Source organism: Cyclopterus lumpus, chromosome 12, assembly GCF_009769545.1.
Source record: "Cyclopterus lumpus isolate fCycLum1 chromosome 12, fCycLum1.pri, whole genome shotgun sequence".
NCBI lineage: Eukaryota > Metazoa > Chordata > Actinopteri > Perciformes > Cyclopteridae > Cyclopterus > Cyclopterus lumpus.
Genome location: NC_046977.1, coordinates 7,752,662 through 7,809,100, shown reverse-complemented (window position 1 = coordinate 7,809,100; position 56,439 = coordinate 7,752,662). Strand labels below are relative to the sequence as shown.

General features: G+C 41.9%; 2 protein-coding genes across 9 annotated transcripts; both read left to right on the top strand.

The window, feature by feature from the left end:
• Window positions 1-24,049: 24,049 nt before the first annotated feature.
• Window positions 24,050-25,794, top strand: LOC117740460 (transmembrane protein 250). The gene is made up of 2 exons (XM_034546884.1): window positions 24,050-24,232; window positions 24,538-25,794. The coding sequence occupies exon 2, from the start codon at window positions 24,735-24,737 to the stop codon at window positions 25,152-25,154; it is 420 nt and encodes a 139-aa protein (XP_034402775.1). The 5' UTR covers window positions 24,050-24,232; window positions 24,538-24,734; the 3' UTR covers window positions 25,155-25,794.
• A 2,218-nt stretch (window positions 25,795-28,012) lies between these two features.
• LOC117740054 (nucleus accumbens-associated protein 2) lies at window positions 28,013-54,188 on the top strand. Of its 8 annotated transcripts, XM_034546190.1 has the most exons (8): window positions 28,013-28,129; window positions 28,865-28,938; window positions 46,079-46,260; window positions 46,372-47,154; window positions 48,760-48,936; window positions 50,322-50,427; window positions 50,680-50,777; window positions 50,880-52,363. In XM_034546190.1, the coding sequence occupies exons 3-8, from the start codon at window positions 46,149-46,151 to the stop codon at window positions 51,410-51,412; spliced, it is 1,809 nt and encodes a 602-aa protein (XP_034402081.1). In that variant the 5' UTR covers window positions 28,013-28,129; window positions 28,865-28,938; window positions 46,079-46,148; the 3' UTR covers window positions 51,413-52,363. The 8 variants fall into 8 exon arrangements, with proteins under 8 accessions (XP_034402081.1, XP_034402084.1, XP_034402085.1 ...); XM_034546193.1 differs by lacking the exon at window positions 28,865-28,938 and having other exon boundaries at window positions 28,061-28,129; XM_034546194.1 differs by lacking the exon at window positions 28,865-28,938 and having other exon boundaries at window positions 28,063-28,141; window positions 50,880-52,372.
• The last annotated feature ends 2,251 nt before the right edge of the window (window positions 54,189-56,439 follow it).

Here is a 56,439-nt window from a genome sequence, read left to right as displayed (position 1 = left end):
CATAATTCTAACAATAAATCTTTTTTTATTATCTTTATCATCAATTACAGTATGGTGTGGATACAAATACTAATAATAAAAACCTTTTTTTTAATGATGACATGTTTTACTTTCTCTGACAAAACGTAAAAAAACTGCACATTTTTTATTATAGAAAGCAAAGAAAGCAGCTCTTTTGCATTTTGACGCACTTTAGATAAACGACTGAAACAAATGATTATCCCATCTGGATTTAATTAATTTTCCAAGGATCAACTGAATAATTGAGTAATCATTTCAGCATTAATTGTTTTTTTATAGGTGATAAATCTTCCTTCTACAATTCTGTTGATTTATTGCAAACAAATTCGAACAAAACCAAAAGATTTAGCTGCCTGTTGAGGACGAACCAATGTTTTTACAGACATTTTATTTTGAAAGAATTGTAAATACTGATGCTTGAAACATATTTCTACTGGATGTGGCCTTCTTATTACTGGTGTCAGGATTCATAACAGACCTTGTTTATATTTGCCTCACAGTGGGATAATCACCCGTTTTCTCATTAGGAGCCCTGGCTCAGCAAAGGGCCATCTTGGGGCCTTTCGGCATCTATGAGGTGTTAACAGCTCCCCACGGGAGGCTGTCTGGCTCTCACATAACCCTCGACCTCCCCGCCCACGAATGCAACACTCACCAAACCACTCAGACTCACAGATGGCCGCTCCACCAGCAGCCATCGTGCTTTTCAATTATCGCTTCGCCCGGGAAAGGCCATTGCTCAGCTGTCACCCGCACAGAGCCACAGCGGGTCGGGGAGGAGCCAGAGAGACATGGGAGATTGAGAATTCCTGCATCCAAAAGTTGGAAAACCCAAAGAACAGATAAGTAATGTAGGGAACACACAACAGAAATCCAACCAGCTACGCACTGTTTTGACAGCGATCCTCAAAGAGGGCCCTACTGGTACAGAATCTGCTCTGATCTCGGGCTGAAGGAGGTGATAAATCACTTAGTGTAATTGTGGTTTTGAAGCCAGCAGTTGAAGTGGCAAAGGAAGGAGAGGGTAGCCGGAGCACTCGGGGCTCACTTTTGTTGGCTGCGTGAAATGGAGGGAGGGGAGACGAGGAGGGCAAACCCTCCATGCTTGCTAGTTCTCGTTCGAATATCGCTTCATAGTGGTGGAAAGAGGCCCGGATATTAAGGTGTTTGAGTGCTGTCTTCATTTCTATTGGATCTCAATATGTATCACTTCAACATATGTGTTCTTTTTCACACCTGCTATCGAGCGACCTGACATCCGAGAGTTAACTTGACGGGCATAATGTGTGGCAAGAAGCAGGCCCATCCTTTGTGTGCACCACCCATCTACAACAAGGAAACTAGGTTTTCAGAGCCTTTGTCATGGGAGAACAGAGAGCTAATGACTGGAAACGGGTCAGAAATGACTCAAACAGAAAATGAGCCTGACAGCACGTTTAATCCATACAACAAAAACTGTAAATTAAGCTGTGGCTTCATATCTAACGAATAGAAATGAGAGTTGTATCGATCTTCACATCTAACTCCCTGCAAAAAAAAAAAAGCCAATAATTTCCAAAATGTCCTCAAGCCTTAAAGCTTTGTGTATCATTGTCTCAAAAACGACCTAAAAGGGAAATAATGAAGCTTTGTGTTAAATTAGCAATAACGCTCTCCAGCAATACCTTGAGAAATATTGGCGCTCTTCCCATGATGCTCCAGTTCCCATTCAACACTTTATATCACCCCATATTGTGTATCATTTTCTTAATGTTTACACCTGCCGAGTAAACCAAGTGCATGTTTACTGACATTTTCCACATTAAAATGTCAATTTTTTTACATTTTCCAACTGTCTCCACCAATCGGAGCTCACCTTATCCCTCCCCTGCTTACCCCTGTTGGGTGCAGCGTCTGCGGGGGGGGGGGGGGGGGGGGGGGGGGGGGGGGGAATCAATGAGGCCAGAAGCATGTGGCCGGAGTCAGGTCCTGTCTCATTAGGTCTGACACAACCGGAAGACATCTCTCACAATATAAAGCAACTTCAGGACCACAGTTCACCTGCAGTTACACCGATTAGAGCTTATGGATTTATTATGTCTGCTTGTTTTGGTTTCAACAGTTTTTTATGTGGATAGTGAGTTCCTCTTTGAGATCATATACAATTGCAGAATGCTTTCTACTATTAATTATGATATAGAGTTTTGTTTTATTTTGAATATGGTGATGGTAGAATAAGATGTTCTGATGCTGTAAATTAGAGGTTTATATGATTTTTCTACATTTCTGAGTGTAACCGTTGTAACCGTAGTAACCATAGCACGTCTGTAAATTAATTCATTGTACCTATCTGAACATGAGCGCCCAGGTTTCCATTTGACCGTTTCCAGCTCGGGCTATTTGTCTTTTCCAGGGAGAAGTAGTAATTCTGCTTCAGCCGAGCGCCCCCCAAGGTCGCCGCCATCCGTCGCCAACAGTCAATCCAGGTTGGAACATTTGTTCCAGCCCCTCTCTCCCTCAACCCTGTTGTTTTCTTTCCTTTTTTTCTTTTTCATAATTCATGTCAAAGCATCTCTGGAGAGATGAGTGAGGGTGTTGTGTAGGAGGGGTGCGACAGGGTGGAGAGGACAAGGGGGTGGAGAGGGCACACACTTAATCCCTGGGTCAAGATGTATTTATTGAAGATTAATAACGGAGCGGCAATCTCATCATGCTCTCGATGATTTTATAATTTGGTTTCTGGGGGCAGGGGGGGGGGGGTGGGATCAGGGCCAAAAGCAAAGAGGGAGACTATTGTCAACACAGGAGCAGAATTCAATACAGTGCTCGTCATTTAAAGCTTTGATATTGTATCTGAAAAGGTTTATGTACTTTATATTATGGTTGACACACAGAGCAGATCCCTTGCCATCGTAGTATAGTAGTTTTAAAAGACACTGCAGTGTGTTTCAGCAGCACTGAGAGGAATACCGCCCAAAGTCTACTGAAATCAAAGCGACTTCTCATTTAACATGTTGTAACCAAACCTTAAAGGTGTCCGGTGTTTGCAGTGTTACTTCAACCAACTTCACAGATTGTGTATTTAACTGTATTTTCATCCACCCGGCCACCCTGTTGTGTCTTTTTTCAGATAATACATTTAACCAAATTTGACCAAAAATTTAAATGTTAAATGTAGATTATTATTTATCCATTTCAATAATAAAAAATATAACAATTCTACTGCCATATATTAATAAACGTCTACATCCGCCTATGTGAAAGCTGCATCTCTTCATATTGCATATGTAGAGTGGCAGCATCCATCTCATTCAGTTAATGGATTTGTTGCACACTTAGACCACGGGCCACAAGAGAGGGAGCTGTAGAGAGGTTGACCAAGAGACACCTTTTGTCACAGAGCAACAGGGAAAAAATGGTTAAAAGATAAATTTCAACTCGGGGTAAAGGTTCAAGGTTCAAGGTGCAGTCTCCCATCCAAATTTATTTATACCCCTAATAATAATGAGTGGGTTGAATAGATTGTTCGTCCCTGACCTTGGTGATCAGGTAAACCTTATGCCACTATATCAAAGCAGACAGGCAGACACGTCTGCGCAATGTGACGGCTGCCACCGGCGGCCCAGAGATGGAAGGAAGGAAGAAAGGAAGGAAGGAAGGAAGGAAGGAAGGAGAGGTGGAGGGAAGGAGGTATGCAGAGCAGAAGTGATGGGAGGTGAAGGGGCACCGTGTTTGCATTTTGTATGGAATGTCGTTTGTGAAGGACACAAAGGAAGGGCGAATGTGCTGCTTTTGTGTATTTTTGCATGTGCGTGTATTTGAGTGCAAGTGCATTTGGATGTATGCATGTGTCTGTGTGTGTGTGTGTGTGTGTGTGTGTGTGTGTGTGTGTGTGTGTATGCATTTTATGTTTTCAAGATGCAGAAAAAGGATTATGTATTATGTTCATATCCTGTGAACTAATTTCAACATCAAAAGCCTTTTCCAGCTTCCTCCTCCCACAAACTGAGTCAACCGTCCTCGGCTCATCCCTCCTGAGACGAGACCGTCTCTTGAATCTCTGAGCATTAGCCATCAAAGGGCCATCCGCGGCTACATTAAATGTATTTAGATCTTACAAAGTGCTCCCCCTTGAATCCATCACTTCTTTCAATGACTTAAGAAGCAACCCAAAAAAAAAAAGGAGGAGGACTAGGAGTTGGCGAACAGGAGAAAGGGGAGCTCCGGGATTTACGGTGACAAAATGCTGGGGTCAGGCAGGGTGTGTGGCGGAGGTATTGATCAGTGAGCCATGCAGCGCACACGTGGCCCGAACCCTGACCCTTAAATAGGGAATGAATCTCAATCCAATAGACTGAGTGTCTGGTACAGCTTACACACACACATACACACATCCACACACACACACACCCCACACAAATATATTTGTACAAATACACTCTTGGTCTCGCTGTCAACACACCACCCCCAATCAATATCAGCAGCGCATGATTTCCACATTTAAGGACGGACCGTTCCTGAATAAAAGAAAAGGTGTGCACCTGTGCATGTGCATTGGTGTCAGCATGTGTGTGCAATCTATACTTGGTTTTATGTAGAGAGAGAATATAAAAGATACTGAGTGGAAAGAGAGTGACATGACTTTACGAGGAAAATATATATTTTTTTATGCATAAGAAAAAGCCTGAAAGGACAAATGGGCACATCTTTGAGCACAACGAAAGGATAAACAATAGGTTATGGGTTAAAAAACAATGCAGGGAAAGTACTCAGTCCAACTCAACCTCTAATTACACTAATTGAATGCAAACCACACAAGGGCACATGTGAGAATTATGGCATAAGCAGAGCACCATGCAGAGATATTAACCTGTATGCACCCACCCAGACATGCAGAGTGATAACAACACTGAGAGACGCATACACAAATCAATTCTATATAGAAGTAAAATAAAGTAGAAACAGAGAAAGTGATCAAGATACATTATGCATCACAAAACAATATGTATTAATATGTTGTTGTTATTTGTTTTTGAGTTGAATTGAATTGATGGAAATGGGGAATTAACATGATTACATTAATTCAATTATATGATTTAATTTTGTCTGACATAATTATGGTCTAATTAACTTTAAAAAAAATAGCATGCTTTATTTATGTTGCTGTTTTAGTACCATGTAAATATGCAGCCTCTTTCTTTTGTTTACAGTACATGTCATAATAAAACACATAGCACATGGTTTTGAAAAGCATGTTCATAAAACGGTATATTTTACAATACTGTATGGGATTACTGGTATATGTGAGTGCTGTTTTGAAACAACATAGTATACTTAACAAAATAAAGCATATTTCTAATCTTCATTTATATTTCTCCTGAGGTTTATTGAAGTTGAGATCAGCCTCAGTTTTACATTACTTAGAATATTACAAATTATTGGGTTCTGACCTTTTCGATTTAGTCCCATATGTAGATTGCCTACCTACATAAGTGTATAGTCAAATCTCCAAACAAAAACAGTTTGGATTATTCTAATGTCAATGAAAGGCTCTCCTCTTTATTTAATGCCTCAGCCCACTTTGCATTTCTGTGATCTTGATGCTGACACACACTCACCCTCGACCTACACAATACGCACACAGGCATGACACAAATAAGGCTTTACTTATAATCACTTCTTCTATCTTCTTAACCCCCCAACAACAAACAGTACACGTCCCCACGCTCACACACACACACACACACACACACACACACACACGCACACGCACGCACACACACACCTCCCACTCTCCAACAAACACAAAACCCTTTTACGTAATGAAATTACATAGAGTCATATGTTACACCGTCGACTAGAGTTATGGGTGCGTTTTACATAAAATTCACATCGGTGGTATTGTCCAGGATGCATGTGTGCATACGGATTTAGATTTTAGAGCGTATTAAAGAAATGAGTGGGGTGCAGTAAAATAGGAAGGGGAAAAAATGAAAAAGAGGCCCAATTTCCCTTTTCTATCATCTCAAATCCTGGCAGCCATAAATAAAAATGAACACACACACACATGTTCTGTCATGATCACCCTCATATACACACATACACACACACACATGTTCTCTCATGATCAACGTCATATACACACATAAAAAAATATATTAAAAAATCAAAGACACATAGGAAAAAGACAATTGTCAAATTCTTTACATGAAATACAGAATGTATTGTATCTATTTCTGAAGCAAACTGCTTGAACACATTTTATTTTGTTAATTTATGCATTGGCTTTTTTTTGTTGCCAGGATTGTGCTCAGTGCTTAAGATGAAGGCACCTTTTCATTTTGATGCCTCCTTAAAACTCATGCTTTTCACACTTCTCTCCCCATCTCTCCGTCCACCCAGAGCCACGATCACCAGGGGGCTCAGAGACAACGCCTGTGGGTCAGCCTAGGCCATCCTTAATCCAACATGGCTCGTTGGATTCCAACAAGCAAATCTCATATTTCTAAACACTGGATTATGCTTTTCTTTTATTACTGCTGGATCTGGAGGAGAGTTGTGGGGCTAGGGGGTAAGGCCGAACTGATAGGATTACCAGAAAAGCCTGTGGACTTAAATATGAAGGGAAGAATAATAATAAAAATACATGTATGTGTTCATTAAGATGATGACTGGATGAAACATCTGAATAAAAGAATGGCTAAAAATACAGATAAAAGGTAAAAGTGGGTCTGGCAGAATGATAATCCCAAAATAAGCTCAAAAGCAGTTCAACAATGACGCAGAAGATTGTGCTATAACATACTTGGTCACACACAGGGTGAGGAAACTTAGTGCGCACACATCTCGCATATAAGCTCCCCAACAAAGAAATGTACGTAGCAGCTGAACCAAAGAAGAAGAAAACAAAGTATACACAGACAGCACACAAACACAGACACACCGATAAACCATTGCTTGGGAATGTAGGGCAGCGATGCCGCAGATAACCTTGTCACGATGTAGCCCTCTGCTATTCCTGCTTGTGTATATTTTCCCAGTGTTCACGCCTTTATGGGCATAATAATACCATCACGCGCTCGGTGTCACGGCGTGCTAAGAACAGCAACGAGGAGAGGCTGAGGTAGCGGGAGAGGGAGCGAGACGGTGATGCAGACTGTAAGATGCAGGGGAAGGGGGTAAGAATGACCTTGCTGGAAATAACAACAGCAAACCCGTAATGTGTTGCATTACAAGATATGTGATAAAACACTTTTATGGGGAGGGCTGTAAATGCTGCGGTCTCATCCCACACGGTGCCCACTAAACGGCCCATTCTGTATGTGTGTGTGTTGGGGGGGGGGGTCCAGTGTCCAGTTATCCCGGTGGAGGGGGGGGGGGGGGGGGGGGGCAGCATTGACTAATTGTCTTTGTTCTCACCTTGGTCCAGGTTCATTCTGGCTAAATGAATGAGTTGCCTCTCTAATGTTATGCAAACACTTCTTTCTTGTGTGTGCATCATTTCTTTTATGAGAATCCGTTTTCGCTTGAGGAATTTTTTCATATCGAGGGCTTCATTTTTCTGCACAGCGAGATGGAGCATATACTGTTTCTCAAACTGGCTTGAAGAGGTTTTTTTTTTATCATGTTCTTCTTTTCTGCTCTGTGTGAGTGGATTGATGGAGGAGCACAGAGACTCTGGACTCACACTCAGCATTGCCCCCTGATGGATGATCCCTGAATAACAGCACATATATACTGAATAACCGTGTGTGTGTGTGTGTGTGTGTGTGTGTGTGTGTGTGTGTGTGTGTGTTAGATTAAAGATTGATAAAACAGGGAAGCAATAATCAGTATTTTGTATTGTAAATAAATTATATGTCAATTGACTAATCAATTAATGTAAACAGATTAGAAATTATCTGTAAAAATATAGGCATTGTTTTTATCATAGCACGTTGTTTTAAATGCAGATTAAAGATTAAAACTAATCTCACCTCAATCTTTCACTCACTTATTCATGATTTTGTTCGTCCTATAGTTCTCTTAACGTTCTTGAACATCATTCTTCAGTCTCCTACACCGCTTCCATACTTTTCTCCCCTTTATTTTAGCGTCTTGTCATTTTCATTATGTTTTTAGTCACCTTCTGACCCGTTTGTGGACCCTGACACTCCTTCCGGCCCTCAGATCCAGGCAGTGTAGATGTTAGGCCGGGACTTATCGATCAGACTATAAATTACCCATGCATCACCTCTCCTCTCCTCATTGCGTGTCTCACAAGCCGTCTGAGACCTTATAGAGAGAAGAGAGGGGTGGGGATGGGGTGTAGAGCGAGGAGGGAGAGAGAGTCTACAGCAAATTGTTAATTAAATACAAATCAATCCTCTGCCATTTATCAGGCCATGCATCCACCTCACCTTTTAGAGGGGGGTTGAGAACGGTGGGGGAAAGAGGGACGGGGAAAATCAATAAGGCGGACTGAGGGGAGGGATAAGTGTTTAATCCACCAATCAAACTATATCATGGCTATTATAGAGAGACAATTGGACATTAGGGGGTGAACAAGCATCTTGTAGCCTAGTAAGAAGCATTCAGAAAATGTTATCCATGCCCACTGGATTGTGGCCTGTCAAATATAATTATATATTTTAACTTGAGAGCAGTAATCGGACTTTGAAAGAACGCTTGGTACTTTTAGATAAGCTAAAATCCATACGAAGTGAGAGTGCCACACAGTTTAATCAACAAACGTCTGTACTGTGAAATCATGTTGGGATGGAAACATATGACTTAGTAATTCATAATAAGAATAAGAATGATTATTTCTGTCAGTAACAAGTAGTGTAATGGATTACAATTGGAAATGTATTCCTGGCCTTTGTTCTTGTCTCTTCCAACTCCTAAGGGAACTAGTATTTGGTTCTTTCAGCTGATAAAAGCTCCACAATGTTCACCAGCTGCCTGCCTTTTGGTGCTCAGCAGCAAGACAGCAGTGGGACATTTTTCTACATTTTCATTAAAAACAGCTACATGCTGCAGTCGAAAAATGTCGCTATGAGAGCAGTGAGAGTGAGCCAAAACCGTTAAGGTGCAGGCTTTATTCTCACAATAGTACAATTAATTATGTGTGTGTGTGTGTGTGTGTGTGTGTGTGTGTGTGTGTGTGTGTGTGTGTGTGTGTGTGTGTGTGTGTGTGTGTGTGTGTGTGTCTGTGTGTGTGTGTGTGTGTGTGTGTGTGTGTGAGTGTGTGTGTGTGTGTGTGTGTGTATTCTCAGTAATGTGTTAATTATTTCACTACTGGCTGATACTGGAGACTCACCCAAAGTCCATAAATCAGTTTGGACTGAGAATAACAAGTCGTCTGACCCCCCGAACTGTAAATCTGGACAAGAGTGCTAAAGTGAGCATGGGCAGGAAAGCGGCCCTGATAGGAGTTTTAGCACGTCTACATTGACTGAATGTCTAACATAGTAGGTCATTCTGTGGTTAGAAAACAGCTGACTGATCCGAGGAGGCAGCGGAGAAGGTTTTTTTCTTACCTGAACTTCGTTGTGACCTTTGCTTGTTCCAACACAAAAATGCACGATGTGACTTTTGTCCATTGACTTGATTAATCCATAAACAATATGCTAGTATTCTAATGCATGTTAAGCAATAAACAGCTAAATGTATTTATGGTTCGTCATGATGAATCGGTTTAAAAATGGCTTTTAGGATCTTGGCTGCAGAAAACGGCCACGAGTCCAAGCTCTTACTGTCCTTATCCGGCTGTGCCTTTCTAATATTTCTGCAGTTTGCCATTAAAATAAGGCAGAATAAGTCTAAACACTGTAGGCTTGTTGGGTTTAGCTCTTAAAAAAGACTGTACGTGTAACATTGTTGCTGCTCTGTGAGGCTGTAGGCCTCTTAAGCACTTTGAGCTAAAGGCTAACATCATGCTTACCTGCTCAAACGCTAACAACCATGATATTGCTGCAGGTGTAATGTTTACCATGTTCACCAACTCACTTTAATGTGTCAGCAAGCTTACCATCTTGCCAGTTTTGTGGAAATCCATGTTATTAATTAATTAATTCAACCGATAGGTGAACATTGCTATCCCTAGACCCCGCTCAAGTGGCTAAAAATGCACTTAAATTTGCCTTAAATCCCAAATTCCAAGAAATAACGGAGAACATTACCATGGTGCCTTGAAGAGAACTTCAACCCTTATCTAATTGGCATAATGTGAGGGTCATAATATTAAAATATCAATTTCCGACAATCTTTCAATTGACGCCAACACCCACAAAACCTGCATGCTAACATGCCTGATTGACCCAGAGCTGTTTTAGAACGCCGTCAAACCACAGGCAACTCTCACTTCTCCTCCCCTAAGAACCCTGGGAGCTTAACAATCATCCAACATCTGTCTGGAGCCCAGAGAAAGGCAGAGGCCCAGATGTCAGAGAGATTGGTCTTATGGGAGTAGGCTTCTTGGCCCCTTTACTGGGCAGCCCAGTTAGTGAACTAGGATTAGAGTTACGACATATCCTGGAGCCAAACATAGCCCGACTCTATCCTCAGATTTAGAGTTTGTACTGTAAGTGTAAGAAAGACTGCTGTCGGTAAAGTTTTCACTTATAGCATTCATTGCAAAGCATTTGTTCAGCCAAGTTTCCGATAATCTAATCAATGTTGTGTTCAGCGATGGTGTTCAGGGTGATCATTAATAAATCTGATTTATTATGTCGACAAATATTTATCACTTGTCCCCCAAATATTGCTCTTGGCTTCGTTGTTGCCAAATCAAAGAATTCTTAAATCCTCTTTTGATATAAGAATGTTAATGTTATAAGATTTTTTTTGTAGTGTGGAGTTTCTGTCGCTGTGTTTGTATTTCTTTTTCTTTTTTTTCTTCTTCCTGGGTGGGTGGCAGAGCTTGTTCCAGCCAGGCAGCTGGATTGTCCTGTATTAGTGTTGCTTCTGTTTCTCCGGCGTAATCCTCTCCACTGGAGCCTCGCCTCACTCCTAATCTGAGGCAAAATCTCTCCTGCAGATGGTTCTCTCCTTAAGCACCGCAAAAGAAGTGAGCTCATCCCTGCATGTATCTCTCCTGTTATCTCTCAACTCTCTGATCCCTTTCTCCCAACATTACTCTCTCATTTCTCATCCCGAGTACTAGATTTCCCACAGAACCATAAAGCATAGAGCATTTTCAAGTATGCCTTCCAATGGTGTGAACATGTCTTTTAAACCCACACAGACTGCATACACTGTAAGGAATAGCAACCCAAATAAAACCTGAAATAGATAGAAGAAAAATGCCAGTTTATTACAACATTGGTCTTATTTCTTGTAGATTTTTCCAGCATTTCTATCGATTGGGATTGTATTGTGCTCACCAATGTAATCAGTGACTTTTTTGTGCAATATGAAAGTGAATTAGCAGACGCTATAAGTAACAGACTGCTTGAGTTGTGTTACCATGGTGAAAGTTGTGTCACAGTTAAATTATTATGATAAAACATGCAGATTCAATGTTTACTGTATTGGATTACGCAACACAAACAAGCTTAATGAGTCATCTCATTGATTTTCATACTGTTGGACAGTGTCTGCCTAGAAAAGGCATTTTAAAACATACACATAATTAGTTGTTAGAGAGCTCAGCTTGCTGTTATGATCCTTGATTGTTTCTTCTTTTTTTACTCTTTATTATTATCTACTTTGTTTACAAATTTCACAAACCGACAGTATATTTTATAACGGGTACAATAGAAGAATCACAGCCTTTCTAAACTTCATGGCCACCAAACTTTCATATTATCCCACTCAATGAGAGAATCAGCCTCCCTTTACATTTCATTACATTTAGCTGACGCTTCAATCCAAAGCCACTTACAATCATACACCATAGACACAGCTGCTGGGAGCAATTCATGGTTAAGTGTCTTGCTCAAGGACACATCAACTGGGGATAGCAGAGCCGGAGATCGAACCACCGATCTTCTGATTGAAAGACGGACCCACAGTCGCCCTCTCTCAGCCACCTTCTCCCCGAAGGCCTTTTACTTTTTCTTCCAACACTCCCTGAACACCCACACTTATAGTCCACAACTTATAGTCTGCTCTGATAGGCAGTTCTCTAAATGCTGCACCAGGAGGGGCAAGGCAAAGAAGGGAATGAATGCTGAGGGGTGATGAACAATAATCCCAGGCAGGTTTCTATAGCAACAAGGAAATGAGAGCCCGGTATACAATGTGAGGGGAAAGCCATGAGGCTGATGTGGTGATCATCTGCTGTCAGGATCCTGAGGAGCTGGAAGTAAAGCTTTGGCTGCTGGAAATGGATTGCAGGGTGTGATTCACTGCAGAGAGAGAAGAGAGACCAAAGAGGAGGGGAGGAGGGGAGGAGGGGGGAAGTGGAAATGAGGGTTGCAGCACCATTTTTCACAGCAGACAAAAACATTTGCTGGGATATCAATTTGGAGATGCGAAGCAGTCTTCCCCTCCTGCCCCATCATCCATCATCTTTTCGTACTAACCACCACTTGGGCACTCCGCACTCCGCACCCCCACCCCCTCTCTCTCCTCCACCCTGCAACAACCCCACACACAGGCACACTTATACACCTTTACCCTCTGCCTTCTCATGGCTACACATACAGGAACACATGAACACTTTCTGCAGCCTTGTGTAATTAGACAGAACATACATGCATAAACACACACTGGATGCAAAGCAAGGCCTGTCTCAAACAGGACATGAAGGCGGGACCCATAGATGCTGTGTGTGGGAAGAAAATGCAAAGCAGCTGAAACGCAGCACGGAACGTGGTTGGGGTTGAGAAGGCGGGGCTGGGCGCCCGTCTCCCCAAGTCTTCTCCCATTAGCGCCAGTAGGGGAGACCCCACCCTCCGGCTGCCCCCTTATTGGCACCTTTGCCTGCACCCCATCACTCATCTCCCAGCCATCATCCATCACCCATCGCGATCAATAGTAGGCCACGCATTCATCAGCCCCAGGGTGCTGATGGGAAAGAGGAGGGTCAGCGGGGGGGGAGAGATGGAGCGGGGGATCACATGGTACAGAGAGGGAGTAGAAAAAGAGGCGAGCATATTTGAAAGTGGTAAAAAGGAGTAAAAAAGAAGAAATGAAGGAGGAGGAGTCATGTGGGAGAAAATGTGAGAATAACACTGAGGAGCAAGAAGCAGGAGGTCTGATAAAGCAGTAGGATGACAGCAAAATGTTTACTTGTGTATGCCATTTGATGTCATCAAGAGGGAAATTAAGACGATTTTAGGGGTAAGATATGAAAATACATAGAGGTACATTGACATGTAAAAAGAAACAATTATACTAGTCTTAAGAAAAGATGAACGCCATTGCTGCAGCAATGATTAAAGAAGGCATGTCTAATTTGCCACCGTCACATTTCTAGGTGACAGCCTTGAAGCCATCATAATGATAAGTGGTGGCCGTGCACATTGCTTCTCTACCTGACAAATGGGATAGAAAAAAACAGAAAGATCCTTTCGGGCAAAGAGAGAAATGTAACTGAAGGGAGGTTTAATGTGCATGATTATACACACAAGCATACAAACATGCACACATACACATATAGGGAACATAATGGCGCAATGTCCCTGTCAGTCATTCAGTGTTTGTCAGTTTCCGGCAAGGCTCTGCACTTTGTGCTGACAGCCCATAAGTTGTGCCGTCACACACACACACACACACACACACTCGCTCAGGCCTTTCCCTTCTTGACTGAAGGTGGACCGGAATAGATCGCACTTTAAGATGATGGATGCTCCCTCTGCCCAGAAAGGTTAGGGGCGGGGCGATAAGTTACTGAGTCAGGGCGAGTCGTAGAGGTGGCCAACAAATATACCATAATTGTGATTGCTTGACAGCTAAGACATGGACCTCTGTCATAGCTGGAGCACACTATGACGTATTTGTTGGGAAATGTATGAAAAAGGTGCAACATGGCATTTTGGAACTGCTTATTCATTTATCATATATTTTATTTGTTTTAGCTGGCTATTTATTAATGGCATCAGAGTTTATTACATGAGGTCATATCGCGGCAGCCTCTTTCAGCATTTCTTCACCATATTATTTCACCAACAATATTATATACAGATGCACACACACACAGTAGCCAGTCAACGGAAAGACATCAAAACCAGACCGGAGACTATCTGGTGGAAACTAGAACCTTGAAGGCCGGGTGAGAGAGTGTGTTTATCCCAATCACTACCCACTCTCCCCCATTTAGGCATCCACAAGGCAGCAAAGGGAGGCAGAGAGAGCTGTGGGTTAGGTGACATGTCCAGAAGCCACACCAGCACCACCACCACCAGCACCACCACCCACCTGAAGTCATCCAGTCCCCAGGTCCCCTCTGTGTGTCAGATGTCGCTCTCAGGTTTCGAACCCCGGGCCTCCATCTACCGGATGCTCTCATTGGATTATTTAGGAGAGGCTAAACACTCTTTGTAGCGAGCTGACTGGGACAAAACCCCACCTGGGCAGGATAAGCCACCAAAAGCTCTGAAGCAAGTCTCCTCTTGTCGCAAGAAAATGTTGTGACACGTTAGGAATTGTGGAGAGACGTATTAGCCCGGTAGGAACCATCGCTTGGTGTGGAAATGTTGATTTTTAACACACAAAAAAGAAACAACAAATAAATATTGCATGCCTTATTGAGAAGTGTATTACCATATATCAATGTGAGGAAACATAAAAGGGGAAACAATAATTGATATTGAAAAATGTACCTAACCAAGGGGATGTCCACGGGACACAGGAAACAACTGCAGGAAAAGGAAAGCAAGTGAACGTTGCCAGAATTTTAAGCACATAACTCAGAGTTTGATGCTACCTATTTCTTCCTGTTTCCTGTGATGTGACCTCCTACATGAGGCTGTGTGCTGCTCTTTTTTAAATATTTAATTGCGAGCCAAGCCATTGTCCTCATAGTTCACACAAAGGCACACAACACAACCACACAAAATACGCGTGCGTGTGTAAAGGTGCGACCCTTGTGTATGTGCATGCACGTGTGTCTCTGCATGTGTCCCTGTGTAAAGGGAGACCAGTTGCAGATAATAGGCGTTTGTGTTTAATATTGGAGGAGTTTGGAGGTAACCGCAGACCGGGGTCACCGTGTGTGAAGCCGGACACCCGATCTGCAGCACTACTGAACACAGCTATTGTCAAAATGGCAGCCTGGAGGACTGATATCCTAAACCTGATTTTTTTTTTGTTCCATTTGCTTCACTCACCGATACATTTTATGTTGGTTCCGTCTGAAATGTAGGAAGAAAAGGGTGGACAGCAAAGCAGGAAGTAAACTCATCCTGCCAGGGGAAAGGGTTGGGCAAGAAACAGAGGCGGTACAGACGAGTCCCACTAGCTTCTGTAACTCCATGCGATCTCTAATTGAGCGTTCTTTGGGTTTAGGGATCTGAAAGTTAGTATTATTAAAGTTAAATTATCAATATATTTACTGTACAGTTCCTCTCAGCTTTAAAGCATCAGTTTCACCGCTTACTCATCAGCATCTTTTCCAGACTCTTCTTCCATAAGCTGTTCCTGAGGAAAAAGGCTCTAATAACTCTTTGTTACATGAGGGTAACAAAGAGTTACCCTCATGTAACCATCACTCCCTCCACACACACACACACACACACACACACACACACACACACACACACACACACACCTCGTCCTCTCCCAGCCCAGCACCAAACAGCAGGGAGACAAGGTTAGAAACTAGCTAGAGCCGTGAATATTGAACTTGCATTAATCACGTTGACAGAAGCATAACTCCAAATGAATGCAAATTCGGATTTTTATGTGCTGGTTGCATAAATGTGCAACTGTTTGCTGACGTGTGACCATTTTAACTTTATAAGATGATGTTATGTCACCGTATGGCACAGGTCCTGCAGATTTAAGTTGCGCTGTAATCTTTGATGTCTAAAACACCATTCCACTATGTGACTTGTAACAGGCCATGGCCACTCAATCGTCCATGGCCTGATTACTTCTGTCAAGCTAGTGACGTTTAACCCGCTTATGGGAAATATTGTTTTAAAAAAAAGATTAAATAAACAATGATATTGCATAATTTATTTAAAATGCCCATTTCTTACTTAAATGGACTTATTGAGTACGAATATATTCTCGGTCAGGGTTTTTAGTAATATTAGTTAAAACTTAGATTTTAATTTGTCTCTCTCTGCAGTTGGATAAGAAGAAAAGAAGAAAAAAAATTAACAGGTGCTGACTAACAAAAAAAAAGAAGAAATTAGGTTAACAGGTTCCCCCCTTTTAATCCTGTCATTGGTACGTTGGTGGGAGTGACGCAATGAGGTTAGGTCACCAGTTAACTGACCCTTAACCTTTTGACCCCTGACATCATGTTGTTGGGAGCAGCGTGTGGAGGTATTCTGGTGTCTCAGACGGATCTGGATTTGGCTGGTTAAAGGAAGAGTGGTATCCGAGCTGGGGTACTTTTGTACTTGCTGTATCATTAATGGGGCACCGATAAAGATACGCAGATCTTCTGGCATTTTGTTACAGATTGGAAAACCGGCTTTGAAAACTGATGCGCTTTATCTTGCGTTTTCTATCTCGGCCACGTTTTGGTTCACAACACATGTACGTCTGGCTTTTTTTAATTAGTTTTTTTTCAAATTTTGAACTGATGTCCTGAATTGATAATAGAGAAAAGTTAATAGAGAAAAGATGTTGAGTGACAATCCCAGTGTTGTGGAAATTACACATAAAATACCAAATTCTTTACAGAGTATGGGTTTGAAAAAATCCAACACGAACACACTGCTCCGATGTCAGATCTCATGCACTCGTATTTTACTACTGTGAAGTAATTTGCAGCGTAAATCTTCCTGCATTAAAAATGTTCTCTTGAGCTGGTCAAGAGGGTTGATGGGGCAGCGCAGTCCCGGCGTAAATCAGCATAAGTGATCGGATAGATTTTTCTGTGTTAATGTAACGTAGCCCTGGCGTGCACAATAACTCAGACGAAAGGCAGGGAGAGCGAGTGTGTCCAGCGTTCAGCCCGCTATTTGCCAAACCAATGCGGTCGGGTCATCAAATCCACAATGTGATTGACCCATCAATTGACCCCTGCTGACCTCTCAGGCCAATCAGGCTAATGGCGGCTAGTGGTTTGAGCTTTACCGCACTGGTACCCTTTCACTTGCACTGCGTGAACACACACAAAGACACACTGACATCCAGTCCTACCCCACACACTAGGTTTCTAACCCATCTCAGTTTTAACTGCCTGTATTGGCACGCTGAGGTACTCTCGTTATTATTGACCTTTCTCTCTCCGCATGATTGTTAAAATCAACGGACCCTTGATCACTTTATAATGCAATAACATGATAGGACTGCAAGCCTAAGTTTTGGATTCACAAATAACTTTTTGTCACACTTCTCAGTCGTGTTTAAAACGTACAAAATACTCCGTTTGGGACCATATCAATCATTAAAATGCTGAATCACCATATTCCATCAAAACTGCCTCATGTGGATCAATATGTTTCTGCAGGCTCAATCTCCATAAATCAATTATGTACTAAAATGCTGTGTGTGCGTGTGTGTGTGCGTGTGTGTGCGTGTGTGCGTGTGTGTGTGTGTGTGTGCGCATGTGTGCGTGTGTGCAGTTAGATGAGAAGTGGCAGTAGGATGTATTGATCACATTCAGTATGTGTTAACTGTATCATGTGTCCACTTATTTGATGTAATGGTAGTGTATGGATCCTTAATTGACGGGAGGGTTTCATCAGGGGTGTGTTCCAGACACTCTGGGGCGGACAGGTCAAACTCATGTGGGATATGAGGAAGTTCACCAAACCCTCATAGGGCGTCCGTACCAAGGTTTTGTATTTTTGATTTCCTAGATGTGCCCATATTATAGCGTCACATCATTAAATTGAACAGTAGCCGAGGTGTCAAATTCAATGGATGTTACTGTGCTGGGAGCAGCCAAAAAAGGACAAAAGACATGCATTACATCCATAATTTTTCCCATTATATTACATAACATGTATCAACCAAGTCGTTTTCAATATGTAATGAATTAAATATGAAATCCTAATTTAATCAAAGCGTTTATGTTACAGGTTTGATAAAAAACTAAATAAATGTGCGCAAAAACAATTCTTGATTATGGCCATAAGTAGTTCCCCAGTACATTACAAATCATTTCCTCCATGTCCCCTTCCATGCTCTAGACTGTAGTTAAATAGCATTTCAAGAAGCAGCAATGAAAGACACAATTATTTAGTATTTCTTGAGTACTCTTTGGATCTCAATGGTTCCCAACAATATCCTATTTTGTCCAAAAGAAGTCCAAAAAAAGGTCTAAAAACAGTCACATCGGTTGCTAACTGTTTCATGGATGAAGCCCTAACGGACAGCAGCCATTTATTTTACATTAACACAGCTCGTTTGTAGAAATAATTATCATAGGAATAAGAATTACGTAGGCTTCAACCAAGATAAAAGTAATTATGGAGTTGGCTGAAAAATAACTGCAATGTGAAAATGTGCTTGCATTGCACTCGTCATTATGAGTTATGTGATTGTAGAAACCTTGCTCAATACTTCAGAAAAGCTGAATCACCTGTTTTTCACCGTACAATGAAAGATACCAGACAATAATCAGCCCACAAAAAAAAAATATATTTTGAACTTTGCTACGTGAAACAACGTCCCCCAACAGAGAAAGATCAAAAGCAGTGATGATCAACCTCTCTCTCTCTCTCTCTCTCTCTCTCTCTCTCTCTCTCTCGCTACAATATCAACTGAAATAAATTGCACATCTTTTCCAAACAGAGCAATTTCTCCACCATCTGTTCACCAACGTAAATCAGGGCTTGTTGATGTAAACCTCCTCCTTCCTCAAACTCCCCCCAGTGAGGACTGAATCAGGCTTAATCCCCAAGTCTCCCCTGCCCTCTAAATCATCCCGGCATACTAATGGCTCTATGCAGATAGAATGGTTCTATATGCAAAATGAATCAACAAAAAAACATGCATGTCTTGGTCTCACTCTCAGTTTTTTTTTTAAAATCAGTTTAATCAGCTAAGTTAAAAAGTCTTGTATTTCCCCTTGGTTTGACCAAGTTAATAACACAATCCTAAAACAATAGTGGACTTGGGGCTGAGAATAGCCTTCTTATTTGTTCAAAATAACATGTTTTATTTTACTCAAAGTATATTAAACCCTTGATTTTTTTTTTCTCCGATAGTTAACGAATGATAAAATATTCTGTTGTGTGATAAAATGGCAAATTGAGAGTGGATGCGGTGATGATCTTCATGATATCCTATATCTTGGAGATGTAAATGCAGCTTCACCACCATCCTCACGCATGCAGATGTTTCCACAGATAATCGATGATCCAGCCTAACCCCCTTATGCCAAGGATTAACAATAGCCAGGCTCCACAGCCACATGTGGTGGACAAGAAAGAGAGACAATATGAATCAAAAGGGGAAGATCTCCATTAATGTGAATAGTTTTCTGTGTTATTTAATAATTTACTATTTATAGGCAAAACCTGGAGGCAAAATGTTGGATGAAATTCTAATATTTAAAATGTAAGCCTTTTCCCGAGGTGTCCTCAAAGCCCTAAAGAAAACAATTACACGTGTGAACTTATTTTATTTTATTTTTTTTCATCAATTTAACACATTGGACTAATCTGTTCAAAGTTGTTTAGGTTTGTGCAAAACAACCAGCAAAACTTTGAGCTACAATAGTTCAAAGTAACATCTGGCGAGATGAATACTTGGGATCTGCGAAGCAACAGGAGCAGGTTTTAATGAAAACAGATGGCTTGACAGGATTATGAAACACACACACACACACACACACACACACACACACACAGATACATACACTTCACAGACACAAGAGATGATGAAACCACACGAGAAAAAAAAAACACTGCGGAAGATTGAAAGTGTTCGAACAGACTGGAGGCGATTTCCTTAATAATTCAACTTTATATATAGCAAAGAAACTTGGAAGCGACTGTCTGACCCGACTGCCTGCATCATGAACCATTTTAATTAGTTTAATTGGATACTTAATTTGCTCTCATAGGCTTGGCATCGTCTGCACACCTAACTTTCCTGGAAATGGATCCGTGTTAGGCCCTTTTCACATCTTTTACTTTAATTCACTTTACTTAGAAAATTATGTTTTTTATGTATAATTTGATTCCTCTAAAACATGCTCAGACACACAAGTGTTACATCTCTCAGAGGCAAATAAAAGAGTGCAGAAACTCCTATTAATAAAATAGAACGAACAAAGAAGCGTGAATGTTCATGTGGCCAAAGTTTGTTCTGACAGGCCTAATGGCTCTTATAGGAGATCCATTGCTTCATAACAAACATGGCTTTGAAGAAACTTTCACTAATTAAAGTCTCCCTCATCTTATTAGCCAGACTAATTGATTCAATTTGTCTTAGCTCAACTATTGGCTTTGACCTCTACTTAGTTAATGAATTAATTGATTTAGCCCAAGTGTATTTGGAGGAGTCAAAGAGGATTTTGACATGTTGCCCCTTTAATCTTGCTTACTCCAGGCACTCTTTTTTTGGTCATGATGGCAATGTATCGGCAAAGGTTTGGTGGGGGTGGAGGGTGGATAGCTGTGGATCGCATTTGCCACTCCACAAGGCTACCAGTACAGAGTGGATTTGGCCTTCTGCAGTTTGTCAGCGCGTGAAGAAGCAGCCTTGGCAGTGACATTTTAAAAGGTGCCATTCTTCAGCCGCTTTCAGACCTGGAAAGACACTTAAACCTGCACAGAAGCTGCTTTCCCTGACCAACCTCCACCTTCAGGAAGACGAGGCAACACTCCAAAGGTCTTCATGTTTTAGAGGAGAGAAATATGAGTCAATAATATTGCCATAATGTATGATTACAACCCGTATTGCCATAATGTATGATTACAACCCGTATACATCCTTTACAAGGGCACTTGGATGCCTACATTTTTTGCATCCACTTTATTGACATCGTTTTTCTTCATAATGGGGCGAGACAGAGGAGCTTCCTCATCTTGGATGCAGTTATTTGCCAGATGTCGGGAAAAGGCCAAATCTAGACTTGGCACTATTTAGAAGCATTTTCAGCTCTAACAGCACTGCATGTGTCCATTTATCAAAGATGGCAGAGCTGGATTTAGTTTAAAAAACAAAAATATAAGAAGAAAGAGAGATAGCATGGTGATATGCACTTACATGTGCTGCTCCTCATCGAAAGCAGGATTGGAGAGCACGTCACATGCACTGAAACATGAACAAACAGCTCCCTCCAGTGGTGGGAAATCTAAATGTTTTCTCCAGTGTGCTCATCAAGAGTTTCTCGTGAAGAATACAAATGCACTAAAATGTTGAAGACAATACAAACATGTGAAAGAAGGACAACATGACTGCTCTCTGTGAATACTATGTACGGTATGATGGTTATTTATAGAGAAAACATCTCCTATTGTACGCCTGTGTTCCTGTGAACAGATTATGTCAGATCCCCGATTGTGAAACACCAATTTGGAACTTGGCATCGCAACCGAATTCAAACATTGCTTTGTTCTGTTTGATCAGTGAGCCTTGAAAATAGGTCAAGTCATGTGATTTAGACTCATTAAAAAGAAACAGCTGATCTGTGTTGGACCACTGTAGGTTGTGTCTTGTCAGTTCTTCACAACATTTTACAGATATACTTAAATGTGAGTTCTTTAACAATCAAAATGTAACCAAATTAACCTTCTACGTTTCCTCGGAGAGAGAAGTTTCTGTTGATTAAGCTTTTTCCTCAACTTTTGAAATAAATCTGTACTTCTCAGGATTTAATGTCACTTAGCCAACATAAATGTGAACTCGCATGGAGGTCATTCTGATGCCTTGCCCTTTATCAACCAGTGTCCATTATTTATCCTTGAGAAGGGATAGTTCTTCACTGCCCGACAAGCAAGGATAACCCTCAAGGTATTTTCTTTTTCTAAAAGACCACCATTAATCTTCTAACCAGAAAATAGTGCAACCCATTACAAGAACACTTCTCTAGGGAGTTACGGAGGAAGACGGGCAGAGAGGTTTCTTCCTTCAGCTCGGACAAGAACCTGCACTTCTCTCAAAAATCCAATTCAGAGGAAAGATAGTAAACAAATAAAGTTACTGCCAAATGTGATAACTCAGCGGTTTCAGAATCAGAATCAGAAACAGTGTAATAAAGTATTTTGTGAGTTTAAGATTACTAGGATCAACAGTATCTGTATCTGAGATATTGAGTTCTAAAAAAATTAATTCAGTTTTCAATTGAGTGAGTTATGTTTGGTGTTTAAAACTGCAGTCTCTAAATAACTATTTAAAAAGTAAAACTATACTGATGTTTTGCAAGCACTGGCACTGTGGCCATAGGTGGACTATATTGAATAATGATCAAGTGAACTAGTCCATGAATATGGTTTGATGGGATAACACATGATGTATTTTCAGATTGTACCATGAAATAAAAAAGATGCAGATGAGGCCATAATTGATCTTCAAGTACTGTGATGTAATGGCCAATAATAATAAAAATGAAAAGGATTCTCTTTTTTTTCTGAAGCAATTGATTTCAGTGCCTCGGTTTAAGGTTGTTTGTCTCAGCGATGGAATTGATAAGGCAAAAAGTTCATAAGTAGGCTACATGATTACATGAACAAATGAAAGAGAGTACTGTAAGCAGCTCGTCCAATGGATTCAGCATATGGCCCCAAGCTTTCACCACATCTTTATCAGAAAGCCTTCATGGAGAATACTTAGAAAAATTAGCCATTTGCGCAGATGGATCATGCAACACAAACACATCACACAGGCTGGTGTTCGTGGTTTTTTTACACATTTTATCATAGCTTTGATGTTGGTGGCAGCTGACACTTCACACACTTTGATTTTAATGGAATGTATCATTTAAAAATAGATAAGTGATGCACAGAGAGCGCTCTCTTGTGGACAAAATGCCCTCCATTTTATATAAAGACATTTTAATTTGTATGGTCCGAGCTAACTTCCAGGCTGCCACTCAAATTATTATTTGATATATATTATCATAATATGTGAAAGCAAAGTACACAGATTCATATTTTCATCCTCAGTGACAGTTTTATGAGTGTTTGATTAAATATTATAAGGTTTGTTTTTCTTAGTTTCTATAATACAGCTTTAAATTCCCAGCAAAGTGATCCGGCACACTATTAACAACAGCAATAAACTATTTTTTTCACTTTTTAAAAAAAGGCTATCTCATGATTTATCATCACCTGCTGCCATCTGACTTGCTGAGAGATAGCTGGCATGTAATCATTCGGCCAACCTATAAATCTACACAATGAAGGTTACTTGATATACAGAGGGAGAGGCGTCACACATGTGCAACCTTGTGTGAGATTTACAGACAATTCAAATGTCTTTTTTTGGAAATAAAGGGGGGAAATTACCCAGCCCTCTTACATAAATGTTGCCGGTAAATATGAGATGGCCGAAATAATGATTGTCAAAAATACTGTACATTTTTCATCAGAAAAGGTGTGTGTATATATACATATATAGATTTTAATATTTATATATGTTAGTCCTTTAGTCTAGTGTATTGTAGTCACTGTTGTTTATCTCATACTGTAAGTATCATATCCACAAATAGTGTGACATATTGGTAGGACATATACATTAACTGCATATTGTTTTTATGTCATTAATGCTGTGGTAGAAAATAGTTCCATACGCCAAATGGTGGTGAAATGTACCTCTTCCCTTTGTTGCAAAGAAGTAGGAAAAATTACTATTCATACCAATGTAGATTTCAATCCAAAAGCGAACTCAAAACATCTTCCCAACGGCAACATTACACACACAAACAACACAAAATCCCAGATTGATAGCTTGCTGAACAGATGACCGTGTAAACCCCAAATCGAGCGTCCCCTTTATTTTTTCCTTCTAGGAGCACTTCCCCTTTAACTCGGCGGCAGCCGTCGTCACAGCGGGATGACTCGTATATTTTGCGACGCGACGTTCACGCACCGGCTCGCCGTCGCTGCCATAAAACAGTGCATCGTGGAAAAAAGAACGAAAACAAACCCCGTGTGTTCATGTCACAGCCCGCTGTCTATAATGTGAAACCATGCTCCGGTCGTCTGAGACTCAAACACCAGCTTTTTTGGTGAGCAGGAAGTCGTCGTAGTGTTGCCTGTGAGATTGCCATTGGTTCTGCACGGTCACTTATTTCTAGACCAGGATATGAACGTACGGTCCCTTTTGGGGGGGGGGATATACTGTGTGCTAGCTATGTTTGAGCCATTAATACACAATTTATAGGCAAAAGCTTCCACCCATCTGTTAAAAATATATCGACACCTAATTGTCTACAATGTACGGGCCTGCATAGGTGTGCGTGTGTATTTTGGAATTTTTAAATTTTTTTTAAAAAACACATTAACAACTTTTGTTTCTTGTTGCATCCAAAAGGAGAAAACGTTGCGGTTTGGACTTCCCAGCAGTCGGGCACCACCAGCAGCTCCATCTCGTTCCCGGGCTCCTGGAAGGGCCACTCTTTGCTGCCCCAACCAAATGAAGCCAACGTCCTCCCCAGGAGCAGCACTCGCAGAGGACTCCACCTGTCACTGGGACTCCTGTGCACCGTGCTGGGCTCCAGTAGCCCACCCATGCCTGTGATCCCCATCCCACGGCGGGTGCGCAGCTTCCATGGCCCCCACACCACCTGCATGCACTCGGCCTGTGGGTCGACGCATGCCTCCAAGCTAGTGCGCTCCAAGTACAATAACTTTGACCTCTACCTGCGCTCGCGCTGCATGTACAGCTTCCTCCGTTTCCTCCTCTACTTTGGCTGCAGTCTGCTGACCTCCCTGCTCTGGGTGGCGCTCTCTGCTCTCTTCTTCCTGCAGTACATCAGCGTGCGCGTGCTCCTGCGGCTGCAGTACAAGCTGTCTGTCATTCTGCTTTTGTTAGGGCACCGGCGCCTGGACTTTGGGGTACTCAATGACCTGCTCATCTACAGCATGCAGATCACCATGTTTCTGGTGGGGGGCCTTGGCTGGTGCTTAATGGTGTTCGTGGACATGTAGCTCCGACTCTGAACGACGTGGGGGAAACGCCCCGCTGAAACTGAAGCTGCGTTCTGTGGCGGTATGGGACAACATCTACTGCTCGAGTTAAAAAATTTAAAAAAAGACCCCTTTGACGTCAACTTGAGATCTTTATGGTTTAGTTTCAGATATGATAGAGTCCATTAAGAATCTCTGTAACAACCTCCTGTGTGCTGTCCCTCGAAATGGTTGGTCCAATATAGCTCAGAGAGAACCACCTGGGTGCTGAATATCAACACCGATGCTTGAAGTCAGTCTTACCAGAGTCAGACTCTCGAGACGGGGAGGGTCGAAATCAACTGTATTTTCATGCCATTTGTAAACCGTTTTCACAAATTTTGTAATCTTGAATCGAAACTCATTTGTTTACAATAATGAAAAATGTCAATGTTGCATGGCAAAGTGACTGAACATATGAATGATGTGCCTCAGGGCTGTCTAATGAAAGACATGCAATTTTTGTGCCAAAATGAGGCCCCCCCCCTCCATCGGAAAAGTGTACCACGATTCCCAGGTTGAGATAATTCCAGTTATTTAGTATAAACAAACTTGATATCATGTAAACATACATGTACCACAGAGAGTCTGTAACCTATGGTGGATAAAGTTGTCAACAGTGTGTGTAATGTGATTATTATTTTTTTGTGGAAGAAGAATAAGTGGCTACACAACTTCTTTTGTAAAGTTATTAAATGTATTTTCTGTTGATGAACTGTTTGGTGCTTTAAATCGCATGGCCGACTGAATGTGTTTACTGTGTTGGCTAACACCCATGATTGCATGCCTCGAGCTGTGTCACAAGAGTGTGTGACAGTTCAAATTGAATTGAGAACTCGTCTTTGGGTCAAATGTTCACGTTGTTTCAGAGCTGCTCTGACAGACTTCTCTGTTTAGCTTCCTCCAGCATGCGAACGCCGGCCACGACTCTGGGCCCCGCTGTCTCTGCCAAGCATAACAATGGCAATGGCTGTGTCCCAATCACCTTATATAGCCTCATTTTCACATGGCATCGGGTATGCTTACAGGATCTAAGGAGGGCTGAGGCACTCAGAGAAGCCTCTTAAACTTAACCTGGCATTTGTGAGAATAAGTGCACCGTCACGTACGTACAAGCATCAGCTTTGTGTTTCGTCCGTTAGTATGAGAAACCGAGCAAAAAAGGGTGTAATTTGTCTTTATTTATGGGGGATTTCAGCACAGAGACTGGTGGCCTGACTGACATGCTTGAAGCTGGTAAGGTCTCAGGCTGTAATTAGATAATCACTGGGGAAACAATAAGCTTTTGTTTCTGAGGATCAACACATAACATGCCTCATGCACTGAACTGGGCCGATCTGACAGCCCACTTACAACCAAGGAGCACCAGAGAACATGAGTTGTCTTGTGATGTCAACATGGTGCAGAAGTTAGGCTTGGTGATGAAGTCGTGGCAGATTCATTTTCATTTCTTCTTTTCATCTGAAAAGCTTTCATCTGAAAAGCTTCTTCTTTTCATCGGAAAAGCTGGTCGGTTTCATTATTATAATTGTTTATGTCCAGATCATTGATTGACGTTGACACTTGTTCTGTGTTTGTTTATCTCTTGAGGTTCATGAAGTATGTCATAACATGTCAACTTAATTCATCCAAAGTTTGATCAACTGTGTTGCTACTAGACTGCGGTTACCAACGGGAACAAACTAAATCTGTTTTATTAGGCCACAGTTACAGTTTTACAAGTTAAGCTGGATGTCATGACATTATGAAAAATCTTTAATTTCCTTGTAAATATCAATGAAATTGTAGTTATGGCACCAACCTACAATGAGATCATTTTAGGCTCGCTACTCAGTACCACAGACAAATGATGGTCCATGTAGGAATAGTCAGTGCAACCACACACTGTTGAAATACCAAGAGGGACAATAAGTGCACTCTGAATTCTATCAAGTGCCATCAGCACACGGCAAACCCATAGAGGAATATCACAGATAAAATACAATTTGAAATTTCAACAAAACGTTTACTCTGTAAAATGACAGAAGTTACAGATGAGATATAATGTAATATAATATAATAGAGAAAGAAATAAAGATAGTGCCATCATGAATCACAGCAAATTGGGATATGGCCTACATAGATATGTTTACACAGGAATAACCACTTGTGGGAAGTAACAAAATACATTTACTAAATTGGTTAGGCTATATATACCAGGAAGTAAATCCATTTGATCAAAATGTATAATTGTAGTCGATTATATTTTTTACTCAACACTCAATCTGATTACTGTGTTTGAAGGCTTCTTTTCAGAAAAGATGATGAGATAATAAAGTATGATGGATTGCTGTAGTTTAACCTCGATTACTTACAGCAGTAAACGTAAAGAGGTCGTGACCCCTTCAGAGGGTCACATGATGATTAGGATGAGTTAGGATAGTGATGGTTCTTAACTTGCAACTATGGCATGTCTAAATAAGTGTTTTTTTTTCTCCTTTTATTAACCAATTTTCATTCTTAATATGTAATGAAATATGTTCAATAAGTATTTTTAATATACATTATCCACCACTGTGTGCAGGTGTGGCTCTGAGTGTGACGTGTGCAAATGCAATGTGGGTGTTACCCTGCCATGGACATGGAGGAAGGGGGAATCACGAGGTTGAAGTATACAACATGCATACCAAATGCTTATGTTTATGGTCATAAACATTCAAAATATATAACGTTGCATCCTATGCGGAAGCCAGGGTGGTCACAAAGCCGTGACGGGAGAGTATTCGGCCACTCCGACGTACAGCAGACCCCAGAGCAGTGATTTGTTCTCGTGAGCCGGGGCGCTGTGATATCGCATGCCTGCAGTAAAGAAAAGTTGACTTGAGGTCACACCGCCGCCAGTTGGCGCTTACAATTTAGCAGAACGGCACACATGCGCATCGTGCAGCCTGAGCTGTCATCACACCGGGACACGTGAGGTAACCGCACATGTACGTTTTTATCTTTTTAGGAAGCACGACGGAGGCACCCCATTAACTTTGGTCTTTTTCACGACACAACGCACCCAGCGTTCGGTAGGTAGCAGCGGGGGCTAACTCGCCGCTAAGGGGGTTTTGACACAGACGGAAGTCCATCCATCCATCCATTTTCAATACCGCTTATCCTCATTAGGGTCGCGGGGCGCTGGAGCCTATCCCAGCTGACATAGGGCGAAGGCAGGGGACACCCTGGACAGGCCGCCAGTCCATCGAGGGCTTTAAGGTGCAGACGGAAGTCTGCACCTTAAAGCCCGCAGAGTGCACCGGGTTCTCGTGTCCGTAAAGGCGCAACGATATGACCGAGCACTGCTGACAGTCCATTTAGCGAGCGCGCGGACTACAGCGAGGCAGTGTACCTACAGTAGCCCGGCAGGGTCCTCCTAAAAAAAAAAAAAATGTCTGCGTCTTTAAAAATAACTCTTTACCGGGTGGTGCATGATGTCAGGTTGCATGCACTGTTCATGTGAGCGGCGTTCACTTCCTGCAAAGGGATAGGAGCGTAGCGGGCAGAGAGAAAGAGAGAGTGGGATAGAGAGATGGGGGGTGGGGGTGGGGGGCGCTGCGAAGATAGGACTGGAGTGATATAGAGTGAGCCAGCGGACGAGGGGAAACCGGGGCCTGCTGCTGCTGTTGCTGTTGTTTTTATTTTTGACACACACACCGCAAACTTTATAGGTTATCCGAAGAGAAAGCCTGCCACATCTGCGCCAGCTGTCAGCCGCAGTTTATGGAATAGCGACATATCTCGGGTAAATATATCCCCTTCTGTCTTGGCTTGATGTGTACAATGCCTGGTTTGTGTGACGCATAGGTTTTTTTTTTTACCATGCATTATTCCCTCGCTGCTCCTTCTTTATATACAATAGGAAGCTGCACACTCCGACAATCCGCTTGACATAACAGTACGAGAGGTGATTTAGATTCAAACTACCAGCTAAACTAAGCGCGACTCGTAAACTTTCACGAAGTCATATCGCGAAATGTGAAGGTTTTACTCGCAGGGGTAAAAGGTGTACCACGCGCCACTAGAATGATTTAATCCGATTGGAAGGACTATTTTGTGTTGCTCTTTCCCATTCACACATTTATGTCGTCAAAATTCTAATGCTGGGCGGTACTTTTAAACTCTTAACCACAGGAAATAGTGTTGTCATTAGTTGCAACTGTACGAGTAGAAAAAGTGGCACGATATTATCGGTCTTGCGTCATGATGAAGTCAAAACAAAACAAAACAAATATCTCCGCCCATAAGGATCCATTGTGGTGCTATATGTTGCATCATTGCGTCAAGGAATGAGCCTACTTTACAAAAATCAATTGAAGTTGCTGCTGTTGTCCTAAGTCATTATTGCACAAGTGTAGCAATGAGTAGCCCGAAGTATGATTCAATGCAGCTGGCTTCCCAGATTCTCAACGTAAGCATTTCCCACGCATTACATTGTCAGCACTGCTAGTTCAAGGTATTTATTTGAGTACTTTAGTCTAGTACAAGAGACAAAAAAGACACCAAAAAAAACATGATACAAATATATAATGTATCAGAGTGATTGGACTATTAAGATTAGGTTTCATAATTTATAAAAACTGTTCAGTACACTTTACTGTTGCCTGCTGTGGTGTCAGCTGTGGCCCGGTTTACCTCACCTGAACCCCCTTGCACGTGCGTGTGTGTGCGTGCGTGCATGGGTGTGTGTGACTAGCCAGCAAGCATGTAACTTGTGGCAATTTTCTTCATTTCCTGTCCCTTTCCTTCCCTCTCACATACACTCTTTCTTTCTGTCAAGCCGCTCTTATTCTTATTCTCTGGTCCACCGACTATGGAAGAAGAAAAAAAAAATATCCCAACCATTACCAAGTTAGTTTACGGTCTACATCTTAATCTCTGTCGTGTGGTTTCAATTTACAGTATATGTAGCATCCTGGTCCCAGACAGGTGTCACACAGGTTGGACTTTAAAACGACAGCTTGGCTTATGGAGTCATGTGAATCATTTAGGTAGTGTGAAGTGTGTAGCGTTCCTCACCATTTTACAGTTTTGAGCGTTTTAGTGCCCATCTGTTTCTGCTTCTCCCCCATAGAAATATAATGGGGGGGGGTAACAAGATGTATTCTACTTCTCTTTTGAATAACAAACAGTATGAATCCATAGGTGTGCCTGCCAGACCAATAGAAACACAAAGGTAGCTTCTACAAAGCAGTTTATGATCCCCCGCCCCCTCCCCAATACGTGGAAATCAGATTGATGTAAGTTTTTTTTAATCTTCAGTGTACACAACATACATGGAAAATATGGGACTTTTTTTTCTCTTTCCCTTTTAAACGGAGGCCTTCCAACGCCACTCGGCTTTGACTTGGACGTCTGCCAAAGGGTTGTGATGGCTCTCAACAGCTGTATTTGTCTGTGTGTGTGTGTGTGTGTGTGTGTGTGTGTGTGTGTGTGTGTGTGTGTGTGTGTGCGTATTTGCGTGTGTTCTGTGAGTGTGTTAGCGCATGTGTGTGTGTGTGCGCTCTCGCTGTGTCCCGGGATGCCCTTCCTCCATAGGCCTCACGTTATACAGCATTCCACAAGGGGGCCCGGGGCTGTGTGCAAGTGGGGAGTGTCAAGGAGAGAGAACGACAACACCGTTTCAAATATAACTGATGCGGATACGGACAGAGAAGGGGGAGAAAGTACAAAGACCGTGAGGGACTTGCCTCATCTCTTGTTACACCCCTGCATGAACAAGAGTTGAGGTTGCCTCAACACATGAAAAGCATATTCAGGTTATACAAGCTATGGTATTCTTAATTTCTTATTACACAACTGTTTGAGGACAACAATAGCACGCTTAGAACATTCAAAACCTGGAGTTTTTGTTCCCAGTGCTGCTTTATTTGCTCTGTGATTGTGACTGCTAGGTGCACTTTTATTTGCACTCTATATGCGTGTATACTCGTGTGGGGAGGTGTGTTTGATTTTCCTTTCCTGAGACGGTAATGAGTCATTGCTGATGGTATGCGATACAGGCCACCAGTCATACATCATATTCTCATACATTCTTGTATCCACTATGTAGCACATAACTACTGCTGCTGCTGCTGCTGGTGTGTTCAGGCACGTTGGTTCTGTTATTGGAACTGATATTCGAACAGATTAGGTTACCTGTGGTTATTTCTAATGAATTGGATGTCAAAAGAAAAATACAATAGTTTGGTTCTCTTCTTAATGCGATGATGGGGTGTGTCACTATCAGAGTAAAAGCCTGGCAAGTTCATGAATCTGAAATGACTTTAATGTTGGCCATCCAAAAAGGTTTGAAAAATGGAAACGGAAGAAGAGTATCCAACCAATATTGTGCGGGTTTAAAGGTGCAAGATGGGGAGCATTTTGATTGCCTCTCGAAGGCAATGTTGAGAACATGTCGACGGCTCATGTCACGCCTCTAACAGCTCTTAAAGTGCAAACTATGGCAAAAGTGCTGACAGAGCTCACAGTGTTCACCTGAGGTGGGACAGGAGGGTGGGGGCTACGCTTCCATGACAACACCGCCACCGCCGGTCGGGACAGCAGCTTTAACCGCTGCATGTGAGCAGTGCAGAGCAGTGCAGAGCAACGTCCGTGAGCTAACCGGTGGTGCATGCTCGCATGCACGAACATGCAATAGAAGCATGCGCAATAAAACCCTAACCCTATGTAAACAAAGCACAAAAAGAAACTCGGAAACAACACACAGAGGCAAAGGGACTTAATTCTTTATTTAGGGAGACTTTCTTTTTCTTTACATAGAAAATAGTTGTTTTCTACTGTATTAATACTGAATATTAAATACAGTTCTTTTGTTAAAGGGGTATACTTTCTTGATTCTTGTTGTTCTGAGTTTGTATTCATGGTTGAATGCACTTATTGTAAGTCTCTTTGGATAAAAGCACCAGCTAAATGTAATGTAATGATGTAATGTATAAATACTCATCTCCTGAAATGCAGATTTATAGTAAACAAAGTTGGAGTGACCTTACCTTGTCCACGTATTTTCTTATCAAAGCCACAATTAAATTGGGATTCATCAAATCAGATTACTCTATAAGTGAATCTGGCTGCACTGTTGACAAAAATAGATTAACTTAGATGAATGAAATTAAGTCCAAATGACTTGTGTTAGGTCTGTCTTCTCACTGATATAACTACCCATTAGGCAATGTTTCCCACCTTAATCAATAGTGAAAAAGAAAAAAAAGTCTTAATCAATAAAGTTGGCAACAGAAGAATTGCATTTGTCCTGCGTGACACTATTAGCAGCCAAACTACATGTTCATGGTCTAAAAGGTGATCTAAAAGGTGATTACCAAAGAGGGCTGGGCAGTTCCTTAAATGCACTGCTCAAGTAGTGTAGCAGACTCTTGGAATTCACTACTACCCTTTGTCAGTCCCTCTTACTTTCCCAGTATTTCATACAGATGTGAGGCTAAGATGGAACATAAAGCAATATGTTGCTTTTTGTTTATTTATGCACCCTTAAAATTAATTCCCTACCCCCCCCCCTAGTGGTTTATAGTCAACACAGAGATAATAATAATATAGCTATGGATCTGAGTTTCTACTACTTTTTTCCTGTTATTTACTGTGCACAGATATACATGTACAGTCCATTTATGTACATGCTGAAATGCAGAAAAGTGGAAAAAAATAATGAGGGCGCAAATGTGAGAGAGAGGATCAGCAAAAGCCGTTGGAAACCTTAAAACTATAACTCATTTGGGCTACTTTGGCTTGCTACATGCTTTTCAGGAAGCCTTCCAAGAATTTAGACAATGAACAGTAAACATGGCATGTTCCTCAGAACAATTCCACATTAGATCTCAAAGATCACGTGTTTCCTCCCCCCCCACACACACACCACACACACACACACACACACACACACACACACACACACACACACACACACACACACACACACACACACTACATTGCTGATAACTGCAGCAGCTAAATCTCATGTTCCATGTGTATGCACTGTACTTATACTTGGCAACACTTGGCAAGAAGGAGCTCTCAAAAACTGCCAATGTGCAGACTCTCTCACTCTCACTCTCACTCTGTCTCAGAGATTTCTGGTAAGTGACATGTTTGGCCGTTGGCATAATGCCTAGCAAGATCACATGGCATGAATGTCGTGCCTGTGTTCTGTGTGTGTGTGTGCGCGCACATTTGTGCTCAAGTAGAAAAAAAAAAAAGAAAAGAAAGGGAGCATGTGCACATTTGATTGTTCCAAGTATTTTCAGAATGAATAGGAGCACGTAGCCCTAGCGAAGAATTATGTGCTGAGAAGTATGATGAGGACGTGTTTCTGATGGTCATGAGATTTCATTCCCCAATTGGATGGAAAATTGGATTTAATACTTCATAGTCAAAGCTATTTTGCCTCATGTTATGGTATTTGTGGCATCATTACGTAAAAACATCCATGAAGGTTATGTAGCCCTATAGAGAACTTATTTCACTTATTATTACTTATTATCACTTAGTATTTTACTATGCATCAGGGGCGGTTCTGAAAAGCCAGTAATACCCGGCATATGATTTCCAATTCTGGGAACTCTGTTTGAACTCCTTTTGTGTATTTAGTTTACAGCACAGGGTTCACAACCATACGGTCACTTGCACTCACTTAAAAGAAGAATGTGTTGGCTTTTTAACCCCCCCCCCCCATATCTTTGCAAGTCCTTCATTGTAACTGAGGGCTGTAGCCTGAGAGATATTCTCAGATCCTTCGTGTTTTAGCGAGGGGACATTAGACTTACTGTGAAAGTCAAACCTATAATTCAGGAGATGACGCACACAGACATGCACAAACACACAAATTCACAAACGCATGAATAAAACCCACAGAATCATTCAGATATGCACACTTGTGCAGAAGAAGAGAGAGAGGGAGCATTTATCCTTGCAGCCCACCTCAATTTTCCATGCTCTATCGCTGTGTGCTGTACATAATTAAATTGCTGCAAACTTCAAGTCTCTCTAGACTTGTGCCGGTCAACAAAGCTTGCTAATTAGTGCATAAGGTAGGACGCGAGGAAAGCAAATAGGCTGACCCCTTCTCTGGGCCGGTGACCTGTCCTGTATGTGCTCTTCATGTCCTAACCGCCTGGCAGAATGTGGGTAGGAGCCAATGGAAAAAGACAGGAATCTGAGGCGGGTAGTTTTCACTACACATCCTCCCCCCCACCCCATCTACATCTCCCCCAACACCCCACCCCCCTCCCATTTCCACAGCTAACATGCGTTTGCAATTACTGGAGGATCACAGCATTACTTACCTGATGCTTGCAATTGTGTTCCTTGCAGAAGGGAAACGCCACTTTCACTTGAAATTTTTGCCCCATAATGTATTGTTTGGTAATATACGAAAGATGGAAATGTCCCTTCTTTTGTGGTTGTTCTGGAGGTGACAATAAACAGAATCATCCCTTAATGTGCTATGTAGCTACAGCCCGCTGGCGCCTTTAGCAGCAAGACTTGAGAAAGCAGCTAGCCTAGCAAAGATTTAAAAAAAGACAAGACATCTGCCTACCAGCTCCCATAAAGCTCACTATTTAACACGTTATGCCTCGTTTATTTCACTCATACAAAAATAAATTGTCGGATTTCATTGCTCCTCACCAACGAAAGATTGTCCAGCACGTAACCCACCGTAAACATAGAACTTAATGTTTTTGTATTATTATTATTAGTGAGTTGTAGAGGTAGAAAAATAATTATATATATAATTAATTAATTAGCTACATGACAAACAGTGCAGGCCATAATGTCAGTCCATCAGCAAATCAAAGTAACCTGACCTTTTTAAAGTAATGAGAATAACCATCCTGTTTAATGTGTTTGTGATGTTATCCCCCTTTAACGTAGACTATTATAGCTCTGATACTTTTGTACAGGATCACGCAACAGCAAACCCTTCTGTGTGTGTGTGTGTGTGTGTGTGTGTGTGTGTGTGTGTGTGTGTGTGTGTGTGTGTGTGTGTGTGTGTGTGTGTGTGTGTGTGTGTGTGTGTGTGTGTGTGTGTGTGTGTGTGTGTGTGTGTGTGTGTCTTCAGTGGAACTATCGCATGATTTAGCAATAACAATTCACTTATCCTCAATTGACCCTCATCTAGTTGTGTACATATAACTTTAAAAAATGCCCTTTTCATTCTGTCAATGTTTTCTTAATTGTGACTTGAGAAGTTGATAAACAAGCTCTGTTTACATAGGTCAGGTATGGCCCTTTTCAGTGCTGCCCATGAGGTTAACCAAGGTGGCATGTTATTTGATCACATGTATGCTAGCTTAGTCTGGTTCTGACTGGGAGACTCTTAGGTCACAGTAATGGGTGTTTATGTGGAGGGTGGGCATAAGAGGGGCGGGGGGGTGGGGGGTATGCACTCAAAATAAATGTGAATGTATTGCTATGCACTTGAACAAAACAGGCTTTTATATAACACTATAACACTAGACAGCATTATATTTTTTTTATGGGAAATGTCCCATGTCATGAGACATTCTTTTCACCTACCCCTGATGATCATATCAAACAGTGTTTCGTTCCCCCACTGCGCTTTTTTTCTTTTTGCGTGCAAGAGGATGAATTAAAGCATTCTGGCTGCTCTAATTGGAAAAAATGTACATGGCTCAGTCGATGTGGACGCTGCTCTCTCTGTATGTGTCTTTGTGTGGGAGTGTGTTTGTGTATAGTGTGTTTGTGACTGTAGACAGTGGGGCACTGATGCTGAAAGATGTGTCCTCATTTCTGCACTGGGCTCCTCTGGCGATCATGTTGGGCTGCTCTGATGTCACGCATGTGTCACTGCAGAACATTCAGCACAGCGCGGGGTGATCAAAATGGCATGTACATCGTCTCCATATCCCCCCCACCCCTCTCTCTCTCGCTCTCTCTCCCTCTCTCCACTTCTGTGTCACTCTCACTGTCGCTCACTCTTCTTATACTCCCTGTGTATATGAACTTGAAACTGTAACATACGGTTAAAGTCGTTCCCAAAATTAGTTTAGCATGCAGAGGGACGTCTCACGAGGGGGACAAAAAGCAGTGTCTTTGCTGAGGAGGAATTAAACATTGCTTTCACACTTTAAGGTGCCACAATCCTTGTCATCTCACCTGTCCTTGCCCCTGTTTGATTGACACTCTTGCTGCAGCTGCTATCCACCATTTTTTTTTTTAATTCTTGGATGAACATCCACTGGCATAATGTGTCACATTCTTCCAACACGTGAATACCTAAAGACCTTAACGTTGAAGTGACTTTGCAGCTGGTAGAACCTATAGACTAGCAAAGGAGACTTTTTTTCTTCTTTTTTTCTCAGCGTAACTCAGAAAGGGAAGAACTTGCAAAGCTCCTTAGTCTCCTGCACAGAGCTGTGCCTCAGGAACTATAAGATTAAGAATTTGGTACCAGCCCTTCTAAAAATGTTTTCCAATATTTTGCTGGATAGCAAGTTGGTTATTCTTTCCAAGGCACTCTCCCACAATGTACATGTTAGAGTGCAGTCCATTTCACATGACTAGCATGTTGGTAGTTAAGAGGGCTTGGATTGATGAGGCTGTGAAATTGCTAAATAACTATTTTGCTCAGACTTTTAAAATAAATTATAATTTTAGTCTTGACTGTTTGAAACCACATTTCAAACCATTTTTAATTTGTTTCTGTTATCAGCTTGAAACTCCCCCAGCAAAACTTAAGCTCTTTGAGATTCAAACGCCCGGGAACTCCCCACCCGCCAGAACCTTTTGAAGTTCCTTGGATGAGTCTGAAGCCCGCTTTGGCTTCTAGATCGAAATTTGACCTGGATGACTAAGAATCTTTGTAGTCAAGAATCACAATGCTGACATAAAGACAAATATAAATTCCAACCACACTTGGAGACCAAGTGTGAAGTAAAAGGGAGGAGGGGAAAAAGAACGTTACATAGAGAAAAGTTTGTGTACGAGTAGGTTTAGTTTTTAGTTCTTTCACACGCACATGTACGAGCATGAACAGATGCAGGTCGACGGAAACAATTCAAGATTTGGAATATACAAATTGTTGTAAGGAAATGCACTCACTGGGTTTATTAGACCTTAAGGATGCACACAGTGTGATATGGTAAACAAAACTGAACTAAAATATTTAAGTCAAGACAAAATCATCAGTAAACATTTTTGATTATTGTTTGAATTGGTAGTCAATCTATTCAACAGATCTATGTTAAAAGTACAGACAGTTGGTACAATAAAATATGTTCTCACCCATTCTATTCCCTTAGTATCTCTTTCCTGTTTGGTATGTGCATGTGCAGGATCACCACTGATGTGCTTTCATTTGATACTGATTCGCCCTATTTCCCATTTTTCACTGTCTCGTTCACCATGACAATCAAATCATGTTTGGGGGGGGGGGGGGGGATGCATACAGAGTGTCACCATTGATGCACATACACTCACAAACAGGCAGACCTCTTGTGAAATCTAACCTAATTGTAGTCCTTGTGTGACAGTCAGTGACACTCAGCAGGCCACTCCCGGCCCTTGTCCCCAGACGAAGGTCACGTTGAGGAGGACATCAGTGGGGTTTTAGGGCCGTGTTCTTTCGAAACAAAGTGCAAGCAACTGCACAAATCTGCTGTGTTTTAGCATCCTTGGGTATCGGATGTCTTGTGGCCAGGAGCGCTAGCACAGCACTGACACCCCTTCTTTGTAATTGTACTTGCAAGAATAAATTATCAAGGAGCTCTAAAGGCAGGCATCAACTCCAGCCAATCAGCGCCGTCTTACACCTGTCTCCTCCCTGCCATGGCACAATCACAGAAATGAGGGAGCGCATTCGAGCCGCGACAAAAGCTTCTCGGGAGAGTAAACCGATGTCCTTGTCAAAGTGGGAGTGCAACACCCCGACTGTGATGCCATGGGCAAAATGCTGTTATCTGTTCACATACACTTTGTACCGTGAACAAGTTTTACAGTTTTTATATGCATTCACACTGTTCACACCGAACTAGGCTCGCAATAAACCCTACCTTCATGAAGGTAAGATAAGATAAAACTGCACACATCTTCCCTTTTTTTGATGTCTTCATACATTCCACAGCTTTGCAATGAAACTAATTAACATATCACAATTGTGACCAATATCAGTTTATATTTTAAGTAATGTTACCACCACCAAATGGGCAAATCTGCCTGAGCGCATCGAAACTGATACTTTGCTGGCAGAAGATAAGTGCACACTAGCATGAAATTAGCACCCTTGGGCTCATGGAAAAATGTACAGTTGTGTGTTCTGCTTTAGACACCCACACACATGCTAGCTCGGAGCTGATGCCAATGTAAAGGATTTATCCGTATGAAAAAAAAAAAAAAAAATGACATTCCGTTCATGGTGCAGTATACTGTATCATTGTGTGCACGCACAAATGCTGCTGCTTAACGTCCACACATTTGTTCAACTGATGCCTCCCTGAATCACGTCTCGTCTTGGTCTGCTCTCTCTTCCCTCCTTTTTCTGCTTGTGCTGTTTACGAAGCTTCCTTTTTTCTTTTTTTTTCTTTTTTAAAGTCGGGGGAATTTTCAGTCTTGTGTCAGTGTTTGTTCAAAATATCTCAGTCTTGCGTGAGTCCTGAGCCTGAGTTTCCCTGCTGCTCTAATGTCACACTTATGTGTTGCTATAAACTGGAACGACCTGCCGGCCCCTGTGGTTCCGCAATACGAGCATTACTGAAAAAGATCCAGCCGTCTTTGTCCCTTCAGCACTTTCCCTTGTTGTCCTTAGGTTATCCTGCATTATCTTTCTTTTCCCGCTGTCGTATAGCAGGTTTTTGTAGCAAACAGCCATCCTGGAGAGACACTCTGCAACTGACGTCAGTAATGTGGAGGTGGAATGTCTTTTTGATTACAACAAAGTGTCAGTTTGTAGATATCGCTTGCCCTCGTCTGTCACTTGCCCTCCCATTCAACAGTATACAACCACACCATATTCAAATTATTGGATATTCTGATAGATGTTTTTAAATGGGCAAAACAACCCGATTCAGCCAGCCAATCAGGACTATTTAGCTTAATAGTCCTGTCGTATTTATTTTTCTCTTTTTATTTCTCCAGCATTCAGTATTTTCTTTGTGTTCTTTTGTCATCTTTGTTCCCGCAGTTTCATTCCTCATCCAGAACAGTCTTTTTAAGCATTACCTTTCGCTATCACTCTGATTTTCCAATTGCTCTCTAACTCTCTTCTCCCTGTGACTGTGCTTTGTCAACTTCTATCTTGTTCTTTTCTATTTGCATCTTTCACACACACTCCCTCTCTCTGTCCTCACTCCTTTTGTTCGTTTATCTCCTCTATTCCACCACTCCTTTTCGCCTCTCTCAATTTATTCTCCCCTAATGTACCTTTCAAATTTTCTCCCTCCTCTATCTCTATAGCGCTCAACTGTTTGCCCAAAAGCCACCGTGTGTGCGTGTGTGTGTGTGTGTGTGTGTGTGTGTGTGTGAATCCCAATGACCTAGTCGCTGGAGTTTGGTGTGACATAGTAGCCGCTGCGACTGTTTGTTTGTTTACCTCCCACAGCCACTTGGAGTTTATTAACAAAGCCTTTGCCTCAGGAGGATAATCTACACACACACACACACACACTCGCAAATACACAGACACACACACACAGACGTGCTCTTCCGCTGTCTTTCCCACTATCTCTTTTCTTATGCGCATCACCACGACTACAAACTACAGATGGGTAGCCCACCGTTTCAGGAGCTTCTTGTCACAACTTTGTGTTTTGGGGAAGTCTCCAAACACCGACATGTGATATGTCAGAGTTTAAGGTGCAAGAAAAGGTTGTTAATTCGCTGCAATGCCGTCTTCCTCCATAAAGCTGCTGCATTTTTACGTATGTATTGCTGTACGTGCTTTCCCCTTGCCCCTGCACTAGAAAATGGATGGATGGTTATTAGTCATTTTATACAAATGACAAGTGAGCCTTTGACTGATTGATTTTAGGGGAAATAAACAGTGACCACTAATTACGGTAGCAATAATTATTAATACATCTTCAGAATAACTCTAAATTACCTTGTAGAATTGATTTTGTCCGCTGTTGGCAAACAATCTGACATTTTATGTGCTAACTTGTTAGCATGCAGTTGGCTGTTTACACAGCAGATTCAGAACGTTCAATCTCCTTCAGCTCGCTCTTTGGTCTCGAAACGACTCTATTTTGCTGCTAAATGTTCCTCTTGGTTCTCCATCTTAGAACATTTGTCAGTCTTCTTTTCCCTGCTGGGCAGGTAGATTACGTGGGGGGGGGGGGGTTGTTTTGCTATAAAGCTTCTTAAAATTGGGGGCAACTGCACAGTTGTGATCACTTCGAGCGCCCCCTTTCACATAGTCATTTGTTTATTTGTTATTTTGAAAATATTGATTTATTTCTAAGTGAATAGCCAAGAGGATAGCTTCAGATTCATATAACCAGAAATACAAAAAATCAATTGATGTCCAGTCCATAACACTGTATGTGGTCATACAAGAAATCAATTCAAAGGTACTGATGTATTAAATCAAATTGTGACACAATATTATGATGCAGGCTTCCGGTCAAATCATCCCGCCTTAGTATATAATTCTAGTCATAATTTTTATATTGCCACGGACAGCATTGTGACCTTAGTTTTACCTAAAATACAAGTGGAAAGATACCAGACAATATTCAGCCCACAACAAATCATTTCATAGTTGTCTGTTTGTTACATAACTGTATGAATCATAGGGATTTTTTTTCTTTTTTCTTTTTTAAAATTATTTTTTAAAGAAAAGATGATTTTGATCCTGACTGTGCAGACAACGTCACCCAGCAGGGTCTATACACAGAGAATGATGTTGCATTAAAAGCAGTGATGAGCATCCTCTCTCTCTCTCTCTCTCTCCCTTTCTTTCTCTCGCTCTCTCTCTCTCTCTATCTATCTCTCTCTCTCTCTCTCTCTCTCTCTCTCTCTCTCTCTCTCTCTCTCTCTCTCTCTCTCGCTCTCGCTCTCGCTCGACATCCCATAATGATACTCAGACAGACTCAGGCAGACACCCGCCCGGTCACGATTGGTAGAACTGTTGCCAGGGAGCGTTGCCGTCTCAACGTGGATAGAATCTGTTGTCTGGTACACTTTAGACATGAGAACAACTGCAGGATCTGAATATTTATAACGAGGGGACTGTTCATATTGAGATTGTATAGAGGCAACATAAGGAAGAGAGGAAGGCGCTGTATCTATTCAGTTCACTTCAAAAATGTCTTCTAATTTCCTTTTTATTTGTGTATTGCCGTACCGTTATGAAATATTAATTAACGTAATCACTTCTCTCTATTTGTCATCTGAATTTATGTTCAGCTTAATTAGGTTTTTATTATCTGCGTCTTGAATAAAAGTTACTGTGACACCAACTTAACTTCAAGATTTAACTTACTCGAACTGTTCTACAGTAAGTGCTAAATGGCAAATGCATGAATCATAATTGTGTATGACTTTTTTTATAGTGTTATGTTTGAATGTTACCCTTTTGTTATTTGGTGTAGCTACAGTACAACTAGTAATTGAATCTGCGTGCATGTATGTGTGTGTGCCATCTGGCGAATGGTTTCATTTCTTCATATTATTCAAATATGGCTGGACCTGCTGCTACAGTTAATAACACTGTGCGTAGGTATGAATCCTTGATTAAAATGAATGTAACACATTCCAACAAAGGAACGGCAATCACAACAACATTCAGATCTCAAATCACAAACAACGTTGGCGCACACACACACACACACACACACACACACACGCTCGTGCCTGACTGTGTGTCTGCGGTGCCAAAAGTCACAGCCGCATATATAACGTTGATTATGAAGACACGCCCAGGTGCGCGAGAAACTTTGACGTGGAAATGCAAACACAAAAGGAAACGAGGACACAAGCAGCAGAGAGACACAAACACAATCAGTTGAGGGACTTCATGCCTTTTATATTTATTCATCATGGATGTGCAAAGTCTATATTTAATGCAGGTAGAAGGAGGCTGCAATTTCCGTATGCGTGTGGCTGTTCTTATAATGTACATGCATGTGTATGTATGTATGTATGCAGTGTGCCAGACTGCCGTCCTGTCTGCCTGACTCAACATATTCTCCGTTCACTCTCCTTTGCTCTTTCTCGCCCCCTCCCTCTTCCTCCTTTTCCCTCACTGCTCCCCCCTCCCCCTCCCCCTCTCCCCCTCCCTCTCTTTCTGCCCGGCTGGCACGTACATGCATGTCTGTAGACTCTGTACTGTGCTTGCTGCCGTGGCACGCGCCAACCTCACTGCAATGCAGCCCTGTGTGCATTAATTGGCAGAGAGAGACGGTGGCTATGTGGTATGCAGGGTGGGAAGGAGAGAGGAAAAGGGAGAGGGGAGAGGCGATGTAAGGACACAATAGTCACAATAACTGATTGATGGGCCGATGGACATGCGGTCTGGCAGGTTCACAGAGGGACAGACGGACACAAACAAACATAATGTGCATTGCTGAGTGTGCACGGGGAGATTACCTGACTGTGTTGCCGTGTGTTTAGGAGAACGAGGGGGGGGGCGCGTGTGTGTGTGTGTGTGTGTGTGTGTGTGTACACGTCTGTTTCCATTAGTGTGTTTGCAGAATTGTGTCTCCTGCGTTCGACTGTGCTTTTTCTGTGTGCTCGCTCATGTGTGGCTATATGTGCCATGCAGATATCACACGGCTGGAGCAAAGCTCTCTAAACCAAAGTCTGACTCACTGTATTCAACGCTTTTGTGATATCCTCCCTTTCGTATTTCCTCTGACTGAGGAGTAAAAGTTTGCTCAGTTTAGCACAACTTTCTCCACTTGAGGTTTCTTTGGCAAACAAAATGAAGCCCAATGTGTCTTCCTGGGGACACGCTCGGTTATAAAAATGCTCCGCATCAGCTTTTTCTTTTCTTTTCTTTTTTTTTTTTTAACGGATTGTGTGTTGTGAGGTGAAAAGATGAAATGAGATTTTGAAATCACTTTGACTGTCTTCATGTCTCTCCGAACGAAATGCAGAGCAGAGGTCGGAGCGCTTCCTCCGTTGGTTTTTTTTGCTCTCGCATGCAAGAATTACACAACATTTTAACGTGTGTATGTGTGTACGCACATAGAGTATTGTACAAATGCACTTACTCATCTGTCACAGCCATTTGCATTCTTATCCTCCCCCACACACATCTTTTCTGGAACGTATTCCTTTCTGTTAGCTGTTGTCTTTTATCTTTCCTGCCTTGTCACAGGCTGCGACATCTGGCTCCTGTCCTCCCTCATCCACATCGAGCAGCGTTTTAGGGATGCCTTCCATGCGCCTGGTCAACACAAAACACAAAAGTGTCGCCTTAATAAGCTGAGCCAGCAAAGTGGAGGCGTGAATTAATCATTTAAATGACCAATTCATGTAAGAGGACCAAAAAAAAAAACAGAATAGTCTTGCGTGAAGCCAGAACTTGTCTCCGTTGTGTGTAGGTGTTTGGCAGCAAAGTCCTCGCATGATTCAGAGAAAATACACAACACTTGCTCAAAAGTAAAGCCTCTTTTTCGTTTCTTTTTTTTTTTTTTTTACTATTGTCCTCCAACGATTGTAAGACAATGGGGAAATACATTGAAATGACAGCTTGTGTCTTTGATGAACCTTTTAAATTCTACAATTGGAAGGATGAGAGGGTTGCGTGCATTACAGCGTCCACTTTAGTAAAGCGTTGTTTTACCGTGACGCATTCTCTCCAGACTTGCGTCAAACAGGGATGTCAAAAGTTTCACTATTCTATGTTTAATTAATTAATGGTGGATATGACCTCAGTAAGCTTTTCTCATTTCTCCTTTGTCTTAGTCATCCACCCCCTTTCTGTTGGACCATATAGGCATCTGTGTCCAGGGGCAAGTGGCAGAAGTTGCTTCAACCTAATTGTCTTTCTCTACTCGTACTGTCCTCAAATGACTTTCTCTCTGTCTCAACTCTCCCCTCCCTCCCACCGTTGCTTCTCTCTAGCTCTGCCCAGCCTCTGTCTGTAACTGTAGCCTGTGTTTTTCTCTCCCTCCCACTCCCTGCGACGTATAGATACTGCATTGATCAGACACATGCACACACACACTCACACAGTGAGCCTCCCACTCCTTTCATCATTGATTCGCTCTGCTCTGCTCTCCTTCTCTCTCCCCATTCTCTCTCACTCCCTCTTTCTCTCTTGCTTTCTCTCTCTCTCTCTCTCTCTCTCTCTCTCTCTCTCTCTCTCTCTCTCTCTTTTTCTCTCTCGACACAGCGGCACTTGTTGAATTCCACCCTTGGAGAATAGAGGGGAGAGAAACACAGAGAGAGAGAGAGATAATGACAGGGAAGCAGAGGGAGGCTTTGAGACAGCGCAAGGACAGACAGTGAGCAAAGAGAATGGGGCTTTGGAGGATATAGAGATAGAGGATAGGCCGGGGAAGACAGACAGAGGAAAAGTCAGTCAGACAGCAGGGAGAGAATTATCTTCAAGACAGTGGGAATGACACTTTAAGAGAAAGAGAGTCGACCAGACGGAGTACATCAGAGTGCACGCCTTCCATCTCTAACTACTCCTCTTCTGTCCCGGTCCCGGCTGCTGCTGGTGTGTTAGCGAGTGCCGAGGCTCCATGGTGTGTTTTAACCAGAAGACTGGCTTACACAGGTCAGAACTGTCTGGGATAACAGTGAGCGCTTTTCTCTGCATTTGTGCATGTGTGGGAGAGTGTCGTGTGCTGGTTTCCCCAGGTGAGTGCTTGCGTGCCAGAGTATACAGTAATTTCCCTACGCTGTGTCTGTGTGTGTCTCTGTGTGTCTCTGTGTGTGTGTGTGTGTGTGTGTGTGTTTGTGTGTGTTTGTTTTAGGCGTGAACATTTTTATGTAAGTAAGCCAGAGTGCATGTCTGTCTGTATGGAGTGCATGAGGTGGGAGAGAGAGAAAGAAAGAGAGAGTGTGTGTGTGTGTGAGAGAGAGAGAGGCGGTGACATTTCTTTTCAGTTTGTATTCCTGGAAACTGTTCTGCAGCATTGCTTAATAATGAAACCAGTGCGTATATGTTTGTGTGTGTGTGTGTGTGTGTGGGGGTTAGCGGGTAGAAAAGAAAAAAAAAAACACAACAATGACACAAGGTTCAGGGAAGGATAGATGGTGCAAACATGCCCAGAGTATTTTACTGAGACGGACGAAATCAAAGTTAGTGGGAAATTGTGTGTACGGCGTGAGTTGTCCTGTTTGGTTTCCAAGACAGAGTTTAAAAAAGAGGAGAAATGCTGACCACGGTAATAGCGAGTCAGCAAAATCAAGAACTATCTCTAAACTCTGGTATTCAGTGTGGTTTCCTCCCTCGGAAAAAGTTGTTGTGACGGACGATTTACAGGTCGGCAAAACCCATGCTCGATGCACTAAGTGCAAGACATTGAATGAGTTCAAGGTTTTTGGGGGAATTTAAGTTGAGTTAAAACAACATAGCCTCAAGGTATTTCACAATGTCCTCATGTACAGTAGGCACGGCATTGTGTTTTTTTTCTTTCTGTGTGGACTGACTTGACTCCTCCTTTTCTCTCTCTCTCCTGCCTCGACTGTCTCACCCACTATCGCCGCATATCCATCTCTCTTTCACACACCTCTCACTTCTTCTCCTTCAACTGTCTTCATTTTCTCACTTCATCTCAACTCTATTTTCATTCTTGCGCTTTTATTTCATTTCAAGATTCTCTCAATTTTCCCTTCTCGCCTCTCTGCCTCCCTCTGGCATGTCTTTCATCTTTCACGCTTTTGTCTTTTCACTCCTTCCTCACTGCTGCATTTCTTTCTTTGCCAACGCATCTTACATACCTTCTTTTTTACAGATGCCTCTCTCAGTGGCGGAGTCTGCAGTAAATATCTGAAACCCTGCCTTCCTCTTCGTCTGTGGCCAACATGTCCCAGCTGCTCCACGTGGAGATCCCAAACTTTGGAGCCACAGTTCTGGGCTCCCTTAATGAGCAGCGCCTGCTGGGACACTACTGCGATGTATCCATCCTGGTCAAAGGTTTGTTAGTAGAACATCTGGAGATTTTATTTTAGTTACAGTAACTTTGAATTGACGCTCGAATTTTGTATCTCAATTTTCTTTCCGTTCTTTGTTATTTCCATCAACCAGGTCAGGCTTTCAAAGCCCACCGGGCCGTTTTGGCTGCCAGCAGCCTCTACTTCCGTGACCTCTTCAGCAGCTCCACCAAGAGCCAGTTTGAGTTGCCCTCCTCAGTCACACCTGCTTGCTTCGAGCAGATCCTCACTTTCTGCTATACAGGGAAGCTAACAATGGCAGCTAGTGAACAGCTCGTAGTCATGTACACAGCTGGCTACCTCCAAATTCAGCATATAGTCGAAAGAGGCATGGACCTAATGTTCAAGGCAAGCTCGCCTCACTGTGACTCGCAAACAGCTGGGTCTTTAGAGGAAACCGGATCCGAGCCGCAGAGTCCTTGTAACAACGGAAACGGGCTAGCGGTGGCTGCCCTTTTGGGAACCACGGGCTGGTCTCCATCCCTACTCATGGCGCAGCGTAAGATTAAACTAGAAGGGGGTGAGCCGACGCCGCTGACGACGTCTTTGGCGCAGAGCAAGATTTCGTCTTCGGAGTTGGGGAGTCGGCTGGCAAGGGCCAGTTCACTGTTCTACACGACGGCTGGTGGGACCGCCATCCATGGTTTGCCATCTTACCACCTTCAAGGGGCCGGTGGGGGAGGAACAGGAGGAGGAGGAGGAGGAGGAGGAGGAGGAGGAGTTGAAAGGTCAAGTCCTGGAGCGTCCAGCCTGCCAACCACTGACAGTCCTACATCCTACCAGAATGAGGATGAAGAGTTTGAGGAAGAGCCCTATGATGGGATCACAGAGGATTCCTACAGTCATCTCTATGGGCGTTCAGCTAACCCCTACGGGAGTGAGTATTATGTTGAATTGATGCTTTTATGAAATATTTGTGAAGTGTTGCAGTGCTTTTGGTGTATTTGGTGTAGAGCACTCATCACTGAAGCTTCACTCTTGAATATTTGTCATCATTAAAAACTTCTAAAAATACATTATGTTCTCAGTTAAAGTCAAAAACACTTTACTTTGGTATACTATGACAAACGCTATAATATTTACATATATATATATATATATATATATATATATATATATATATATATATATATATACACACACAGTATATAAACAAATTAAAGTTGCTAATGATAAAATGCTAACGAGACCATTTCAATGTCAAGTCGGCATCAATATCGTCTCACCAATATCTTCAGAATCTATTCATGTAAGATCTGAGTAAGTGAATTACTTTCTCAGTTGCCCTTGGCTCAGATGGAGGAAATTAATTTGATATCAGACCAACATAAAAGTAAAACTCAACATGACTTGCAGAAATATATACCCACGAATGTACGATTTATGGAACACAGTTCGTCATTGTCCAGAAAAGAAACAAGTGATGCAAATTCAGCTCATTCCAGTTTCATCATTTAATCTTTCATAAATCATGTATCCTGAGCATCTTGAAAAAGCAGGATGTTGTGCCTCCAGTGTGTGTGTGGGTTCTCTCAGCATAAAGATAGCTTTATGGAGTTATGATTGGAGTGCATCGTGACCAACAACACACACTTTATCACAGCTACAACAGCTGGTCTGTTATAGTTTTCACGCTGGTGCAGGTTTGCCTACACATACAGGCATAGATGCTACAGTATATTTACTTGTGTTTGCATTCACACACAAACTAACGTATGCATGTGCACACACACACACACACACACACACACACACATTCATGCATACATGCATACATACATACATGCATGCATGCATACATACACTCCATCTTTCTTAGAAGCCTGCAGCTTTGTAAAATTCTAGAGTTTCAGATATTCATGAAATCCACTCTATCTGCAATCAGAGCACCCTAGGGGGACATTGTGGGATATTTGAGAAGTGTGTGTGTGTGTGTATGTCTGTGTGGTAGGTTTAGGTGTGAATGCAATTGCAAATACATTAATCCAACTTTTCTCTATGCACTAGGTGCATGTGTGGGACATTTAAGGGATTTATTTCTCCTGTTCTCTATGTGTGTGTGTGTGTGTGTGTGTGTGTTTGTGCACAGGAGGTGTGTGCATGTGCATACTCTCACAAGTCCTCTCAGAGGTTAGGGGGAATCATTTTGTGAGTAAGAACCTAACACCCAGCTTCGGATCTGTCCCCCGTCCAAAACCCAAGTTGCGGATGCAGCAATATCATGACTTATCTGGGATACATCTGCAATGCTCTAAAACATTTATGAAACACAACAAGCTTGTCTGAGATTACACCAACCTGATTTATTAATTAAATTCTGTAGCCTCTTTTTCGATAGAGGGCACAGAAGGGTATGGATGCTAGTTATTTGTTGTCGTAGTTTATAGTATTCATATGGACGCATTCATATTTATCTGCTTCTGTTTTTTGCGGCGTAACAAAAGCCGTCTTATCCTATTCTCTTCTCGCTTGCTTTCATCAGTCCAGGACAAGCCAGAGATGGCAGCGATGCCCTTGGCCTTGGAGAGCCGCAACTGTGTGCTGATCCGCAGGGACCTGGTGGCGCTGCCCGCGAGCCTCATCAGCCAGATAGGCTACCGCTGCCACCCTAAGCTCTACACTGAAGGGGACCCCGGGGAGAAGCTGGAGTTAGTAGCTGGTAGGCACGCGCACACAAACGCATGCGTCAACTCGCACGCATTGACTCGCACACATGCGGAGAGTATCTTGCATGCAGTGAGTTTGGAAAGCAACCTTTTGCCCTTTTTAGATCATTTAAAATTAAATTGTTGGTAGAATGAAACGGATACATGAAATACAGGACATGAGACAACTAGAGGTATTCCTTTGTGAAATGGAAAACCTTTCAAATCAAAGCTGCTTATTCGCAAAAGATTTGTGACTGGGGGGGAGGTTCCTCACATGCGAGGGACTCTTCCCCTTTAATACAGGTGTATACGAGACTTCTGTCAGATCTCTATTCATCACCGTTTACAGTGACTGGACTCTAGTACTCTTAAATAAATTGGCGTTAAACCATACAATTAGGACATTTTGATTAAACCACAAGAAATCAATAACATTCCATTGAGTTCTGATCACTCGTGAAAACAACATTTAGTAGCGTCTGACCCTCGCTACTGATTGGTAGTTTTGAGCCACATCACTGTGGCGACGTGAAAGGGGCAGAACAAAGCTGCAGAGCTTCTCTGCAGAGATTGAGGACCGTGACAGAAGGACAACTAGCTCTGCAGTACTCATCAATCAAGCCTTTATGGTGGAGTGACTAGACAGAAGTCACTCCTAGACTAAAAAGCATGACCGTCTGCCAGGAGTTTGCCCGTTATAGAGAGCTCTGAGAGCATGGGGGAAAATATCTTTTTTGGTATGATGAAACAAAAACTGAACTTTTTGGTCTGCCTGCCAGACATCGCTCTTGGCAGTCAGACGAGAAGCTTTCAAAGAGACCAGGTAGCGTTCAACATGTAGATAATATAAATCATAGGAAGGAGGTTTAATCAATTCAGTATTGAATCTTTTCAGACAAAAGAATAGAGCCTGAATACTACAAGTTGTAGTTAGTAATCAGTCCAAAAACGTGTTGGTACAAGAGGTCAAAAGGTTCCTGCATGCTCAGATTCAATCAGATTGTGATGTCATTTAAAAACACAATGGAACATAGCAAAACATAACAGATTATTCAGTTCCATAGTCTGCATGAAAGATGCAGAATACAATACATGAATGTGAAAGAGATGTTTTTCAAAAGAAAGCAGAGCCAAGTAATTTAATAGTATGCTGTTTTTATGGCCTTCAACATAGATTCCTCTCCCGATTTCTGATTCTACTTTTCACAGATGAAGCTTTGTTTAGCTGCGTAACAAATCTCCTTGAACATTAATTTCAAATGTAGCAGAAGAATAAAAGATCAACTGTCAATTGGGCCAAAGGGAGAGAGAAAGGACAAAGCCCTAGAATCTGAAAAGACAAATGGATTGTAATATGAGGAGTTTTCTCAGCAAATCCTCTTTCTCTCTCCACCAGGTACGCAGGTGTTCATGACTCGAGGACAGCTAATGAATTGTCATCTATGTGCTGGCATCAAACACAAAGTCTTGCTTCGCCGTCTGCTAGCCACGTTCTTCGATAGGTGAGTGTAAATATATGCACAACTAAGCAGAACAGTTTGTACCAGTCTTTAAGGGCTTACTGTAAGATCGGAGTCCTTTGTATGATTCCAACACTGCCGCTGTTGTCTCAAACCAACTTTCACACTCCATCTGTGGCCATGTTGTGCAATGCGGTTAGTTGTGTTTGTGTGTGTGTGTGTGTTCCCATGTTTGTCTACTCTATGTGCCTGCTGCTGACTCTGCCCCCTGGTGTTGACTCTGTGTCCCTGTAGAAACACTTTAGCCAACAGCTGTGGGACGGGTATCCGCTCCTCGACCAGTGACCCCAGTAGGAAACCCCTGGACAGCAGGGTCCTCAACGCTGTCAAACGTAGGTTTATTGTCTAAATCCTCAAATATATGTCATAGAATTGCAAAAGAGCACAAGGTGTCAACGTGGAGTTTTGTTGTTTTTCTCTCTTTTTTATTACAGTCTACTGTCAAAATTTCAACCCCAACTTCAAGGAGAGTGAAATGAATGTGATTGCTGCTGACATGTGCACAAATGCAAGGCGCGTCCGCAAGCGATGGCTGCCTAAGATCAAGTCGATGCTGCCTGATGGCATGGAGGTGTACCGCGCAGGAATGGGCATGGGTGCTGCTGTGGGTCTGGGCCTGGCACTGGCTGCCCCTCAACCAGGGGTAGCCCTCCCCTTCGAGCCTGACTTCAAGGCCCTAGACCAACGGTTGTATCCAGATCGCAAGGACCCTCTCAGGACTCACCCACCAATGGCAGACAGCAGCCCCGGGTGTGGGGCAGCCGGAGCTGAGGCTGAAGGTGAAGGCGAGGGAGTCGTCCAGGAGGACCAGGAGGAAGATGAGGAGGATGCCGGCTTAGAAGGTGCAGACGGATCACTGGGGGCGCCAACTTCGATCCCAGGAGCTGAGGCAGGCAATTGTGGCGACACGCCGCCCGAGCAGGAAGTGGAAACTTTTGGACAAGGTCTGAGGGTGAACGGACAGTGAATGTCCCTTTTTGGGCTGCCTCTCTCGTTGTGAAATCTGTTTAACATCGCATTTTCTTTGGCTTGCTCTCCTACTCTTAACATCTCGTCCACCGCTCTTTCTTCTCCTCTGTGCTTCCTCAACGGGAATTATTCGGCACAAAAAGCTGCGCTCGTAAATCTTACTGTACAGGAATTTGTCACACATGCATGCGCACCCGTGTGCTCATGTCCACGCATACTTACTGATATACTTACTGATAGTGGAAGTAGATCATTCATAGAAGTAGACACAGGCATGGCATAGCGCATTAGGATAATCAACTTTTCCTACTCCACCCTTTTCTTAGTATATTCGGTATTTACTCGGTATTTACTCAGTGTTTGGGCACCTGCAGCAACATTACAAAGGCCTGATAGCTGAAGAAATGGCTGGAATGATTTATAAGCAACAGCTGCTTTGCTGGCAGTTTATGAATTGTGGTATGGTTCATAAAAGTAATCTGTTTTCTTGAAAAACCACATCTGAAAATAAACCGAGTAATTTCTGCAAAAAACGATGCTCTTTTTAAAAAAAGTGGCTTATTTGTTGTATGATAAATATTTAAGAATATATAACAAAGACTCTATCGTAATTAAAGGTCATTTACTGCATGACCATCATTAAACGGAAGAATTTTCCTTTTGTGTTAAAACGCAATGTCATATTTTAGGATTAAGACACAGAAAAATTTTTCTGTGAAAGACTTCCAGACAATCCAACAAATAATCTATTGCATGGAGTTGGGTTTTCATGCATATCTGTATTGGATTAGATTGTCAATGTGATGCCTGTGTCTGCTCCCGACCGCCCCTCCCTCCCAACCAACCACGCACACACACACACAAATCCACACACACATGCGCACATTTCTCACCTTATGATACTTAGCCTTCAATATCTGCATCAAAGCATAAAAAAAATACACTGCCCAAAAAAAAAGGAAAAAAATGAACTGTGCTTTTTAACTTTGAAAAGAAAAGAAAATGTCCTTTTTGATTCCATCAATTCTGTCTTGGAGATAAAGAGAGAGACACGGACAAAAACATGCACTAAAAACCAAGCTTGCATGCATGAATACAAACAATGGATACAGAGAATTATTGTAAACCACAACAAAGCCACAAACCTGCATCTAAATAAGCAAACGGCTACGGTTGCCTCCAGATATGCCATTTAAGGACTTCTTTCCCATTTCTCACTGGGATCTGAACTCAGTCTGACACGTGTTAGAACTGACCAGGGTGTGACGCGGGATCAACTGTGCTTGTCACAATACCGATTGGATTTTCTTTTCTAACCACGGGGCGTGCCGTCACCGCGGGTAGAGGAGATTGAATATGAGGAGGAGGAGGAGGAGGAGGAAGCGCACTACACTGAGTGGTAGAAGAGAGAAGCACTGTTTCACCTTGATGTGGTGATGTGATTGGCACCGAGACTACATAGTCCTGCTTCCATCCTGTTTTTGTTTTAATTGTTTTCCTGGAGGGGAAAGGGGGGGGTAAATTATTGAATAAATCTCATAAGAGCAATTTCTGCTGGCTTATTGCATTTGCACTCAAACAAAAAAAAGGTTTAATGGTGGGAAACTAAGGAGTTTGGCAAAATGTGACTGTACTAAAGACTGAAAATGTCCTCCACATCACCCTGATTGTTTGTTTGAGGAGAAGATTGTGGGTTTGTAAAGAGAAAACTGGTCTTTCGAAGATAAGTTTCTGTATTTCCGAAGGGGGGCGGAGTGAAGCAATGTCGAGCAGGGACAAAAACCTGTATGTGTCATACCCATTTTCTTTTTTTTAAATATCTGTTCTGCTGTTCATGCTTTCTGCCACGCATATAGGGACATAGTCCAAACAACCTTGCTTTGTGTATTGATTTTAAGAGTTACACTGTTGTATGTTTTTCTTTTCTTTTTGTTCTTTGTTTTCTGTGTCGAAGCAAATTTAATCACAAGGTCAGACCCTCAAATTTAGTGAACCCCCAAAGTTATTGGCAAAATTCCTAATACTTTTCCACTGTAAAAATTGATAGCATAAGCTAACAACCAAGCAAAAAATACAGTGTGTGTCCCAAATATTTGATCTGTTTGTTTATGCTTTAGTGCTGTGCCACCTCGAAGGTTGTATTTACGTGTCTTGTGTCGGATTCTTTAGGATGGCCCTGCACAAGAAACGCAGAGTTATAATTGCACTAGGTAATAATAATATTAACGTTTACAGTATCTGTCTTATTTTTATTTTGGAGGCAATGCGATCTACCATAGATGAAACAGGGCTGTGATGGAATGACCGAGATGATGAATGAATGTAAACTGACGCACTGCTATGGGGGAGGGGTCCAAGCCGTGGTTGAATATGGTCAAATACACATAGTTCTTTTTTTCTTTTTTTTTTTACATGACTCACTTTTTCCTCAATTGCATGAAGCCGGGTTATGTTTAAGCTGAAAGCTTTAGTGATTTTTAAACTGGTCTTCCAAGGTAGTGAACAGCAGGGAGTATTTCCCTAATATATAGAAAACTTAGTGAGGCTTTTATTACTCTATGGTTTATTCTGTTTTATTCCAACAAGCTCCTCATTTGTTTTAGATATTTTGACAATTGTATGTCTCTAATGTTAAAATGACTGTTCACAAATCTGTACAGACTTTAAGATTTAACAAATAATATCTTTATCTTGTTTTTTATTTTTTGAGCTTCAGTTCCTAATGTTGCTCTTATAATAAAAATAAAGATATTCTGTTTATTGGAACCACTAAATGTAATGACTGGACTTTCTGAGATCACCTGCGTTCTGATTTGTCAACTAAGGTAACAGTCTTCCCAAAATGTATATCTTTTTGGACGTTAACCAAATTCACAGTTATTACTTGAGATTATAAAAAAAAAAATGCTTGGAACCTAATCGGCACCTAATGCCCCAAAATAATAAAACCTGTGTACTACACTGTTAAACGGTGCAGTGAGTATGACATATACATTTATATTCTTTGTTCACCTTGTATGTCATGCACAATCCATTTTTGCTTTTGGTTTCTTTTTTTGTTCTTTTTATCTCTTTTTGCACGGCCACTACTTTAGCTTAGAGGAATATGAAATAAACTCCAGTTAAAAGTAAGCAGGAAAGAATATAGTGTGGGAAACATTGCTATCCTCCACTGTTGGATAAAAGGGTGTGGAGCAGTGCCTTAGACTGACTGTGGATGTTGTTGTGATGTGAACCTTTATGATCGGAGACGAACAAGACAAAGTGCATGTAGGGGTAGGATACAAACATTAACTGATGTTTTCCATTATGAAAGTCGGCCTCCAGGAACCTTTGCTAAGTGTAATGTATTTAATATTGTATTCACTCTTCTTCACACTTTATGTTTGCCAGTTGAACTCATAATGCCAGATTTACTGTATTTGGATTCATTCAACAGCTAATCAGCAACAACCTCCTGGACTGACATCCTCACATAATGTATACAATTGACTTACCTCCAGAAAAAGTATTAAAAAATATATCTATAGCAATCACTTGTTCACATTTAAGATGAGGTCTTTGAGGGACTTCACTTTGGAGTTGTCCTCCTCACAAAATAGTCCCATGTGTATAAATGTTTATTTTCCTTGATGCATTCACATTTCAGCTTGTATTACTGTGTTTCTGCCTTACAGCAAAATATGTCTGACTCTGTCCTGGCCAACAAAAAATTCCAACCTTTTTCGGAAAAAACTTCTCTGCCTTGTCTTCAGTGTGAATTTAAACATGAATGATGTTGCACTATAAACTGGGATATTCTCAGAGAATGTCAAGGCTGAGCCTTGGAAAGGGTGAACTGTTTGAGGTGGCTAAAAGCAAAAAGTAATGTAAAATATATGTAAGGTTGTGTATTTTACTTATATATTTGATTGAACCAGTGTCTACTTCACATACAACTCTGTAGTCAGGAATTATTTTTATTTTTTTTATGACATAAATTTGTCTTTGGCAATATCTGGCCTTCACCTAGATGTTCATTGAAAATAACAACATAGATAGGATGAGATTGTTGGTTTTCACATTTATTTGCAAATAAATTGTTACTTACTTTCTAAAACCTTACATAGTGCTCTGTTCATCCCCATTACTGTAAAACTGATGGGCAGTAGTGTTTGTTCCATGGAGTGGTTTATCCTGAAAAAAAAACATTTATATGCAAAGAGACACTTGTATTATAAAAATGCATGCCATTCAGACACTCACTCTAACCCAATGAAACCTCTGATCTTTATGCACCATGTAATTTAAGCTGAATAACTGTTGTCACTGTTCGCAAACAAAGACTGTGGAGTCTTGCAACGAGTAGGGTTGTATTTTTATCACGCGCCCTGGCCTTTTATTGACTGTTGCGTCAAGTTTAATCTCTTATATTAATAACAGCAAAGTGGCGATAAAAGAGTGGAATTCATAGACGAAGTACCCAGTTGAGTGTGCATTTGAACCTTCAGCAGACTCCAGAACAAATGCACTAAAAGTTTGTACGTGTACGTATGTGTCCTTGAACATAATGCCAGCACTTTAGAACTACCTAGAAAAAAAAAAACGATTGGAAAGAGTGTCAGAGGGTTTGGCGAATGATGAGAAAACGCAACTTTTAAAGCCATGTGTTCAGAGCACTGACAATCAGAATAGGGATGAGACCCAAAGTGCATTATGGGAGATCTGACATGACTTGCTGTGCTCTTGCTATTTGCTTTGTCTTTCTCCAGCTTGCGTTGGTCTGTGCTAGCTTATTTTCCAGAGTGGAGGGACATGATGAACTCCAGCCTTCTTGGTTATAAGTGTGAGTCTCTGCAACAAGGACTGACTGAAGTTTGACTGATACTTTGGTGCTTCGTGAACAGAGCTGTCCTGTGTTGACATGGACCATATCTGTAATGCTCTGGTAAGCATGTGCCGGACTTGATCTGATAAGTCTGGGCTAAGTCGTAACCTCTCAATGGACAATAGTCCATACGACAACCGATCTTATCATGCAACCCT

Bases quoted from the DNA above. Each gene is read 5' to 3' on its own strand.
- LOC117740460 (XM_034546884.1), top strand. From the start codon at position 24,735: ATGCCTGTGATCCCCATCCCACGGCGGGTGCGCAGCTTCCATGGCCCC.
- LOC117740054 (XM_034546187.1), top strand. From the start codon at position 46,149: ATGTCCCAGCTGCTCCACGTGGAGATCCCAAACTTTGGAGCCACAGTT. The intron at 47,155-48,759 runs GTGAGTATTATG...TGCTTTCATCAG, and splicing joins TTCAGCTAACCCCTACGGGA to TCCAGGACAAGCCAGAGATG. The intron at 50,428-50,679 runs GTGAGTGTAAAT...GTGTCCCTGTAG, and splicing joins CTAGCCACGTTCTTCGATAG to AAACACTTTAGCCAACAGCT.